The following is a 72,089-nucleotide window of genomic DNA, read 5'->3' on the forward strand; positions in this document are numbered from 1 at the left end:
ATCTCCCGAGTCGATACTAAGGGGTGTCCTTCCAGGTTATGTACTTTACGAATGTACCCATCCGAACCACGCCTTAAAGCAGCCTTACGCTCAACAGCGTCAACATTCACAGCCTCGTTAGAAACTTTCTTTAACCTAGCCCTAACTACTTGACCTTCATACCGCTCGCTAGCCAAGCGGTTGAGATCTTGTTTAGCTAGTGCTAACTCTAGGGGGTCCCCCCCCTCCACCTCCCGGGTCAGCTTATCCTCTAAACGCTTCTTTGCCTTAGCCTTATCTATCGCGAGGCGTTGGCTATACTGGACAGAGAAGCGCCTAATTTTGGCCTTGAGACTAACCCACCACTTACTCCCTGTAACCGCCCCCACTAAAGCCCGCTGAATTAGCTCAGTGACCTTCAACCGGTAGTCCTCCAGCTCCAACAAGGTGCTGTTGAACTTCCAGTATCCGGCCAGTTTAGGCCTAGCACTTAAGCTCAAACGGGCCATAAAAAGTTTATGGTCCGAGTGTCCTAGCAAGTGGAACGTGGGGCAAGATAGGAAGTCTACATCGCCTCTTCTAACTAACATCCGATCCAAGTAAGTGCTTGGATGGGAAGGCACTACAGGATGCCACGTCCACATCTCCCGCCCCGGATGATCCAGACGAAATCTGTCGACGAGATCGCACGAGGCCATCAGGTCAGACAGACTGCTGTCACACCACGCCGACCCGCTAGTCCCCCCGACCTTATCTATTTTGGGATCAAGGATTGCATTCCAATCCCCCATTAAAACTAACCGTTCCGGATCCACTAAGAAGCCCTCCAACCGTCGAAAAAAGGTTGCCCTCTCTACAGCAGCATTGGGAGCATAAACAGCAACAATCCGAAAAACACTACAATTAACAGCAACATCAACAACAAGCGCCCGCCCGTCCTCGCCTGCGTGAACAACATTCACCGACGCTGACAGGGTGCGACTCACTAGCAAGGAGATTCCACGACTATAGGTATTGCCATATGCTGAGTAGACATCGTAATCGTTTACCAGCACCTGACAATCCCCGTCACAAACAAAGTGGGTCTCCTGGATAGCGGCAATATCTACCTTGAGGGACACCAAGTCTCTCACAACGCGCGAGGCCTTGCTTCGACACCTGATGCCCCTCACATTCAATGTAGCCAAGTTCAAAGACATGATCACTTACCTCAAGCACTGTCACAGACGGGTCTGAAATCCTGGGCAGTGAGGACATGGCAGGCCTGGCCAAGGCTGCCGGTAAGTAAATCCGATGAAGGTGATCCATCCTTGGCCACGCCCCCCACGTCCAGGGGGAAGGTTAGTTTGAGTGCCCTGTATAGCGATGGGTGTACATACATGGGGATTCTACCCTCACATTTAAAGAAAATGTTGGTCAGTGAAGGATGGTCCCTATCCACCAGCTGCTGGCCTGGGATCGCATTCTTCGCTGCCTTAATCATTGCCCACATTCCTCCAGTCCTAGCGTCCTTGTCGACCCTAACGAAAGTGGTCAACAAGGGAGCGTCCTTGAATTTAGTGGGGTCTGTTACTAGGTCTCCACCGACTTTTTCAAAGTTTTTAAGTTTATTGTACCGGACCTTCTGTTGTCCTTTAAGGTCCGGAGCCGGTTGGAGAGGGTCTGTTTCACAAATCCTGCTTCCTGGCAGGAAGGGGAGCTTTTTGGTCCGTTCAGTGCGGACTTTGGGAGTGGGGGAGGGGACCTCTTTTGGTTGATTGGGAGGCTGAGCGCTTGGGGAGGGGGTAGCCTGCTCGTTTTCTTCTTTTTGGCTCCTGTCACGGGATGAGGGGCGGGAAGAGTTTCTTGGGGCCTTTATGGGAGAGGGGGAAGGTTGTTCGGGTTGCTGGGGTGTTGGGATCACAGGGGGCTCATCCTGTGTTGTTGTTGCGAGGGAGTCCTTCTCAGTCTCAGTGGGGGTAGGAGGGTTTGCGCGTGTCTTGCGGCTTTTCCTCCTCCTGGCCCTCCTGATCTCTGTTGCGCTCAGGGCCATAGAGACTGTTGTTGTCTCTTCCTCTGCCTCTGACGCGGCCTCCTCCTCAGATTCTGGTAGTTTCCTCTTGTTTGAGGAGGAGGGTGTCTGTGTGTCCATTTTCTCCGTCTCGCTCTTCGGTTGTTCTTGGTCTTGGGTGACTGTCTGCAAGGATGGCTGTTTGTTGATCTTGCCTTTCTTTACGACCGTCACCCAGCCTGTCGGTGCCTCTGGAGGATTTGCGGCCGGCGCGGGAGCAGCGGCTTGATTTGTTGTCACGCTTGTTCCCGCCGCTTTTGTGGGCTTCTTCCCTCCATTCCTCTTCGGACAGTCCTTCGCCATATGCCCTTGTTGTGTGCACAGCCAGCAATGAGGCCTCCTCCCTTCCACTATAAGGGAGAGTGTCCACTCTCCGAACTTGAGTGTGGCTGGGATGGCGTAGAATCCAGCCTTGTCCAGGACCATCTGTACTTTGTAGTCCCCGGTCATGATGTTTCTTAATCCGCGGACCGGGGTGACTTCCTCTACGTCCCCATACTGGCTTAGGATAGCCCCCAGTTGTTTGGCCTCCATATAGCAGGGGACGTTTAGAGCAGAAACATTTGCTCTCCTCTTGTTCATATAGATGGGTTGGAGCTTTATGTTCCTGCTCTGATGGCAGGTCCTGGACAGCCTGACTGCGTCTTCGGAGGTGGGGAGCAGAACATCCCACTGTGCGTAACTCCTTCTACAGATGTAGTTGGCGGGAATGTTCTGTTCCAGCAACACGTTCATCATGGTGTCCTTGTTGACGCCCGTCAGACCCCTTGTCTTGGTGTCTGAAGTTATCAGCGAGAGCACTCTTTTCTCTAGAACTTCCACTTGACCCGGGAGGGGTTGGATGTTGTTCCCCTGGGTATACTCCTTGTAAGTGGAGTCGAAGAGTGCTCTGTAGTCTTTGGGCGTCAACTTCCCTTGCTGCTCTTTGGGGCCCCATGCCGGTCCTCCATCCTGGTGGGTGTCAGCTGGACTCGGGTTGGGGGGCGTAGCTGGTGTTGTGGGGCTCTCCCCTTTTTATGGGCCTTTTTGGTTTCGGAACTGGCCCGTTACCAGGCAAAGTAGGCCATTGTGTTTTTGGCATTGTTTCGTCCTGGCTTGGTTTGCTTTCCGGGCTGCTCCCCTTTCTTATTTTCTTCCTTTGCTGGGTGGCTGTCCCCTTGGGGGATGGAGGTGTCTCCCCTTCTGGTGCCGTGTTCCCAGCTGGAGCCTTGGTGGGTACTGTCAAGGGTGTCTCTCCTTCCAGCTTGCTTTTGTTACCACTGGCCGGAGAGTCACCCTTTTTCCGTATTTGGTCCTCTTGGGGAGTGTTGGGGGGCCAATCACTGTCTTCTCCGCCGAATAGTGAGCAGATGGAGGCTATTACATCTTCATCCAGCGCCTCGGTTTGGTCCGCGGTGCTGTTTTCCTCCTTTTCTGTTGGGGAGTCGCCCTTTGGGGGAGCGGGGGATGGGTTCCCTGGTCTTCCTCCCTTGGTTCTGCCGTCCTTGGGTGCAGCTGGTTGGCTGGGTTCTGCACTTTCCCCAGCTAGTGACTTAACGGCAGCTTTTTCTGCTGGGTTGCCCTCGTGGGGAGCGGTTGCAGGTGCTTTTTGGGGGGTCGCCGCGGGCTGCGGCCCTACCCTCCCGCTTTCTTCCAAGGTCGCAGCGCGCCGGGGCCCTACCTTGTTTCCTGGCGCCGTCTCGCCGGGAGATGCATCAGCTCCCTCACATAGGGAGTCGTTCGCAGTTGAGATGCTGCGCATTTGGGGTGACGTACCCCTCCTGCCTGGCATCGTGGCGGTTGCACTGGCCGCTGGCGCGGACCAAAGTGTAGTGGGGGAAAAGAAAACCCAGGGGAATGGAGGGGGAGGAGGGGACTTTGAAGAAATTAGAGTTTTTGACTTCCCCTCACGGGGATGTCGGGTTAGCAGCTCAGATCCCCCCGCAAGGGGGGAGAGCAGAGAAGAAAGACGCAGTGGGTGCTAGCGGGTCAGAGTGCCGCGTCGCAATTAAGAGAGAGAGGGGATAGGCATCCCTGCCCACAGAGGGGAGCAGAAACGAAGCACCCGCCCTACCCCACGTCACCCTACCCACTAACTTACCCCAACGGAAGCGAGAAAGGGAACCCTGTCTGCTCGATCCACTGGGAGAGCAGCGAAGATAGACAAAGTTTGGGCCTTGCAGGTCAGAGTGCTGCTCAGGCAATTAAGTGTGGAGAAATTAGACCATCCCAGTCTCGAGAAGTGAGACCGAAACGAAGAAAAAAACAACATGCAAAAACAACAAATGAAAAAAGCAGGTCTCAACTACCAGCGATAGTGGTGTTGGTCCCGAGATTCCAGTCTCCCAAAAGAGGGGATCGGTTTCCGGGTCCAAGCTCCCACAAATGTGGAGTCGGTCCTCTAGGTCCTGACTCCCCAAAGGAGGGGGTCGGTCCTTGCTAACAAAGGTTAGTAAGAAAAAACACCTTAACCTAGCCCGAAAGCCCGGTGGTGGGTCAAGTTTAGTAACTGAGAGAACAGATGGTATTTATTTGCTCCCCCACTGAGCAAATTAGGCACAAGGCCGTTTTTAATGTGAGGTAAAAACCAGCTCCCCTAAAAGGGGTCACTCTGGTTACCAAAAATAATAATTGTCCCAGTATAGAGGGGTTCCCCTCCATTGACTGGTACACACCATCTTAAGTGCAGTATCTGCCGGAACAGATGGTATTTATTTGCTCCCCCACTGAGCAAATTAGGCACAAGGCCGTTTTTAATGTGAGGTAAAAACCAGCTCCCCAAAAAGGGGGCACTCTGGTTACCAAAAATAATAATTGTCCCAGTATAGAGGGTTTCCCCTCCATTGACTGGTACAAATTATCTTAAGTGCAGCATCTGCCGGAACAGATACTACACTTTGATCTTGTCCCGAAGGCCAACATTGCAATATTATTGTAGCCCTATAAAAGAATCTGGTTAATGTAGTGTCAGAATGTATCTGTTTATTGCGGTTTATGTCCAATATCCTTGTAGGAGTCTGTGACATATTTCCACTCTAACCGTTATACCATCTTTAGACAGAACAGATATTACCTTTGGATCCAAGTCAGAAGATCAAGAAAATATATCTTAGTTTTAAGTACCACGCAAAAGCGACATCATTTTTTAATTTTCATTTTTGACATTGCATCTTAGGTGATCGGGAGATCCTATCTATTAAAAAAGAAGATGGAAGTGATAACGTACTACGGACATTACATTTGCGTAGCTATATACTAATTTAATGTTCGTAATATATTATTATTTTCTATCTTCCTTTTTTTTATAAATAGAACTTCTGGATCGAATAATTTATAATCTGGAAAGCCGTGACACACGTACGTATGTACGTACGTACGTACGTACGTTAAAGGTACTATGGTATTAATATATAGATTGGATTGTTATCAACAGAGAATTGACTGTCATAATAAATAAGGACTCCACATGAATTAAAATATAATTTTTATGCGTAGTTTACGATCGGGCAATGTCGGTCAGTCTGCTAGTATTATATAGATATTAGCAAATGGAAGAAATCCATTAGCAGAGTTTTTTTTTCTACTGCGTCTTTTTATCGTCGATTTTAGACGCTGTGTGACCTCTTCGTTGGATCGAGATCTAACTAAAATGGCGTCTACGTAACGATATTCAATAAACCTTATTTGATTTTCTTAAGCAATTGCTCTCTTTCCCGCCTTTTTGTTTTGTTACGTTTCTTTCCCCATAAGTGCCCGGTTACTTCTGCTAAGTTATCTCACTTAGTTAACCCGCACTCTTCACATCTTCCATTACACGCCTCGCCGGCGTTTATGGTGGCTGCAATACAAGTTTGAGGTGCGGATATTTTCGATCTTACAAAAGCAAAAGAAACGAAAAACGACGAGGCTGTATGAGTTATAGTCGATTCAGAACTAACGATAATCATAAAAGTCTATTTCATAAAAAATTGCTTTTAGACTCGTCCACGCATCCATATCAATGACTCGGTCCGTCTGTTATTCGGTCTGTCTGTTAGTTGATTACGCATTCTGAAACCTCTTTCCCACAGAAGAGACGTTGCGAGCTTGTCTCTGCTTTAGCGTTATTTTCATGGCAAATTCTTAACTGAGCTTCAATCTATGCCCCCCCGCCTTCGCCAAACTTTCATGAGAAACACTCGTCTAGTCAAAACCACTATTAATAATTTCCCACACTCTTTATCTGTTCCCAAACATAAATGTAGATTCCATGAACAAAGCTTCTTTCTTAGAACTGCACTCCAGTGGAACTCTGTTCCGATTGCCTGCTTTCCAGCTGACTACAACCTGATCGTCTTCAAGTCCAACGTAAACAAGTTCTTGATGAATCGTCCCCCTAAGTAATCCAATTTACAAAATTCCCACTACTTATGTTTACTACGCTATAATAACATTGACTACTATGCACTCTTTAACCGTTATCCTCGAATGGCTCCCGGGCCTTGATAATTGGTGATTCCTGTGTAAAAAAAACTCAAAAAACAAAAACATCTGTTTTCCTTCTACCTATAGAATTGGTCTTTCTAAGACTGGGTTCAATAATCAGCTTTCGTGCTTGTTAGCTTCTTACATCAAGCGGCTTCATGTTTTGTCTCGCGCGATTTCCTCACAGAAATGAAATAAAAATAAAAAACGAACAAAAATAAATTTGTCAAGGGCAACTTTGAAATATCGTTTCGTCTGCTTGTGACAGCTAAGTTCGAAAAAGCAATTTTTTCCATCACTTAATAACATTTTCGTACAATCCGTAAAGTCTGAAGCAGCATTTTTTTTTTTTTTATCTGTGAAACTTAACTTTAAAATATATTTTTTGTTGGTTTGTGACAGTCGAGATCCAAATGGTATTTTCATCGCTCCGTTTCACTTTAGTTCGGCACAGTCTGTGACGTTTAGTTCCAAATCTCATTTTCGTGGTTTGTGGTAATTAATTCAAAACAACATTTTTGTCAGGTTTGGTCATGATCGGTCCAGTGGTCTGGGCTGTGGTGCTTAAGTTCAAAATCTCATTTTTGTTGGTCTATGAAGCATAAGATCCAAATAGCATTTTCATCGGGTCGGTGACATTTAAATTCAGAACAGTCTGTGAAGCTTAGTTCGAAACAACATTTTCATCACCCAGTGATGCTTACCGCCGTAGTAGCATTTTTGTCAGTCTATCAGGTTGAAGTTCGAAATAACATTTTCACAGTCTCAAGTTTGAAATAGAAATTCCGTCGGTCTGTCACGCTTAAGTTAGGAATATCATTTCAATTTTTCCGTCACAAAACCCCGTGTGTTGGTATATCAATCTGTGACACTTAAGTTTTTTCGAATAATATTCTTAAATACGTCCATGAAATCTACACTCGCAATTTTATCGATTTTTCGCGCTTAACTTTAAATAACATTGTTAATTTGCATTTTCAATGGTTTCGCATGCCTGGAATATACTTCTTATAAATATATAAAGCTTAACTTTAAATAACTCTGTGAGATATGTCCACACACTCTCTGCTCGGTTGTTCGCATGCTTGCATGTCGCGCTTGGTTTTAAATACTCTTTTAATATCTAAACACGTCCATTGTTACGATTTGTCTTATCTTACTGTGTGTAGGAACCATTATACATCCTTGCCATCATCGTCATCGTCGTCGTCAAAAACATAAGTTCTTGCTAATCTGTGGATCCATTCACTCGACCGCCGATGTTTAATATTTTAAACAAAGGTTTATTACAAAGTGAAGTACAACCATAGCATAAAAAGCAGAGGTATATATAAGTACGTCAAAATATAGAGTATTGTTGCTACATCTGGACAGGAGCTGCTAGAAAGACTTATCCTGCCTTGACAGAGTTCAAAATAGACTCCGTAGCCTAGTGGAGGATGTCGTTTTCTCTTCCCTGCAACCTCTTTCTAACAGAAGAGACGTTGCGATACTGTCTTTTCTTCATCATTATTTTCATGGTAAATGCTCGTTTGAGACCCAATCACCGCTTCGCCAAACATTCACGAGAAACACTCGTCTACTTGAAACCGCTATCAATAATTTTCCCCACTTTATCTGTGGGTAAACCTAAACGTAGATTCCATGAACAAAGCTTCTTTCTTAGAACTGCACACCTGTGGAACTCTTCCGTTTTCCTGTTTTCCAGGTGATTACAATATGGTCGTCTTCAAGTCCAACGTAAACAAGTTCTTGATGAGCTGTTCCCCTCAATTAATCCAATTTACCAAATTTACACTTCTGGCGATTACTGCATTATCCCTTTTACTACTGTGCACTCTTTAACCTTTATCCTCGAGTGGCCTCTTGGCCTTCATAAGAAGTGATTCCTGTATAAAAATAAGCCCTATAAAAATCCAGATTTCAACGTAAGTGTTTCTTAGTGTTTTGGTGTTGCATCAACTTCAAATTAGAGCCAACACATCTGACTTTATTGAACTAAATGAATAGCTGATACAATTCTCTACCTATATAAGAGCCAGGTATGTCCAAGGATGGAGTATTGCTGTCACATCTGGGCAGGAGCTGCTAGAAATAGCTTATCCTGGCTTGACAGAGTTAAAAATAGACTTCGTGGCGTAGTGGGGGATGCTTTTTTCTCTTCTCTGCAACCTCTTTCCAACAGAAGAGACGTTGCGAGCCTGTCTCTGCTTTATCGTTATTTTCATGGCAAGTTCTCCCATGAGCTCTAATCTATGCCCCCCTCCTCTCCTGACTTTCACAAAAAACACTCGTTTAGATGAAAGCACTATTAATGATTCCCGCCACATTTATCTGTACATAAACCTAAACGTAGATTCTATGAACCAAGCTTCTTTCTTAGAACTGTACGACTGTGGAACTCTATTCCGTTTTCCTGCTTTTCAACTGACTTCAATATAGTTGCATTCAAGTCCAACGTAAACAAGTTCTTGATGAGCAATCCCCTTAAGTTTCCACTACTAACGAATACTACGACATTTCCCCTTTGACCAATGTACACGCATTAACCTTTATCCTCGAGTGGCCTCCGAGCCTTGATAAGTTGTGACTCCTATGTAAAAATAAGGAAAATAGAGAGAGAGAGAGAGAGAGAGAGAGAGAGAAAGAGAGAGAGGTACACTGATGGATTATTCTCGCTCCAGTTACATAATGTGCTCTCCTAGGGATGCGCCGCCTTGGACACGTCTTTTCTTATAAGAAATATCGTCAGGAAAGAAAAAGGAAATTTTAGCTCAAAAGTTACCTGGTTTTGTCAAACTCTTAACGTTTAAAGAGTCACTCATACTCTTTCATTCAAACAACGTTCTTCGTTATGTGGCAGAATGAGTGTAACGTAAAAATACATTATATTGTTTTTTTTTTTAATAGAATTTAAAGCATACTAGCGCACATATGTGGCCTTCTCAAGAACAAATTGGAGAGATAATAGTGCCGACACCGTTGTATCTACTTCGAATCTAATCGGTTCAGAAGAAAGACCATCACATATCAAACACATATATTCTTTTCCACAAAACACTTATATCAAACATACATAATTCTTTCCACAAAACATTTATGTCAAACACACATAATTCTTTCCACAAAACACTTATATCAAACACACATAATTCTTTCCACAAAAAACTTATATAAAACACACATAAGTCTTTCCACAAAACATTATATCAAACGCACATAATTCTTTCCAGAAAACACTTATATCAAACGCAAATAATTATTTCCACAAAACACTTATATAAAACACACATAAGTCGTTCCACAAAACACTTATCTCAAACACACATAATTCTTTCCACAAAACACTTATATCAAACACACATAAGTCTTTCCAAAAAACATTTTTATCAAACACGCATTATTCTATCCACAAAACACTTATATCAAACCCACATATTTTTTTTTCAAAAGACCTATATCAAACACACATGTCTTTCAACTAAACACTTATCTCAAACACACATAATCTTTTCCACAAAACACGTATATCAAACACACACAATTACTTCTACAAAACATTTATATCAAACACACACAATTCTTTCAACAAAACACTTATATCAAACGCACATAAGTATTTCCAGAAAACACTTATATCAAACGCACATAATTCTTTCCACAAAACACTTATATCAAACACACATAATTATTTCCACAACACACTTATATAAAACACACATAAGTCTTTCCACAAAACACTTATATAAAACACACGCAATTATTTCCACAAAACACTTATATCAAAAACACATAATTCCTTCGACAAAATACTTATATCAAAAACACAAATAATTCTTTCCACAAAACACTTATATCAAACACAAATAATTCTTTCCACAAAACATTTATATCAAACACACATAAGTCTTTCCACAAAACACTTATATCAAACACAAATAATTCTTTCCACAAAACACTCATATCAAACACACATAAGTCTTTCCACAAAACACTTATATCAAACACAGATAATTCTTTCCACAAAACACTCATCTAAAACACACATAAGTCCTTCCACAAAACACTTATATCAAAAACACATAATTCTTTCCACAAAACACATATAAAGCCCACATGCCTTTTCACAAAACACTTATAACAAACACACATACTTCTTTCCACAAAACACGTATATCAAACACACATAAGTCTTTCCACAAAACGCTTATATCAAACACACAAAATTATTTCCACAAAACACTTATATCAAACATACAAAAGTCTTTCCACCAAACACTTATATCAAAGACAGATAATTCTTTCTACAAAATACTTATATATAAACACACATAATTCTTTACACAAAACACCTATATCAAACACACATAATTCTTTTCACACGACACTTACATAGACACACATAATTCTTTCCACAAAATACTTATATCAAACACACACAACTCTCTCTACAAAACATATATATCAAATACACATAATATTTTCCATAAAACACTTATATCAAACACATACTTATTTCCACAAAACACTTATATCAAACACACATAATTCTTCCACAAAACACTTATATAAAACATGCAAAATTTTTTCCACAAAATCTTATATTTTAATCTTATATCAAACACATACTTATTTCCACAAAACACTTATATAAAACCCACATAATTATTCCACAAAAAAACTTATATAAAACACACATAATTCTTTCTCCAAAACACTTATATAAAACACACATGAGTCTTTCCACAAAGCACTTATATCAAAAACACATAATTATTTCCACAAAACACTTATATAAAACCCACATGTCTTTCCACAAAATATTTACATAAAACCCACATAAGTCATTCCACAAAACACTTATAACAAACACACATACTTCTTTCCACAAAACACTTATATCAAACACACATAATTCTTTCCACAATACACTTATATCAAAAACACATAATTCTTTCCACAAAACACTTATATCAAAAACACATAATTCATTCCACAATACACTTATATCAAAAACACATAATTATTTCCACAAAACAGTTATATCAAAAACACATAATTCTTTCCACAAAACACTTATATAAAACCCACATTTCTTTCCACAAAATAGTTATATAAAACCCCCATAAGTCTTTCCACAAAACACTTATGTCAAAAACACATAATTCTTTCCACAAAACACTTATATCAAACAAGAATAAATCTTTCTACAATACACCTGTATCTAGCACACATAATTGTGCCCTCAAGAATTGAACCGTCTGGATTTGCATTTTGAGGGTGTGGCGATGATTCTATTGTTATAACTTGGATCAGTAGAGACATGAGTTGTGCAGCGGCGTATCTCCAATCTCACTCGTTGAACATTGTGTCATTTTCAGTTACGAAAGAAGTCTACTGTCGCTTTTTGGAATCTGTATACAACTGGTCAAGAAGTAGAGGGTCTGCAACAAAAAAACAAAACTACTTTTCATCAAACGGAAACGGAATCATGTCGTCTTTTTTAGAGCGACAATTGTATAGTTCCACTCTGTACATACACTACCAGAAAACGCTGGGTAAGGAGAGCTAGTATGTACATATATTTATATAATCGTTATGATATTACTTCCTCATTCAAGAAAACATATTTTCTTCATAGAATATCTGAAACCAAATACAGAATAATTTTGTTTCTGTCTTCATAAAAATAATTGGACATACGTTGCAATAAATAACGTTAACGAAGCGAATAATATATAATGCTTGCTAGTACCTTTATATTTTTCTAATTCCCTTTGCCGACAAACTGAAAAAAGCTGGAATAAAACAAAAAGGAAATAATGAAAGTAAACAGCAATACGATCGGACGCCATTGTTTCTTGGATATCTTGCTCGTTAGATTTCTCGCGCAGAAAAGTCGCCGCCATTTTCCCTCTATTCGGTAATAGAAAACATTTTCTTTTTTTTTCTTAAATTATTTTTTATGTTCCGTTTTTTTTTTCGCTATTTGTCGTTATCACAGTCAGACAATGACTGTCACTAGTCGCAGCATGTGATTCGAAAGAAAGCTACCATAAAACGGGAAAGGAAACCTAGTATATACATATATTAATACAATCGTGTCGATCTGTGATTTATCGTTTTTGAAATTTAGCCCAACATACATACCTAAATACAACTGTTCTTTATACTATAAATGGGCGCTCTCTTAAAAACGAACGTAATTCCGTGTTATGCTATCCGTAGTTACTTCCCTTTGATTAGACCCTTAAACAATACAAAGAAAGGATATTCTGTTTATACACACACACGCGTGCATATATATATATATATATATATATATATATATATATATATATATATATATATATACAAGCAGAACGCCCGGCATTGCCCAGGCATAAAATAGGCTTAAATAGGCTATTTTGATTAATACAGATTTCGTATTTATTATTATACAAGACTGGGTTCTCGGCACTGCTAGGGTGTTTGGAGGTCTGTGCTGAGGGGAAAAAATGTCGTAGGCAGGCAGCTCGTTGCGAAGGTGGAAAAGAAAGTGGAGGTGTGTGTAAGGATGTTGATTGAGCAAAAAAAAAAAAAAAGAGGAAAATAAAAAGTGGTAGTAGACAGGCAGGTTCGAACCCGTACCGCTAAGGAGGAAAAGAAAGTGAAAAAAAAAATAACATGACGCGGTAACTGTTGTGCCCATCGCCAAATCGGAAGTGACATAGGTTTAAATAAAGGCTAGACAAAGGCGATGAATTTCGAAAATATCGGCGAAAAAAAGTGACTCCTCCGTGTAGAAAAGTGGCAAGTTGAGGGTGAAGGTATTACTGTTTTTGGCTATTTTTCGATATTTATCGTCCGAAAGGTCGAGCTTCAAAATAATACATGCATACATACATACATACATACATACATACATACATACATTTAACAGACACGTGACATTTATATTATAGATTATATTGGACCCAATATATAGTACTGATTTAAAAAGTTAAAAAAAAAACCCAAAATGATTGGTTCGCTATCAACGAGAATCGAAACCAAAAGATTTAGCTTACAATTTATTTTTCCTTTGACGTTAATGTCTGAGATAGAAAGAGATTTTGCTGTAAGGCTAAAAATTAAAACATGATCGAATAGCTATCACATTACGCGTGCATATTCGTAATGCCGTCTTTGCATTTTAAAAAAATTTCAAACCTTTGCACGGATTTTTTTCAGCTAAAACCCAAATATAAAGTTCCACATGGGTTCAAACATCCTATGTATTACTTTGCATGTTTGTAGACAAAAAACTGAGAGAGGAGTCTGGTGAGCAAATTCTTTAAACAATACATACATATATATATATATATATATATATATATATATATATATATATATATATATATATATATATATATGAGCAAACAGTTAATAAATATGTTAAAAAACACTTTGAGATGAGTTAAAAACATATTTAATCTGAAAAGGAAACACTAGATAAATGGATAGTCCTTAATCCGCGGAATTTCGAAGAAATACTTTCCTTCTCATCAGAGGGTAGGAATTGGCAAAATGCGGATCGGATTTTGCATGCAGAAGTATTTGATGAAACAACAAGTAAGTCAAAAATCTTACTTGAAAACAAAAAAAGTGAAGCAGAGGGAATATGGTGAAGATATATATATATATATATATATATATATATATATATATATATATATATATATATATATATATAAAGGGGTTTGTGTTATTATTAGTATTATTAGTATTATATTAACTAGCGGGACCTGTGGAAATTCCAAAGAGGGCTGTTTCATATGTAATATATTGATGTTGGCATTCTGGAGATATTTAGCTCTGATATTGTTGTAACTATTTTATTAAAACTTCAAAAGTATTTATCCAAGCTAGCAGGGACCTCCGACATAACCAGGTTGTAAAGTACGCTTAAATAAGCCATTTTAATTCTTGCAGATTTCGTATATATTATTATAGAGCTAATGTTCTATCGATTTTTATATGTTATAAAGTTACGATTTATATATATATATATATATATATATATATATATATATATATATATATCCATATAACTTGGGTGAGTTAGCTTGAATCGAAACCGAAATAAAAACTTATGAAATCCACTCTGATCAGTCGTAGACGACGAAAAACGTGTCAGTGGATAATTATATTTTAAAAACAATATATATACCGCTCTCCATGTGGGGGTACGAGATTGGTTAAAGGGAACATTATCCCCAACTCGCATTTAGGTAAAAATGCACTTTCGTAAATAATTGAATTCATTCAAAACATATCGCAAAAACAAAAACAAATAACGCACACACACACACACACACACACACACACACGCACACACACATATATATATATATATATACTTCAGAATAGTTTTTATTTAACAATCAGTTTCTATGGAAACGTGAGATTGTAGGTTTACAAAATATTACTGGCAGCAATATTCTATAAGTTATCCCATCTAAATCAAAAATTGCTCGATATGCAAGATAGAGCAAAAAATTAAATTGTAATTCAATGAATTTTAAAATATTGAGTTTCATATCAAATATTTTTTATTATTCTAAGCAAGACAAAGAATGCTTTGTTTTCTAAAGCATTCTTTGTCTTACTTAGAATAATAAAAATTCTTTGATATGAAGCTCAACCACTTCATTTCATTTCAATGAGAGTTTTTTAAAATTCAAAATTCATTGAATTACAATTTAATTCAATATATATATATATATATATATATATATATATATATATATATATATATATATATATATATATATAACTTGAATTTCTTCAGCCAGAATAGAAACCGAAACCAAAACTTCTTAAGAATTCTTGATAAAATAATTTATATATGAAAAAAAAAAAAAAAAAAAAAAAATAGATGACTCAAGTGATCTTCGAAACCGAAGCAAAAACTTATGAAGAATTCTTGGTATAATTTTTTATGACAAGAAATTGAAGTACATAAAAATTAAACGACTCGGATGTAACCGTTACACAGAAAACGCTATCGTATTAATATATAGATGTAAAATTAATAGACTAAAAACGAAAAATTATGCATATATATATATATATATATATATATATATATATATATATATATATATATATATATAAGTGGCCTGGCATGGCCACAGGGGAGACGACCAAGCAAAAAAATCCGAAGCAAAATTCACCCGAAGTAGTAAAAGTAAACCTGCTTGCTAGGTCACTATATATATATATATATATATATATATATATATATATATATATATATATATATATATATACATACATATATATATATATATATATATATATATATATATATATATATATATATATATAGTAATGAAATCAAAGGAATGTAGTGTTTACCTGATATACACAATGGTAAACTTCAAACTAATATAAATAACAGTATTTATACATAGAAAATTGTTATACCGGCCTTCCTTGAACATAAGAATTTACACCGATTAGCACTATAAATAGCGCTAGTAATTCCAACACTATTATCCTTTTCTGAGCCCTGAAGAGATATTTGCGAAACTGAGTGGAGGGAAATATTTTAGTTTCTAAAATCGACCTCAGTGACGCGTACTTACAAGTTCCAGTCGATGAGGAGTGTCAAAGCTGCTATGTATTAATACCCATAAGGGATTTTACAAGTTTAACAGACTTTCTGTTTTGGTCAAGATTGCTCCTGGGATTTTTCAGCAAATTATGGACATTATGTTAAATGGTTTGGATTTCGCAGTAGGGTACCTGACGATGTGTTAATGAAAAGCGCTAGCAAAGAACAACACAAAGCTAATGTAAACCAAGTATTCAAAAGGGATCCAGGATTATGGATTTATAGTAAAAAAGGAAAAATGTACATTTTTCATGGAGAAAATAAAATATTTGGAGAAAATCATCGATAAACATAGAAGAAGGCCGGATCCAGATAGATCGAGTGCAATAAAAAATATGCCTGCTTCAGAAAATATTACGTCTTTGCAAAGTTTCTTAGGTCTGGAAAATTACTACAGTGTATTTTGGTCAAATATGCATAAACTAAGGTCGCCTTTAAATGAACTGTGAAGGAAAAACCAAAAATGAGCCTGGACGCAAGACTGCGAAGAAGCATTTCGGGAAATTAAAGAGACTTTAACGCCTGACTTGTTTCTGGCACATTATAATCCCTAGCGTGAAATCCAACAGTTTTTACAAGTCTATAGAGTCACTTCGAATGCAAACATCGAAATATCGAATACACCTACTGAGGTTATGTTCGCACGCAAGGTTAGATCGATTTTTCACAAATTGTTACCAAACCAGGATAGGCCAAACCTAAAAAAAAAAAAAAACGATAAAAAAAAACGGTATAAAGTTGGCGAAAGAGTCTTCTACAAGATTCACAAAAATAATAAGACTTTCTGGGAGTCCGGCATTGTTGAGAAACAAATAGGCAACATGGTCTACATGATTAAGGGACCAGGCTTCATGCACAAACGTCACACTAACCAAATTCGGAAAAGATACTCGAACAGTGAGGTGACCAGATCGCCCGAGGAGGACATCATGGACACAGTATTGGATACTTTTTAGGTGCCCATACCAAAGACAACTCCGAAGAACAGATCAAACAGAAAACGGAAATCAACAGAATTATTAGGGTAAACCCAAAACAAAAACGTTATTAATCCCAGACGGGATATTTTCAAAGGGGGGTGTTATACCGGCCTTTCTTGAACAGAGGAATTTACGATTGCATCGATAACTATTTAGTTACCTAGTATGAATTTTGACAAGGCTCACACTGAGTTCATGATGGCATGACGTGGAATTGATGCAGGGAGCAGAGTTCAAAAACCGTAAAAAAAAGAAGAAATACGACCAAGAATGAGGTCATATTTTCGAGCGGATAGAAAACAAAAGTTTTAAGATTAGTCCCTCCATGGAAGCCGTACGAAGAAGACACCTCCAATAATGAGGAAAACTTGTAATCTAAAGCAAATGTTACTTTCATGTCTGTCCATGCGCGTTACACATATCAGGGAGTGTAGAGGATACGCATTAGCTACACATATCATTAAATTAGAACATTAATTTTAGGAGTTAATAATTAGCTAAAATAACATTACCCTCTCTCTCCTGAGTGAATCATCTCCAAATAAAACATTGCATTACGTTTCCTAGTTTTACTTTCAACATGAAATAAGTTTTATTCGTGATAATTAAACAGATGAGACGGTCGACGGCTACTAAAAAAAACTCGGCAAAGAGAAACAGCGATGATGAAAAATATAAATATAAAGACATGCATGTATGAACATCCCAGATTTAATAATGAAGATGAGTAACATAACTCTCGGGCGATGCAAGATGACTCGAAAAATGCAAACGGAACAAAAAAAAAACGCCCCATATTATGACCTCTGACGCAAGACAAGAAACGTCAATGCTAAACAAAGGGCCAATCGTTTATAATATAAACGGACGGCAGTCGTGTACCAAAAGATGTCGAGTGACACAAGTGAGGCGCATGCAACGAATCATCCGGTAACCACCATATGCCTATCCAACCCTGTTCGAACCCACGCGTCCGATTGTCAAATAAACTGCGGTTTTGATTTGTCATTTTATTGATAAACGGCAATAAATCCGTACTCACTGAAAACTTGGTTAGAGCATAACTGAACCATGATACTTGACTTTTGCATTTTAAACTTTAATTCAAGCAATTATATAAAATAAATTTATAAAATCAAGAGTGGGTTATCTACAGTGCAAGGTAGATTAACAGGTATTAACTAAGTCACTGCGGGGAGGCATGTTAATTTTCCTGCAAGTGCATCGTGGCGGGTCGCTTACTAGAGCAGAAAATCAATCAGTTTGATTGAGAAATATGTGATGTTACTGATTTCTATGACAATATAATATGGTAGCATGATCCTCATTCAATTCTGGGCAACGTCGGGTCTCCCTGCTAGTTGTTTATATCTTAGAAATGCTATAGATACTTAAATGTTTATTATTATTTCCCATTAGTATAAAATGAAACAAAAAAAATTCAATCTAGTCCATATTTATCGCTTTTATGATTACAAGCTGTATTCACAGATTAATACTAATTTGCTAATTAGTTTAGGAGTGTTTGGTTTGGTTGATAATTTTTAATTAATTTATTCACCATGTTCCGTTGTTTTGTTTTACGGCATATCAACCCTTTTCGGATTAAATTAATTTGGCAAAAGTGTTTACGCTTCACGATATTTATAATTTCAAGTATGACATTTAATTTTGTTGTTTTGCAGAAAAAAAGTTTTGTTTTTGTTTTTGGCTTTTGGTTGCGTTTTGCAAAGGGAAACAAACGCCCATTAACATCAATGTTTGGTGTATTTAAGCCAGGAGGCCGATACCTTCAAACAACCTTATCTGGTAGCACCAATGGTTTAGAAGTGAATTTTGTACATAAAAATATAAAACTTATACAAATGCCGAACGTTGTATTAATAGAGGTACGTGCATTACTAAAGCAGATTTGGTGTATTTTTAACTGAAGCCGAAACTATACTATTTCCTATGTTAACAAAATATACTTGGTTAACTTTATAAAGAGAGATAATGAAATGAATATTCATGGCATTTCCAGTCGAGAAGGCAAGTGTAAAATTGGCAATCGACAAAACCTTCAAAGCCATACAAGCAATGGCGTCCACTTAAAGAATTATTCTCCCTTTTTTTGTCTTTTAAAAATTATGCAAAGAAAAATTGATCAATAAAGGAGAAAATGGAACACGATAAGAAGAATCAAATAAAAGAGTCGCAGACAAATTCGATATCCCATTCGGTTCCAATTTCGCCAAATGTAATATTAGCCAATTTCGTGCTCGTTCGAAATTGTCTGCGAGGATTGGTTGATCAAATTGAAAATTCAATTCTGGTGAACAGGGGTTGGATTGTGGAAATTGGACAAACTGCCGCTTAACAAGATGGGGGCGGCATTTTCGACACAGGACATTTTAGAAGAAGGACGCATGGAAATCCGTTACGATTCTTCCCCGGAGAATCATCGATTAGCTGCATGTAATAATCTTAAAAGTTAAATTATTTATTGTTTTCAATGAGATGGTGATATTATTTAAGAAGCTGTTTAAAGAAATTGGGATTAAGCATTTGATGACCGACCTGGTCAGTGCAGCAGTTCAACGTTTATAAATCTATTTATTATAAGACTGAATCTAAATTAATGAACGTTTGTTGCTCCAAGGCCTTTTTTTCGACATACAGGGTGGCCCACTTAAAAGTAGCCCAACCCGTAGTGTTATAAAGATGCTGGAAGTGCTCCCAGCTGTCATCTATGCATTTCTGGGCACGTTTAACAGAGTTTACAGATACTGCCTGTAGATCTTCTCTGGTGATTCTTCTGATATCGCTGGTAATGTTCTTCTTAAGTTGGCCTAGATTGTGAGGATTATTTGCATAAACTTTTTGTTTTAAAGCCTCCAAAGATAAAAATCACATGATGACAAGTCCGGGGAACGTGGTGGCCATAACCCTTTGCTTATTGTTCTCATGGGCTTCCCCAATCACTATTCTCTGCTGCAGCGAAAACACCACACTTAAAAATTTAAATGCTGATTTTAAGAAATTAGGAACCTTAATCTGAAAAGAAAATTGATTAGAAAAAGATTAGAGAGACCGCGCTACTTTTTAGTCGGCCACTCCGTGTTTTACTTATACCTTATTCTGCATAATCTGCAATTAATGATTCCTCTTTGGGATTTGTTGTCGATTTATTTCACGCAAAATCATTAGTTGTGCACTCCCAATGTGTACGTTCGAGATAGATCATTTATTTAGCCATTACATTATAATCCCGCGAAAAGAGGTGATTGACCAATATTTGAACTGGTCACAACGTTATGGAAATAACAAAGTGTTTGTATAATGGAGGAATGTTTTGAAATAGGACTGGAATTTAATGTAGCAATAATTAAGCCAGTAATATGTAAAGCATTAAAATGTTTAAAAAGATGTTTAATAAAATAGGAATGAAAGATACATGACAAAAGACCAGCCACAGATCTTTAGCTACGTAGAAACATTTTGCAACGAGTTTGAATACACATTAGAAAGTTAGTTAATAGAGTTTGTAATTGGCGGCTGAGAGAGACGGTCGACAGACAGAATGGCATTCAACAGGGGCAAGGTCGATAATTAAGACCTAGAAAGGTCTGTTCTTGGTGGTAAAATTTTCGTTAATGCTTTCTGTTTAGCAAGATCAAAAATGAACAAAGTGTGTTCTCTAATTGGCCAAATGTTGTAACCTCATACAATGATAATCGTCCCTTTTGTCGAAGATATGTTTTCCTTTGTCTGGCAAGAGACAAATATGCTTATTCTATCCCTTATTTGCCGTTATTTGTGAACATACACCTGATAATTTTGTTTTGTGACATTTTGAAAACATGGTAATCTCACTTAAATACATGTATGAAGAACAGGCGTACATTCACAAAGACAATCGTTACATACACGTATATATATGTACAGAAAATATACACTACCCTACGGAAATACAACATAATGTTTATAAATCTATCAAAATATTTATTTTAATCACACAAAATACATTTTAAGATATTTCTCTTTATTGGGATATTTTGCTTGTATACTATAATCGTTTGTCGGGAAGAATTACTTGGTTTGCTATGTAAAGACGTTTCTTCAAACTGTTCTTATCTCTTGACACGCTAAGCAACTCCCCGGGGAAATAAACGATGAAACGATGGGCACGTTCCTTACATCATGATTTTTGTGGAAATTCCAAATATGTTTTAAAATTATGGTCACTTTTCTATTTTCTTGTAATTTTAACGGGTCACGGCTTTATTGCAAGTCTCCAAAATGCTCAGAAAAAGACGATTGACTGTTACTAAAAAGGGGCGTATTATTGCAGGCTTTGCAGAAAGTTTATGTTTTGTAGATCTGGCCAAGGAGCTTGGGAGAGATCGAAGAAAATTGTATTCATTCGTAGACAATCGAAACACTAAACCAAGGGCGGACAGAAACACGAAAAGGATATTTTATCCTCGGGATATTAGAAAAGGTCGCACCAGCGCTGTCATATTTAACAAGGCTGCGATCCCTTCTTTGTCCAGACAAACACCATGTAATGTGTAGAATAATGTTGAAAAGAACATCAAGCACATCATTTTATATTTGTCTAAATATATTTATATACACACACATCATTTTATGTCTCTCTCTCTCTCTCTCTCTCTCTCTATATATATATATATATATATATATATATATGTGTGTGTGTGTGTGTGTGTGTGTGTGTGTGTGTGTGTTACCCAGTACTCACAAGCATGCTACATACAAAACTATGAAATTCAAATTGTTTACTGTAATCAAACACAATTTGATACTTCAGTTTATGCCTAACTTGTCCACAGACAAGAATTACAACGGAATTTATGAAGAAAAATGTATGAATTGGGCTAAAAATACATGAAAACAAACTTCCAAAATGGCCTTTTCACTAATAAGACCAGATGGGTGAGCCAAAGTTTGGAAACCTCTTTTAGTCACTACCCCTCACCGATTCCGTCGCCAAAAGGAAGGTGGATGTGTCATTTTTGGGGGTGGAATAATCTGCGATAAATAAATTGGATCTTCTCGAGTGCCAGTAAGTGTCAGACAGCCAAGCCAATTTTATACTGCATTTGTAAATGGACATTTCATGACCTTCCATTGTCTCGTCGCCTCCAAATGATTTTCATGCACGACAATGTCACATCCTATTGAGCCAAGGCTACAACAACCATCGTAGGATCTTTATGTATCAATAGAGATAATTTCATGACATGGCTACCATGATCTGAACCCATTGCACAGTTCTCGTCAATTTTGAAGATGAGAGTTTTCAAATCCGCCAGTTGATTTCGTCCATTGATAATTGATTATTCAATGTCAATGGAAGCTATGTTGACAAATAAATAGTTTCTTTAACACAAGCAGTAAGAATTTCGTCCTTTGTTTTTGTTAATACTGTTTCCGATCATGTTGCTTGTTTTATCAACGTAGAATTATTATTAATGAGAATATCGTTTCATTTCCTAAAATATACATTTCCAAATAAAGCGATGGACAGTTATAATAACCTGAAAATAGAAAAGTAACCACAACCTATAAATATATTTGGAAATTCCAAAAGAATTATGGAAATAATGCACATTCCAGTGTACACACTTAATTTCCAAATTAAAAAAAATGACCTGCAATAAAGGGATCCATGGTTCACACATACACACACATACACACACATACACACACATACACAATGTGTCATTCTACGTGGTCCTGTTGGATCAGTAGAGAGCATGAGCTGGTTGAACACTGTGTCACTTTTAGACTAATCGAAGGCTTATATCTTGGGATTTGTACACATCTCACCAACTAGTAGATGGCCTTCAACAAAACAAAAAAAAAGAAAGAAACGTCATTAAACGGAAATGAAATGATGCTGTCTTTTATAGGGCGACAATTTTATCGTTCCACTCTGTATGCTAGATATTTAGAAGTTGCGAGTACATGTAATTGTAATTGATACATCCTTTGAATTTTGAAATGCGATTTGCCGACAAAAATGTCATAAAGGTTTGATTATTACATTTATTTTGTTGCCTATTTTAATTGATATTGTATTTTAATTGATATTGTATTTTAATTGATATGTTATTTTAATTGATATGGTACTTTTATTGCAATTCTATTTTAATTGATATAGCATTTTAATTGATATTGTATTTTTATTGATATGCTATTTAAATTGATATTGTGTTTTAATATATTGTATTGTAATATATATGGTATTTTAATTGATATGATATTTTGATTGATATTGTATTTAAATTGATATTGTATTTGAATTGGCATTGGATTTTAATTGATATGTTACTTTAATTGATATTGTATTTTAATTGATATTGTATTTTAATTTATATTGTGTTTTAATATATTGTATTTTAGTTGATATTATATTTTAATTGATATGATATTTTAATTGATATTGTATTTTAATTTATATTGTATTTTAATTGATATTGTATTTTAATTGATATTATGTTTTAATTGATATTATACTTTAATTGATATTGTATTTTAATTGATATTATATTTTAATTGATATTGTATTTTAATTGATATTATATTTTAATTGATATTATATTTTAATTGATATTGTATTTTAATTGATATTATATTTTAATTGATATTGTTTCTACTCGTTTTTATGTATGGGGGTTGGTTATTTCTATTATTTTTATATGTCGGACTAATAATCTCATCTTGAGTTTTATTTTCACAACATTTCGGTCAATATAACTGTAACAGCGCGTATGCAAATGCCGAAGGAAAAAAACTATAAGAGAGAGAGAGAGAGAGAAAGAGAGAGAGAAAGAGAGAAAGAGAGAGAGAACATTAGAGAGGACAATCATATTAGAGACGTGAATTACATTCGAGAGGACTAAGGTCAGAGAAAAAGAGCACGGTCCCGGCTTTTGGGGAGGAAAGTACCCTAACAGAAAAGTTGTTACAACAAGAAAAAGATAAGTTCGAGTTATTCTTAGTGTGTTCGTCTCTCTTGCGATGTAGACTGCATACAACGTGTTGGATCCTGAAATGTCGACATGTTAACGCGTGTGTAAACGTGTATGACGTCACATGAAGTCACATAATCTTCAACTGTCAACCACGTATGTATAAATGCGAAGCAGATGAGATAGAAATAAATATCGATGTGAGATAGGAGTACTAGATGGAGAAACATGAGAAACTAGATATTTAGATTGATAGATAGATCAATAGGTACACGGGTAGATAGGGAGATAAATAATGAGAGGATAGATAGATTGATAGATAGATCAATAGGTACACGGGTAGATAGGGAGATAAATAATGAGAGGATAGATAGATTGATAGATAGATCAATAGGTACACGGGTAGATAGGGAGATAAATAATGAGAGGATAGATAGATTGATAGATAGATCAATAGGTACACGGGTAGATAGGGAGATAAATAATGAGAGGATAGATAGATTGATAGATAGATCAATAGGTACACGGGTAGATAGGGAGATAAATAATGAGAGGATAGATAGATTGATAGATAGATCAATAGGTACACGGGTAGATAGGGAGATAAATAATGAGAGGATAGATAGATTGATAGATAGATCAATAGGTACACGGGTAGATAGGGAGATAAATAATGAGAGGATAGATAGATTGATAGATAGATCAATAGGTACACGGGTAGATAGGGAGATAAATAATGAGAGGATAGATAGATTGATAGATAGATCAATAGGTACACGGGTAGATAGGGAGATAAATAATGAGAGGATAGATAGATTGATAGATAGATCAATAGGTACACGGGTAGATAGGGAGATAAATAATGAGAGGATAGATAGATTGATAGATAGATCAATAGGTACACGGGTAGATAGGGAGATAAATAATGAGAGGATAGATAGATTGATAGATAGATCAATAGGTACACGGATAGATAGGGAGATAAATAATGAGAGGATAGATAGATTGATAGATAGATCAATAGGTACACGGGTAGATAGGGAGATAAATAATGAGAGGATAGATAGATTGATAGATAGATCAATAGGTACACGGGTAGATAGGGAGATAAATAATGAGAGGATAGATAGATTGATAGATAGATCAATAGGTACACGGGTAGATAGGGAGATAAATAATGAGAGGATAGATAGATTGATAGATAGATCAATAGGTACACGGGTAGATAGGGAGATAAATAATGAGAGGATAGATAGATTGATAGATAGATCAATAGGTACACGGGTAGATAGGGAGATAAATAATGAGAGGATAGATAGATTGATAGATAGATCAATAGGTACACGGGTAGATAGGGAGATAAATAATGAGAGGATAGATAGATTGATAGATAGATCAATAGGTACACGGGTAGATAGGGAGATAAATAATGAGAGGATAGATAGATTGATAGATAGATCAATAGGTACACGGGTAGATAGGGAGATAAATAATGAGAGGATAGATAGATTGATAGATAGATCAATAGGTACACGGGTAGATAGGGAGATAAATAATGAGAGGATAGATAGATTGATAGATAGATCAATAGGTACACGGGTAGATAGGGAGATAAATAATGAGAGGATAGATAGATTGATAGATAGATCAATAGGTACACGGGTAGATAGGGAGATAAATAATGAGAGGATAGATAGATTGATAGATAGATCAATAGGTACACGGGTAGATAGGGAGATAAATAATGAGAGGATAGATAGATTGATAGATAGATCAATAGGTACACGGGTAGATAGGGAGATAAATAATGAGAGGATAGATAGATTGATAGATAGATCAATAGGTACACGGGTAGATAGGGAGATAAATAATGAGAGGATAGATAGATTGATAGATAGATCAATAGGTACACGGGTAGATAGGGAGATAAATAATGAGAGGATAGATAGATTGATAGATAGATCAATAGGTACACGGGTAGATAGGGAGATAAATAATGAGAGGATAGATAGATTGATAGATAGATCAATAGGTACACGGATAGATAGGGAGATAAATAATGAGAGGATAGATAGATTGATAGATAGATCAATAGGTACACGGGTAGATAGGGAGATAAATAATGAGAGGATAGATAGATTGATAGATAGATCAATAGGTACACGGGTAGATAGGGAGATAAATAATGAGAGGATAGATAGATTGATAGATAGATCAATAGGTACACGGGTAGATAGGGAGATAAATAATGAGAGGATAGATAGATTGATAGATAGATCAATAGGTACACGGGTAGATAGGGAGATAAATAATGAGAGGATAGATAGATTGATAGATAGATCAATAGGTACACGGGTAGATAGGGAGATAAATAATGAGAGGATAGATAGATTGATAGATAGATCAATAGGTACACGGGTAGATAGGGAGATAAATAATGAGAGGATAGATAGATTGATAGATAGATCAATAGGTACACGGGTAGATAGGGAGATAAATAATGAGAGGATAGATAGATTGATAGATAGATCAATAGGTACACGGGTAGATAGGGAGATAAATAATGAGAGGATAGATAGATTGATAGATAGATCAATAGGTACACGGGTAGATAGGGAGATAAATAATGAGAGGATAGATAGATTGATAGATAGATCAATAGGTACACGGGTAGATAGGGAGATAAATAATGAGAGGATAGATAGATTGATAGATAGATCAATAGGTACACGGGTAGATAGGGAGATAAATAATGAGAGGATAGATAGATTGATAGATAGATCAATAGGTACACGGGTAGATAGGGAGATAAATAATGAGAGGATAGATAGATTGATAGATAGATCAATAGGTACACGGGTAGATAGGGAGATAAATAATGAGAGGATAGATAGATTGATAGATAGATCAATAGGTACACGGGTAGATAGGGAGATAAATAATGAGAGGATAGATAGATTGATAGATAGATCAATAGGTACACGGGTAGATAGGGAGATAAATAATGAGAGGATAGATAGATTGATAGATAGATCAATAGGTACACGGGTAGATAGGGAGATAAATAATGAGAGGATAGATAGATTGATAGATAGAAAGAAATATAGTAAGATATGTAGATGGATAAATATATTAGATGTCTTGGTAAATTGATAGATATATAGATAGGTGCGTAGATAGATAGACTGATAGATAGATAGATATAAGGTTATGTTGACCAGAAATTTCTTGCGGTTTTTAATTTTTAAAGTCAGATGAATATAGCTCGACCCAAACAAAGAATTATTGATTGAAATAAATACTATCAGAACCAATACACTTTTGTTAACGCAAAACAACTGTATTTATGACAGTAACGTAAAAATCTTTCGTTCTGGTGGTGATGAAGTCGCTGAAGGCGTTTTTGATATCGCTTAGGTTTTTAAAGCATTTCTCGCTATGATCGGGTAGACGCCATACGTAATCCGTAATTGTATTTTGAGTATCACCCGCACTGAAGATTGAATCTTTAACCTTCAGAAGAGTGTAACTTTCACCTGAATGTTTTTACCAAATAGTTTATTCAATGTTTTACAATTGAGTTTTGATTCTTGTTTATGACAAAAAAAAAAAAAAAAGAAAAAGAAAAAAAAGAAGAATTCTAAAACACAGAAACATTTGACGGTTGAAATAAAATTCAAAATAATCGTTCAAATTATTTCCCACTTTTTTTTTTTTTTGAATTAATTTTGTCTATTAGATTTCAACAAAATTGACAATAAAATACAGCGGAACTATTTAACAGTGTCACTGCACGAAAGACTTTCCGGCATCAATATTCTTTGCAACACTCTTTTGCTGAAAATCTGGTGAAGTTGATTGAACTGCACCATCCATCATCTCTGCAATATATATATATATATATATATATATATATATATATATATATATATATATATATATTAGCCAGTACTTACAAGCATGCTACATACAAAACTATAAAATTCAAATTGTTTACTGTAATCAAACCCTATTTGATACTTCAGTTTATGCCTAACTTGTCCACAGACAAGAATTACAACGGAATGAATGTACTAAACACATGGAAAAGATTTATCAGATATTGTAAATTATGTATATACAAATGAGTTATCTCCCCTTCCGATTTTAAATCTTAGATGAGTTTAGGAAGTTCTAAAATGTTTATTTGTCGAGTCTTTATGTTGAAAATTTCGATGTGACACGATTTTACACACTTACTCTCACGAACATGGAAGGCACTACAATGTGGTTGCTTTAAATATGCATAAGTTTACATTATGAAATTAGTGTATTGAGGCAGCATTCCTTCATTCAGCTAAACATTATTAAAAACAACAGAGATACCTTGCTTAATGATTCTTTTTTTCATTTTTTCGATATTGGACATGCAAACACAATATTGTCCCGTCGATTAACGATGCGTTTGAACAGTACTAGCTCAATATACCAGCATTTAACAAATCAACATAGCTGTCCCCCCCCCTCTAATCTTAGAAAGGTCCTCGTGGACAACACAAGGATTTTGCAACGAGAAAGTAATTGTAAAAAATTAAAAATACTTGAAGCACTATATATAAAAACCCAGCACCCATCTATAAATAGCATTAATTTTGAAAGTAGCAATAATGTGCTGAAATGTTTAGCATAACCAGTACACGACTGGTTTTACTAACATTTCCTTTTATCATCCTAATTTTTAATCGAGTTTTTTATCACTTGTAAATGTATATTTTAATCGACTTTTAATTGACTCTTTTTATCATTCGTTACTATATATTTCACTTCTATTTTTAATATTTTATCTCCACCTGATGATGATTCAAGAAAGAATCGAAAGTGCTCGTGTGAACCATGGAACATTTGTAAATACCTTCCATCTTGAAGTTAAAAAAATCTTACGAAAGATCGAAAAAATGAAAAAAAGAATCATTAAGTAAGGTATCTCTGTTGTTTTTGATAATGTTTGCCTGAAGTTTACATTATATATATATATATATATATATATATATATATATATATATATGTGTGTGTGTGTGTGTGTATGAGGGTAAAAATCTGATGATTATATGACTAAATATGCAGCAAGAACATAATTTTGCAGACTTGTTATTCGCAATACGAAACAATATTGTAATGTATACTTTTTGAAGACTTTTTTACCCACTCAACCACATGTACTTTTGCTAGCATTTAATATTAATATTAAAATTAATTAAATAAATATATCACAGTAAAACCTTTTTATTATAAACATATGCAATTTATTCCAAACATTAACATTTGACATTTATAATTTAAATACAATTTCGGGCATGTGACCATTGCGGCTTACGCGTATATGGCGAAATCTATAGGTCATATTTTTATAATACCAGCCATTAAATTAGGCGATATTTTAACAATAAAGCGTCACATGTTGTTTTCCAATTGGTCTGTTGTGTCTAATTTTTCAGCGTAGACATGGAACTTTACACACTCTCTATGAAAATAATCAAATGGAGTTGAATCGTACAGAACGAGGTAGCAATTTTGGAAAATTATTCATTCACAAAATGTTTCTTTCAATAAAGAGAACTTATCGAACTCTGTGGCATGTAACTCTATTCTGTTGAAAATACCTGATGAATTGCCAAATCAAGCTAAACTAAAAACAAAAACTTTATGGAAGGAATGATTTTATCTAAAATTTTGCATACTTACTGAATCTAAATCAGAGATAAAAGGGCAATTTGATCTTATGGAAGGGTTGTCATGGAAGTTTGGTTTATGATCTTTAAGGGTAAATCTTGGGGTGTCTGAAGTTAATATTTCAGCAAAGTTCTGAATATTTATTACTTTCAGTAAGGTTTTAGCTTTCATATTCATACTATCTAATGCACTGGGTGAAACAACTGCATATGATTTGCTGAGTTCGTTATAAATGAGTGTCTTATAAATGGAGGTAATCGAGTTTATATCTTATACTTGTCAGCAAGGACAAGAATATGTGATTATTTATTTACTTTAGCTGCAATTTTATTTATTTTTCTGGTAATTAGGATGTTTTTTTATTATTTTTAATTTGATTCCCCTAACTAGATTTGTCAGCAAATTTTCGAAATCATCGAGGTATGGGTTATATAGTTTTTAGTTCGTAAAATTTAGCTGCAGTCGTTCCAATCTCCTGTTCTATAGAAATTGATCGGAAGCTTATCTTTTAGGGATTCTGATTGTAGAAGATCATAGACAGAAGTTAGTGTGTTACATTTGTTCGTAATCCCAAGCCTTCAATCTTAAAGTTTTTAGAAAAGTGTTTAAATCTTGAACAAATTTATTGACATATACTTGTTTAGAAGGTTAGTTTAAAAAGTATCGTATCCGTAAAGATGTTATATATTCATGTATCGTAACAAAGTTACCACCAAGTGCTTTTCATTCAAGTACTTTAATCCTCTCTCAACAAATGTTAACAATTCAGCTCTAGTAAATGAATCAGATATTTCAATCATTAATATTAGCAACTAACCTAATAATCCTCACAATAACAATCTATATGACTCTTCGATTACGCACCCACTACACAAATCAGTACAAATCTAAACTACCCTAACTGAACTAGTTATCCTGTTCCATACTTAATAGAAACCTCTACACTAGCAATAGAATACAGACACCTTTCAAATCCCACATCTACATCGATGCTACCTCTACATAAATTAAAAGTACGTTTTTCAAACCACATATATTCTTTTAACAATGAAAACATTGATAATAAACAGGGGACGTCTTTACCAAGCTTAATCAGAATACTTAACAAGTCAAAATCATACACTTCCGGCTCAGAATCCTTTGCATATCGGAGACTGTAAGAATAATTACTTTACAATAAAAAATAAAATAGGTTTAAGCCCCCCAAAATTAGCACTAGAACAGTACGCAAGTACCGTGGCGCAGATATTAGAGTACCTGGAAAAATCAATTGTAAAAGTGTAAAGTGAAAGTTTAAGGTTAAATTCTCAGTGTGAGCGACCGAAAAATACAATTGCGAATGACTTGACAGAACGAGAGCATACTACCCTTCGAACAATATAACGGGCTCCGTTCGAAATTATGTCCAAATTCCCGCGTTCGAAAAGATTCACAAATGCATTATATATATATATATATATATATATATATATATATATATATATATATATATATATATATATATATATATATATAGTTATGTCTCGGAAGTAGAGTGAAAAGCACATCTTATTTTTCTTTTATTAATATTATTTTTTCCTTGTACACATTTTTGTGAATTATTCCATCGATTTCTGCCTTTGGATTATTATGGACCATCTTCTTCCAATTACGAGATTTCCTTGGAGTTTACTTGTACAAATGGAAATTCTTTTAACTTTTTTGAAGTTTTACATTTGAATTTTACCGTCACTGGATTTTTTATCTTCCACCAGACTATCCATTAATGTGTAATCACCTTTTTCTTTACCATATTCCCTCTGCTTAACTTATTTTGTTTTCAAGTAAAATCTTTGACTTATTTGTTGTTTCATCAAATACTTCTGCATGCTAAATCCGATCCCGCATTTTGCTAATTCCTACCCTCTGATGAGAAGGAGAGTATTTTTTCGAAACTCCGCGGATTAATGACTATCCACTTATCTAGTGTTTCCTTTTCAGATTAAATATGTTTTTAACTCATTTCAAAGTGTTTTTTAACATGTTTCATTAACTGTTTTCTCATATTATAAGCTCTATTTCCTATTTGGTATTATCGAGCTTTTATATCTGGCTGAGATAATTTTATAAATATTAATTCTTTAATATTTATAATTTACTTTAATTTTACCATCTTGGATCATTTTTGTAAATTCAATTGTAATTTTCATTATATATATATATATATATATATATATATATATATATATATATATATATATATATATATATATAAGTCACTAATTAGAAATCAAATGAATTTTCCTGCCAGATATTACATGAAAATATTACTTTCAGGACGATCCTAGCCAAAAAGGTAAAGCTCAACATATAAAAATAGAGCAACAGTTTAATTAATAAAGTTTAATTCTGTAGATTAAAATATATAAAAATATATTTAAGTTAAGAATTTATTGTTTGAAACAAGGAATATATTGGGAAAAATTATATTTTTTTCCTTAATCCATGGATTTTCAATAATGGCACATACCATCATAGAAAATGAGATGCAATTAGCAAAATGTTAAACTATGAATGAACATATTTTGCTTTTCAGCACATATATTGAAAATGTTATTTAAAAGTTATTTATATGGTGATTAAGATTCATAGGAAAAAGGATATCATACAACCTGGCAGTCCAATATCAGAATGAGTTCAATAATTTCCTGGATATTACTACTAGGTTGGACGAATAGTGACCCAAGGGGAAAATCAGATGTGATCGAGTAATCCGATATCCAGAATGAGTTATCTCCCCTTCCGATTTTAAATCTTAGATGAGTTTAGGCACGCATTCATTCATATGAGTGCTATATGTATTATATCAGAGGGTAAATAAATGAAATATATAATTGTCACAATAATATAACTAATATATGTCTACGCACCAAGCATAATTGTATTCTATTATATGTATAATATGATCGCCTGTATTGAAAGCATATTACATGTACAATTATAAATTAATTACCATATATATATATATATATATATATATACATATATATATATGTGCGTGTGTGCGTGTGTGTGTGTGTATGTGCGTGTGTGTGTGTATACTAACAGACCACCAGTGTATACTGACAGGATACACTTATTAGTATTATTAGTATTTTATTGCTCCCCGACAAAATCGAAATACAATATATATATATATATATATATATATATATATATATATATATATATATATATATATATATATATATATATATATATATATTGTATTTCGATTCTCTTAATTGATTTTTGACTTCCTCTAATTTCCTTGACAAACATTTCCCACACCTTTGGGGAAACGAATTTTTGGCGGAAATTGGTATGTCAGGGCGTTTGTTCACAAGCGGATGCTGTTCTCTCAAGTGATACAGATAAGTGATCCGAAAAGAAAAAAATAGGATGAATCAATGTAAAAAAAGTAACGAAGGGGGGAAAAAAAGAATAAAAAAAAGGAGGGGGATGAGAATTCATGCAGAAACCGGGAAAAAGGGAACGGGGGTTGACACCGAGAGACATGTTTTCCGCTTTACAGTGTTTTTCTTTCCCAAATATAATCAACCAACCGACAATAGCCGACAATAGCCGACAATGGCCGACAATGAAGGAATTGAAACTTCTTTGAAAAAAAGAAAAAGGAAAACAAAAATGAAGTCGAAATTACTTCATTTGATAACGACGTTCGATCTATAGAGAAAGAGTTCTTTCAATTTCCGGCTTCGAATCATTCGAAATCAATCGATAGCACGTAAAAAACAAAACAAAACAAAACAACAACAACAACAATAACAACAACAAAAATAAAACAAAAGTAATATCGACCATTCTAAAGATATGGCCATTTAAAAAATGCTTGTAAAACTTTCAAACTTAAAGCGGACACTGTAAGAAATAAGGCGTTATTTTGGAAGTACCTGTAAATAAATGAAAAGAAAAGTAAGTCGAATTCTTGCCTTTTCTTTGTTTTCTTTGCGACTGTCTGTGTGGTTCCCGAGTGTTGAGGTGTACCGACGACGTTACAAATCCAAAGAGACTGTTATTTCGAATTTACAAGTAAAACTATTAAAATGCTATCTTAAACTAAAAAACTTAGGCTTGGCAAGCCAACTAAATGATATTTGAAACATAGCTGTATCAGCGCGATGAAAATACGATTTCAAACTTAAATTGACAAAAATGATAATTGAAATTCCTTTAAACTCCTCGGCCTAACGTTCACAGGGAACATGAATTGGAACAGATACATTGAGAGCATTGCTAAGGTTGCTGCAAAAAGGTGGGCTCTCTCTATCGTACTAGAAAGCTACTTACGCCTGAAAGTATCCTGTACCTCTATAAAGCCATCATTCGCCCATGTATATAGTACTGTTGTCACATTGTGGCTGATGCATCTGCTACTTGTCCCTGACCGCTGGACAGGGGTCGAAAGAGATTCGCCAACCTGATAGGTCCTGAACTGTCTTGTAAGCTTCAGCCTCTGTCCCATCAACGAAATGTTACATCCCTCTACCTGTTCTAAAAATATTTTCATGGGGAATGCTCTGACGAACTACAAGCACCTTGTACCCCCTTGACGTGACTACTTCCGACAAACCGAGAAACAGTTAAATCCCACCCCTACACAGTAGAGATCCGTAGGTGTAAGAAGCCTCCTACTCAAATAGTTTTCTTCCCCAGAACTGCTAGACTTTGGAACTCCCAACTGTACTGACAATGTGAACAGACATCTTGCTGATCATCTCCCTTCATAATGTCCCTGCAACTTATGTCCTCGATAGTAGCTCCCTACTTCAAAATGGCACTGTACCTTGTTTGGGGTGAAAATTGAATTAAAAAATTGAATAAAAAGATGTTATCACAAACTGACGCGTGACAAACTAACAAAAATGCTATTTCAAGCATAACCACGATAGACCGAAGAAAATCCTATTTTAAGCTTAATCGTGACAGACTGACGAAATTTCTATTACAAAAGTAACCGCGACGTATTGTCAAAAGTGCTATTAGATCGATGCCAAAAATTTTCCTGATGTAAATTTCCATGTTGAAAATGAAAAACTATGTTGTAAAATCTTTATTCGTAATAAGAACATTTTCTCGCCATAACTTGATTCACTGTGGCAACGAGCTTATAAATGCCTCGTTTGTTAATTTTTGTTTTTTTACAAAGAAGTCATCATTTTCAAGGCCCGTAGGCCACTCGAGGATAAGTGTTAATGACTGTATAGTAGTCAATGAGAAAATATCGTAGTAATTGTTAGTAGTGGAAATTTGGTAAATTGGATTACTTGAGGGGATCGCTCATCAAGAACTTGTTTACGTTGGACTTGAGGGCGACCATATGAGTTGGAAAGCAGGAAAACGGAACAGAATTCCACAGACGTACATTTCTAAGAAAGAAGCTTTGCTTTGTTTGTGTAATATCTACGTTTAGATTTAGGCACAGATAAAGAGTGGGGGAAATTATTGATAGTGGTTTCAGTCAGACGAGTGTTTTTCACGCAAGTCAGGTCAGGAGGGACCATAGATTGGAATTCAGACGAGCATTAGCCATTAAAATAACGATAAAACCTATAAATTGTTTAGGTTTTAATTTGAAATATAACTAACTAATGTGCAATCTTTTAGTCTGTTGTTAACTTAAAGTCATCTAGATGGGTTTGTAATACGCAAATATGTAGTAACCGGACGAGGCTAGATCAGGGGAATTTTCAGAATTTCCTAACCATATTCTCATAGGAGATTATTGGTCAGTATTGCTGGATAAGGACTAGTAATATAATGATGGAAACTTACTCCCTATCTGTTGACCAAAGAAAGTCGTTTTGGGATCAACACCGCTGAGAATATTGCAGAAAAATATAAATGATGCTCTAACAACCCGAAAAAAAAACAGTTATAATTTAATTATGGTGACATGTTTAAGTAATACTGGGAGTGGAAGCCTCCGTTTAGTCTCAAAATACAGTAGCTACCCTTGTAAGGGTAGCTATGCATGTAATTATGAGGCAAGGTTTGCCCAATCCCTTACCACACCCCTATAAATCGGCACTAGTTGAGTCCAGTTGGAAAAAGAGGTCCAGGACGACTGAAACCAATGCTGGGATAAGCGGAGAGCACATACAGCACTTGAAATTTCAAAATGGTTACCCATTTAATTCCTGACCAGGCTGAACGTTGCTTAACGTCGGTAATCTAACAGGAACCGGTGTGTCAACATTATTATGCCGTATATAAGTAATATTATTTAGCGTATATAAGTAATATTGGTTACGTTCACCTATCGCATCCCTGTGTTTACAAAGCCATTGTCGGACGTCACTTGCGCCAAATGGTTTTGTAAACACAGGTATGCGGAAGGTGAACTTAACCGTAATATTATTTGCCGTATATAATAAATGTAACAGACCAACGAGAATTCTATTTCAAGCTTAATTATGACTGACAAATATTTTGTTTTAAACTTAAGCGTTGTATACTAATGAAAATGCTTTTAAAACTTAAGCATGACAAATATAAGGAATTTTCTTTTTTTAGATTAACTGTTACATATGGACGGAAACACTATTTACAAATTTAAGGATGAAACTGCTATTCGAAACTGAACCGGTAGAGACCGTGTGGCATTAAATATCTCTCGTTTTTTTTTTTTGCAGATGAAAAGCTATATTCACTAAATTTAATTATCGGAGGATTAGGTATATTCACAAGAATTTGTTGATAATCAATGAAATTACAAGCAAGAATATACCTGCTTTTCATCAGTTAAGATGAAAACGCCAATTAAATTTTAACAAGAATTATATCTCTTAAACTTTGTTTGCTAAATTGGTAATGAAAACTAACGGAGTCTGTGGAAATTCCACAGGGAACTCATTCATATGGAATATATTGATGTTGTCATTCTATAGATGTTCAGCGTAAATTGAAGCTTTTTGGTTAAAACTGAAAAATTATTTATCCAAGCTAGCAGGGGCGCCCATCGTAGCCCGGTCGTAAAGTACGCTTAAATATGATATTTTAATTCTTGCAGATTTCATATTTATATTATAATAGAGTTAATGTTCAATCGATTTTTATATATTATAAATTTGCGATTTCAAAAATAAAAGAAATATATACGTATGACTTGAATTGAAAGCGAAATGTAAACTTATGATATATATATATATATATATATATATATATATATATATATATATATATATACAGTACCACTCAACTTTCTAAACTTTGATTTTGTAAATAACTCCAAATATAATTTAAAATAGTAATAGTAATGTACTGACCAAATTTTAGGTAAAATCTTGAACCTTAATTAAAGTTATGAAGAAAAATGTAATGTATCCAATACATTTGCGTAGCACTGTATATATATATATATATATATATATATATATATATATATATATATATATATATATATATATATATATGCACACACACACACACACAACTATATGTAATGTATCCAATACTTTTGCGTAGCACTATATATATACATATATATATATATATATATATATATATATATATATATATATATAGTGCTACGCAAAAGTATTGGATACATTACATATAGTTGTGTGTGTATATATATATATATATATATATATATATATATATATATATATATATATATATATATATATTCCTTCAACTATAATCCAAACCGAAATCAAACTTATGAAAGATTTCCTGTTAAAATTATTTATTACAAGCAATGGAAGTTAATAAGAATTAAACGACTCGGATTGAAGTGTGACAGACAGACAGACAGACACACACACACACAAATAATACAAAATACATAAATAAATAAATAGAAATAACTCACGCTGTCGTATTAATATATAGACTATTTTGTTAGATCCCAGATTTACTTCCCTTTGATTCTTTTCTGATAAAAGGGGGGATATTTTGGTTCAATACAGAACCAGTAGCCGGTGGTTTCTTTTGTGGTCATGTGAACTGAAAATATCAGCTATAAAAATAATATCGTTGCATGGACGGAAGTAAACGGCATGTGCAACTTTCCTATTGTGACATTTCAGACCATTTCGCATTCCAGAACATTAGTCCATCTTTATTTCTGAACTTTGCTGACATTTATCTTTATTGAAATGGTGACATTATTTTCTTCTTCCACGTGTCTCCTTAGGGTTTTTTTTCACTCTTTATTTTTCTTCCTTTTTATATTTTCTTTCTTCGTCAATAAAAATATACATAACGTGGCCTTATCTTGAGAATTTGTTAGTTTTGAAGTCAATTAGCTTGCGGTAACGAGATTTTACACGTCGGTCCAGTATAATACCTATATTGTTCCTAGAACTCCCACCGGGCTTTCTTGTTTCTACCTCATTTCTATTTTGCTTTGGTGCAGTTTTTTTTTTACACAGGAATCATCACTTATCAAGGCCCAGAGGACACTCGAGGATAAGCGTTAATAGGTATACATTAGTCAATGTGATTATAGCGTAGTAAACATAAGTCGTGGGGATTTTGTAAATTGGATTACTTAGGGGGACGGTTCATCAAGAACTTGTTTACATTGGACTTGAAGACAAGATTGTAATCAGCTGGAAAGAAAGAAGCTTTGTTCATGGAATCTACATTTAGGTTTAGGCACAGATAAAGAGTGTGGAAAATTATTGATAGTAGTTTTGCCTAGACGACTGTTTTTCGTGAAAGTTTGGCGAGGGGGGAGACCATAGATTGACGCTCAGACGAGCACTTGACATGAAAATAACGATAAAGCAGAGACAGGCTCGCAACGTCTCTTCTGTGGGAAAGAGGTTGCAGGGAAGAGAGATTTCCAAGATTAGACAATGTAGCATAATCGTTTCAGATGTAATTTATTAATGCTTTTTTCCCCCCGCATGAATTCAATGAAAATGCATTCACTTGCTTATATTTATTTAATTGAGAAGAAATGTTAATTTTAGATAAAAGCGTTTTGCAATATTTTTTCTTTTCTTTCACACATATATAAAAATATTTTACAATATATAAAGAGTTTAATCATAAACTCCCTGAAGAATACACGCGTAAAGTTTAGCAATTCAGAGTTCAACATTATGTATTTATCTTATTCAAAATAATGGGATCCGTGTAGACCCCGTTTGTCTTCAAGATAATTTTTAACACCCACTCAATGAAGATTTAATTGTGACAGACCAAAGGAAATGATAAAAGTTACAGACCGACGAAAAAGCTATTGTAAACGTGACAGTCCAAAGTAAAAAGTAAAATCGACAAACCAGCGTAAAGGCTATTGTGACAGACCAAAACAAGTAGCAAAATCGACAGAACGGCGGAAAGCCATTGTAAACATAAATGTACAGACCGACCGACGTATATATCTTCTCATAGATGCTTGGGCGCGTGTTTGATAAGATGCGTCCACCCAATCTACGATGAAAATGCTATTTTCTGAAATTCTGATACGCGGACCGACCGACAGTGTTTTTTATTGTGATACGAGGATGCTTGAAAAAAAAAAAATGGTAGTAAAAGCAGTAAAAAAAAAAAAAATAAAATAAAAAAAATGTCGGAGTTAAGCAAGTTATGTCGTCAACACAAGAAACGAATTAATGGTTGCGGCTTGACCAGTTCATCTGATTGCTCGTTTGTAAAACAGAATTTCATTTAATTATCGCCTGTTTCATTCAATTAGTATGGACACTACACTTCGTCATGTCAGCATCTCGTGTGCGGGGAGGAGGAAGAGGAGGATGAGGAGAGAGAGTAGAACGCTACACAAAAATGTGTGCTCACATTTACGCAAACATGCAACAGACGATTTCGCACAGAAAAAAAACATACAAAAATACATATACTTTTTATCAATAAAACGTTTTTAAGTTTCTCCCACGTACTTACACATGTAGCGACATTGGAAGCGGGTGCATAAGGATAAGTTTATAAGCGGTATTTTTCTATATAAAAGCATGACATTTAATAACAGAGCATCTATGTGTAAAGAATGGTATTTACAAATTTCCATGACCAAGTCTTTAATTATTTTGTTTTGCTGAAATTTAACATTATTTAACGGAGCTTGACAATTGTTTAGCGTGCAAACAACCAACCTGCAAAAAAAACATATCATTATCAGGATCTTTCGTTCGTGCAGCTCATTAGAAAACCATCAGACCACTTCCAGAAAATATGTTTCAACATAATAATAATAATAATAATAATAATAATAATAATAATAATAATAATAATAACCCTGTGCCCATTGCCACATCACCCCATCCCTCCCCCCAAAAAAGAGCGAGACCAAATAACCAAGTAGAGTCAAGGAGGAAGGAAAGGCCGATGAACTGACCAGACCTCAGCCGAATAAGTGTGAAGAGAACTGGGACCTTGGGGAGGCTTATTGTCACTCAAATCCCAGCAAAGACCAATAGCTGCTGCCAACGAGAAATCAATGGCGAGCAGTTGTTGCGATAATGCAAATTTATTTGCAAATGCTATTGAAAGAGGTGGAAAGTACTGGAAACCTAGGAAGACTTGTTGTCACTCAGCTTCCAGTGACCACCATAAGCTGTTTTTAGAAAATATCTCCGAAGACCTGTGTGAAAGCTCCTTGTAAGCCAATAATAATAATAATAATAATAAGAAGAAGAAGAAGAAGAAGAAGAAGAGGACCGGGTGTCGTAATAATTAACAGGAAAAAAGACTCCTGCCAAATCGTAGACTTTGCTGTCCCAGCTGACCACAGGATAAATATCAAAGGCAAGGAGAAACTGAACAAATACACAGAGCTATCCAGACAGCTGAAAGGGATACGGATGATGAAAAATCAAGATAGTACCTATAATGGTAGGAGTACGAGGAACAATTCTGAAAAATTTTGAAAAAAGAATGGGAGAAATTGGAATCAGAGGAATGGCTGGAAAGATACAACGAATAACGATAATAAAAAAAAAAGCTGAAATATTAAGAAAAACCCTTGAATGCCGAGACTAATACATGAGCACACTTGCGCGGGCCAGACGAACTCCTGCAGAGACAAAACACGAAACTTTATATGGAACCAAGAACATTGAAGCTGCGTATATATAAGTTCTCCACCCCAATTCCCATTACCCAATCACTGCCCCCCAAAAGAATGATGCCAAACAGTGGAGAAGGCTCAAGTAGGATGGAAAGACTGAGGAGAGAGCGCTGACCAGATTCCCTGCTGGACAAATACCAACTGGTGCCTTGGGGAGGCTTATTGCCAATCAAACTCCAGTGGAGGCCAATGGCAGCTGCTAGCGAGAAATCAATAATAAGCGGCTGTTGTGGTAATGCAAATTCATTTGCAAATGTTTTCGAAAGAGGTGGAGAGTACTGAAAATCTGGGGAGACTTGTTGTCACTCAGCTTCCAGGGAACACCACAGATTGTTCTCAAGGAGAAATTCTTTAAGACCTATGGGAAGACTCCTTATGAGCCAATGATAATCATAAGGGCACGGGAGAACCAGTTATGGAGACTATTAGCCAGGCGTCCGCCGGAAGAGTGCAGATAGAACTGGAGCTTTGGGTAGGCTTTTTGCCATCTAAAAGTCAACGAATACCAATGGCCGTAGGCAAAATAGAAATCAATGGTAAGCGATTGTTGAGATAACGGGAAGTCAAGAGATGGAGAGCACTGACGATCTGAGGAAGCTTGTTGTGACTCAGACTCAACGGAACACTACAGGGTATTGTCGGTGAGCAATCGCTGGTGATGGCATGTGTGAGGATAAAGAAAGCGACCTTCTCCTTTTCCGCCTCCTCTTCCTCGTCTTCCTCCTCCTCCTCCTCCTCCTCCTACTACTACTACTACTACTACTACTACTACTACTACATAATAATAATAATAATAATAATAATAATAATAATAATAATAACAACAATAACAACCCATGTAGGTTAGTTTCGAAATTTTCTAGGTTTCCTTAAAATTTCAGTTGTTTTCAGGTTTTTTTTCAATTATTTTTTTCTTTTGAAGATTGTAACGCTGGGTATGGGGCAGCCAAACCACCTGCCAACATTGCCCTGCTTTTTATTGAGACCCGTCGAGAGCTCTTTTTAGTATCCTTGTTGTTCCCTTAAGTGCAATTGCCTTGATCTCTTTTTGCACTTGGTTCACCAAGAATATTAGTTGGGTAGGATTTCAGGTTCTTCTTCATAAGCCCTGTAGCACCTATAATAATTGGTATGATTGATATCTCTGATTCCAGTTTCTTTTCATATCATACATGAGACCTTGATATTCTGTTTCGCCCTTCCAGCTCTGTTCAGATCTCCATCATTAGGAACGCTCACGTCAACCAAGGTTGCAACTCTCTCTGATTTATTCCATAACTATGTCAGGTGTCACAGCAGCATTTTCAAAGTAGGTGACTGTAGGGATTACGTGGTCGTAATGTATGGTATATAAGTCATTTCAAACGGTGCTTTCAGGTTGATGTTCCCAGGATTTGCTGCTACATTGGGTGTTTAATTTTTTACAGATGGTCCAGCACTACATAAAACACAAGAAAACTATATATATATATATATATATATATATATATATATATATATATATATATATATATATATATATATATACGTTTTATTTTTTATTACCGTATCTTTGACGGCCAAAAAAACGGCCGGGTAGCTGAAACAATAATGTAACTTAACAGAAAGATACGGTAATAATAAAAAAATAAAACGCATATTTGCTCTACAACAGTATTGAGCACTTTCTTCAGTTTTTATTAATTACCTTTTCCACTATATATATATATATATATATATATATATATATATATAAGTAGAGTATATAGAGTCCGTCTATGAATTCTGACGATGCTAGTTGAATATTTCCTCTCTTTGGGGATCTTCCTCTAGTTGAAACAATATGTAAACTCATTCTGGACTCACAGTAATACATTTCTTATATATATATATATATATATATATATATATATATATATATATATATATATATATAAACTTTCAGCATTATAAATAACACATATCAGCATATAAATAAAACCTTCAGCATTATATAAAACATGGTAATGCCGAAAACAACTGATATTTCCAGGAAAATCTTCGAATGTGGAAATTCACCGGCATGAGTTACAAATGCGAACCATCAATTTGGAAACTGCAACGGAATTAAAACAAATAGATAAAAGAACATTGAATCAAAAAAATTGGAATCGCAAAATTGTTAACTAGCCCCCTTCCCAGAAAATATAATGTCGGGATCGACTGGCGCTACGCTTATAATAGTCGTGAAGCGTCAAGAAGAATGGAAAGACCTCGGAAAGAAAACAATAACCCGAACTCCACTGGATGACTCCGAACATGACATGGACGTTTGCAAAACTTGTTGACACCCAAATTCCAGTAAAAACCAATTTTCTTTGCCAGCGAGAAGTCAATGGTAAGCGGCTATTGCGATAACGTAAATTTATTTGTACAGGTTATGGAAAAAAGTGGAGAGTATTGGAAATCTGGTAAGATTTGTTGTCACTCAAACTTCACGGAACACCACTGGTAGCTGTCAGAAAGCAATCGCAAATAATAGCCTGTGGAAAAGCTCATATTAGGTAGAAAATGAATTGAAACACATACATTGCGGACGTTGCAAAGGCTGCTGCAAAGAAGATGGGCTTCATCTACCGTGAAAGAAAATTATTTACGCCAAGGAGCATCGTATATCTTTAGTAAACCACAATTCGTTATGCATGGAGCATTGTTGCCACACCTGGGCAGGGGCATCTACCACTAGTTTCTCGCTGTTAGGCAGGCTCCAGAAAAGCGTCTCAAATCTAATAAGTCCGCACTAACGATCAAACCCCTGTCCCATCACCACTATGTTGCATGGCTGTTCCTGTTTTGCAAGTATTTTAATGGAATGTGCTTTGATGAATTCATAGCACGTGTGCCTCCTTGGCGTACATACCTGCGACTAACCCGACAAGCAGCAAAGAAATGTTGAAAATTTTATGTTACTGCTATACATCTGGTGAGATGACTGACCGATTTTTATGATTTTAGATTCAAATAAACAGCCACAGAAGAAATTGGAATACATATTTCTAAAGCCTGATTGTCACAGCTGGTGAATTTCAAAAGTGCAATCAACATGAGTACACTTCGGAAGCACGAAATGCAATAAAATTCTGTTGGAAACTTGGAAAAAATCCACTGAAAAGTATTAAATACTTCAGACCGTTTTTGGACCATCTTGCATGAATCGGGCATCAGTTTTTGAGTGACATAAGAAATTTGAGGAATGCAGGGAGTCCGTGAGAGATGATGAGGGGCGTGAAAGGTGTAAGAAAGCCTGAACACGAGAGTTGATTGGCCAAATAAAGAATTTCATGGATGAGAACCGCTGTGCGTTTATAGAGACATAAAGTGCACAGTTTGATGACAGTTACTCACTCTCTATATAGTCCAGACCTTGCTAATCGTGACTTTTGGTTATTCCCTAAGCTCAGGGAAAACCTTAGATGCTGTCGTTATGAGACACAAGAGGACTTCCATAGGACTTCCCAGAAGTTGTTGGAACGGTACAACAAGTGTATTGCAGCCGGAGGAGATTACTTCGAAGGGGACTAGACTTTCATGTGTGTACTATCAATAAAATGCGTATATGAAAAATGTCTGGAAACATTTTGAATGATACCTCATAAATCCCCCCTCTCCCCATCCCTCCATCTTCCATATCCCTCCCCGTCTCATTTCTTGTACCTTCTCCCTGTCCATTTTCCCATCCTCCTTGTCATACCAATCTCCAAAAATTTGTAAGGGTCAAGGAGAATGAAAAGACCGAGGACCGAAAGCTCTTATCAGACCTCCACTGGATTAATACGTACGGGACTGGAACGTTGGGGGAGGCTTATTGCCACTCAAATTCAGTGAAGACCAATGGTCATTGTCAGCAAGAAATTAACGGCAAACGACTGTTGCGATGGCGCAAATTTATTTGCAAAGTTTGTCGAAAGAGGTGAGGATTACTGAAAATATGGGGGAAATTGTTCTCACTAAGATTCCATAGAACACCACCGTTCTTTGCTAGTGAGCAATCTCTAATGACTTGTTTGAGAACTCCTAGCGAGTGAATGATGATGATGATGATGATGAGGATGATGATGATGATGATGATGATGGAATTTTCTATCTAAAGGTGGCTTGAAAAGAAAAACAGAAAATCTTATATTAACTGCTCAGGAACAGACACTAAATACAAACGCAATAAATCAAAACATCTATACTAAGGACTGTTATGATAAGTGCAGGTTACGTGATATATCTCTTGAAACAGTGTCACGCATCGTATGTGCTAAAAAAAAAAAAAAAACGTCGCCATGACAAAGTGTGTACAAATCTGCACTGGAGTTTGTGCCAAAAGTTTGGAATCCAAGTGACGGACAAATTATACCAACATCAGCCAGAAGGGGTAGTGAAAAATGAGGACGTTAAGATTCTTTGGGATTTCATTATTCAGTGAGACCGAGAAATAACTCACAGGAAACCGGATATCGTAGTTGTGAACAATACGACTAATGAATGACAAATTATTGATGTGACTTGCCCAAACATCAACTTAACAGACAAGAAAAATGAGAAAATACGAAATTATCAGGAACTGAGGGAGGAGATTGCTAGATTGTGGAATAAGAAAACTTCCACCGTGCCAATAATTATAGATGTGCTTGGTTCCATTCCTGATGATCTTATAAAACAGCTGAACCTCTTTGGGAATCAGATACAAAATCACCGTACTCCAGAAGTCAGTTCTGCTTGGCTCAGTAAACATACTACGCCAGGTGCTTTTCATCTGATTGACTTTTTGATAATCCTTACTAGCTTTGGTGTAAAAGCTAGCACCTGAGGAGGAAAACCGGCGTAAAAAATTACAACACTGTGAAGTTAATAGAATGAATAATAATAATAATAATAATAATAATAATAATAATAATAATAATAATAATAATAATAATAATCTACTATAACAAAAAGCCACCACAAATGGCTTAATCAGATTGACAAGACAATTTCTTTTAAAATCTTTCAAACGGCTTGCTTGTTGGGAATAGCGAAAGTGTAAAAGTATAGCTTGGATGTTTAAAAATAAATAAATAATATCAAAATAAAAAAAAAAGTCATAAAGTTAAGAATGTTATGAAACAATAAAAAATATCAAAATCTCGAACTGTATGACAGTCAAGGTGAATCATATTGTAATTGAAAAGCTTGGAAACATGAAAAAAACCATCATAAAGGGTTTAATCAGATTGACAAGACAATTTCTTTTACAATTTTGCAAAAGGCTTGCCCGTTGGGAACGGCGATAGTGTTAATACAGCTTCAATGCCTAAAGTCAAAGGAATTGACCTGATGTTTAAGAAAGAAAATCCAACTAAAATCATCCAAAGCTTGGGACCCTACTACTACTACTACTACTACTACTACTACTATAATAATAATAATAATAATAACAACAACAGCAATAATAGTAACATCAATAATAATATTAATAATAATAATATTAATAATATATATATATATATATATATATATATATATATATATATAGAGAGAGAGAGAGAGAGAGAGAGAGAGAGAAAGAGTATTTTTTATCCAACTCATGGTTTTTGCCTTTGAGCTTCGTTAGTAAAAAAGGGTTCATATTTTCTGCCGGAGGGTCTGGTTTGTTTGTTTCTCTAAAACCAAGTTTTAGAATATCTTTATTCATTCACTTATTTTACTCTCATCGAAATATATTGATTTTTCCCGCCCAACTTTCTCAAGAAATGCGCGTGGAAAACACTCTCAAGAAAGCAAAAAAAAAAAAAAAATAAAAATAAAAAATAAATAAATAAATAAATAAAATCTTCCTTCTTTGCATCAAAACGCTGTCAAATTTCCATTAATATCCATTGAGGCTTTGAAAGAGAAAACACCGGGGAGGAAGGATGGGGGAGATTGTGCGTGCGTGACCTTTAACAAAACGAAAAAGAAACGAGAAATAAAACAGCGTCGAGAAGAAACTGTTACCTCATTCAAAAGATCAAGGCGGACTCACGCCTTTTCTCTTGACAATGTCAGGAATATTGTTTTTTTGGTAAAATAAAAATCTATTAAAAACAGGAGTTTTATTTCTGCAACCAAATTCAGATTATTCAAAGCGTGTTATTTAAATTTACAAAAAGCTGAAATTCAAATGATATAAAAATAGGGGGATCGTAAATTGGTGAACATATGAATTTTAAAATGAAAGAGTATTATAGCGCATATAATTTAATTTAGAGTTCAATCTTTCTAAACTTCTTAAGCAACCATATTAATTTAAAGTTTCTCCTTTTAATTTAAAGATTATTATGTTTAATTTGTAGTTGATATTTCAAACTAAATATTATCTGTTTAATTTGAAATGATATCTGTATACCGTTACGCACGTTTTACGTGTAATGTTCATCGCAATGGAACAAAGACAAAGAAATAAATCGACACATTTTATTTCCAGTTGAAACAACAGACATTTATTCACAGGTACTTTTCAAGAATAACGCTTACTCTCTTGTTCAAAAGTCATGTTGCACTCGAATATGCGTAACAAGACGCTACCGTGTCGAACAGTAGTACTCCGTTCCTGCCCGACAATGTTAATAACACGTCTTTTCCTGTCGCTCTCGGGTTACTTGTGTAACACGCCTACCTTTGTCCGCTGTAAGATAAAGGGTGAACGTTTTTTTTTTTTGTAATATTTTCCTTACTTCTTTCTTGCCGGGAAATAATCTCGCACACGACTTGATATTTACATATGTTGACTGCTGCTACTGACATACGCGCTCCCGCGTTCTCTTACATTTGAAAGTAAGACACGTAATCTAATATATAAACAGATATATGTCTGTCTGTCTGTCTCCATATTTTCAAAAACTATCTCTCCAAAACTAAAACGCGCAAATCGGCGCTAGGGGCATCAGATTATTGAATTATTAACGGGCCGTTCTTTTATGAGTTTTTAGCTGGTTAAAATTGTTTTTAAGAAGTTAAAATTGTTTTTAAGAAGTTAAAATTGTTTTTAAGGAGTTAAAATTGTTTTTAATAAGTTAAAATTGTTTTTAATAAGTTAAAATTGTTTTTAAGAAGTTAAAATTTTTTTAATGAGTAAATTTGTTTTAAGGGGGTCAAAAATGGGTCAAAAATTTAAAAAGCGTTAAAAATTTTGTACATTCACATTAGTTTATTTTTAGTTGTTAATTTTAATCCGTTTTTATGCATGTCACGTTGGTACAGTGGTAACGTCACCAGCTTTGAATGCTACTGTTTCGATTCTAGCTGATGGCACGCAAATACTTTCTTTTTTTTACTTTTGAAATCACGATTCTATAACAATATATACAAAATCTGGACAAATTAAAATATCATATTTAAGCGTATTTTACGCCCGAGTAAAGCCTGGCGCCCCTCTCCCACCATTAGATCAATTATTAAAATAAAGTAAAATAAAACATCGAACAACATTGCTTTTCTTCTTTTCAATGTAACGTGTCCGTTACACTTTAACCGTGCCGTTACATTTCCACTAATTGGACCCACACGTTGTCTGGTACTTCGTCGCAAAAGACAAGTAAAAAATGGAAAAAATAAAAATCCGGTATATTTTAAGTGCAAAAAAAAGCATTTATTCCTGGTCTTTCCAACAATAACGCATTTTATCTTTAAAATGTCTTTTCGCACACACATGTCTTTTACAACGCTCTATCGCATTCATTAATTCATTAATTTATTCATTCATTAATTCATTCATTCATTAATTCATTAATTCATTAATTCATTCATTCATTAATCCATTCATGCATTCAAGTGGTGTTCTGCCTGGTACAGGCATTGACGGCTATGGCTCTCTATCTATCTCTCTCCACTGCGGCATTCATGAATTCATTGTTGTTCAACAATTTTTATGTTGCCTAGGTGTTAAGATTGTCGGCCTATTTGTCTCACTGTGCGTCATCTGCTTCCACAATCTTTCCCGTCAAACATGTCTGTTCTATTCCGCTTTTTTTCTGTAGACATGACCCATGAATCCAATTTGTCTTTTTTGTACTGTTTTTATTAGAGACCTTTCTGTGTTTGTCTTTTCTAATTCCCCCTTGATTTTTTCTGTCGAGGATATCTTCAAAATTCTCCACAGGAACCAAGTTTCAGTTCCTTCTAGTTTATTCCTCGTACTGTTGGTGAGTGTCCAGCACTCACATCCGTAAAAAAGAACAGACCATACGTTCGGAGTATTCTGAATTTAGTATCTCTACCCTACCGTATGTGCTTTTTAAGTCTCTCCGCACATTCACGCCGGCTATTAGCCAGCGCTTTTGCGCCCCCGTATTCACACGTCCATCTTGCCCGTATTCTTTTTCTGCTCGACCACTTGTTGGCTTTTTTCTTTTTCTTTTTCTCTCCGCCTGCTGCCGTGACGTCAGCGCGTGCACACTTGCTAATTTGCATACTCGCTTTAACGGCTGCTATTGCTAATATTCCCGCTAGCCATGCATCCTACAGCTGTTTCTGATTTTCTATCACGCGCACATATGAACAATGTTACTAAAAGAGTGCATCATTTCGTTAAACCAATAAACTATTAACTTTGCTATAGTTTTTTTTTTACAAAAGAGTCACCACTCATCAAGGCCTGGAAGCCACTGGAGGATAAGGGTTAATGAGTGTACGGTTGTAGAAAGGGAACATGCCATAGTAATCATGAGTAGTGGAAATTTGATAAATTGGATTACTTAAGGGGGATGGCTCATCAAGAATTTGTTTACGTTGGACTTGAAGACGACCATATTGTGGTCAGTTGGAAAACGGAACAGAGTTCCACAGGCGTGCAGTTCTAAGAAAGAAGCTTTGTTCATGGAATCTACGTGTAGGTTTAAGCACAGATAAACAAGAACGAAAGATGATTATCGTAAAAAAAGAAAAAGAAAAGGAAATTGAATGAATTAATACTTATTCTTTGTCAAGGTAAGATCACTAGCAAAACATGCCATATTCCTCGTGTAGTCAGCGTAAAATTGTACACAGGAAATCTTCTTTGGATTTTGAATACTATGTAACCTCTATTTATACTCTCCTATTATATAAAAGGAACTTTGTATCTGTATCTGTGAAAGTGTTCGTTCCCTATGGATTCGAAAACGGCTCGGCCAATTTTTATGAAATTTCCCACGAAGATACTTTACGTGCCTGACAGTGTTCTTAGATGTGTTTTGTATCGCAATGCTTTCGATAAGTATCGAAAATCAATAATCGAAATAATCAGATGCAAGTAGGAACAGGCAATTTTGACCAAAGTTAACACCTTACACAGCCTAACATCCTAAGTGTATTTAAGAAGTTTTATTGCCGCACAAGCTGAAAAGCCCGACATATAAAATCAGCAGTAGGTCTTTGATATGGCAGGATCGCTCCGAGATGAATGTTTCTGTTTAAAGCACAATTGCACCACGATACTTGACTTTTTCTTTTTAAACTAAAATTCAATCATTTATCACCGCACAAGCAGTAGGTCCAGGCATATAAAATCAACAGTGGGTTCTTTGATAGGATAGGGGCGCATTCGAAATTAATGCTTTTGTTTAGAGTACAATTGGAGTATGACACTTAACTTTAGCATTTTAAACTTTAATTTAAGCCATTATTATATAATATAAAAATAATTTTATAAAATTAACAGCAGGTTCTCTACGGTGCAATGTAGACTACGATGTATTGTTGACTAAATCACTGTGAGAGGCATGTGAAGGCCCTTTTCGGTGCACCGGTAGGGATCCCCAATTAAAGCCGGCAATCAATTGATTTGACTGAAAAATGGGAGATTTCACAGATTTTGAGGACAATAAAAATCTGGGGGTGTTCAATCCTCAGACAACGTCGGGTCTCCCTCCTAGTCTTTAATATTTGGTCAGGGTTTATTTTTTAGTATAAAGCGGCATCAAGTTAAGTTGGCCTTACAAATGTTTGTACAGAGAAACCGAATACAATTGTGCATGGTGTCTAGTATATTTATGTACACAGGTTTTGTGATTTTCTTTATTTTCCTTACATCCGCGGAAAATAGTGTTTGTAACACAGAGATCAATTCGAATGCCTTCTAGACACCGTCTTCGAGTGTGTTCGACCTCCTTGTACGACGATTTGTCAATACAATCTTACATGGTGATACTTCAACCTACAATTTGTGAGAAAAATATGTAAATCACTTGCATGTGTGTCCATTACTTGTCTGTTATTTAAGAGCCTTTCTTCTGGCTTTGGTTTATGCTTCCTACCGGAAAGGAAGTAATTTGCATATGTGTCGGTTACTGATTATCTCAGATTTTTCTTCACCCCCTGTGGCGGGTCAGAAAGTTCTGGAAACTGTTACATTCAATGAAGTGTTTACTGATTCTTGGATATGAGAGTTCTTGCGGACGCGTTTATATTTTTTTGGTACTTGACTTCTGACAACATTTTACACCTGACCCAACTCTGGTCTACTAACCATCTTTTGCCATCGCTGAAAAGTAAATATTGACCTAATATTAAAAATAACATAATAAGTATTCGAAGCCTAAATAAGATCCCCTAAATACAACTATACACTGGCTCATACAGGCAATGATGCAATGTTTTTTTATAGTAATGTTACTTCAAGAAGTATCACCTATCTTGCTACTCCACTAGACCAGATGAATTCTTGTCCCAGAATCTAGCAATAGCAATCTATATATATATATATATATATATATATATATATATATATATATATATATATATATATATATATAAAAGTGAACGTGTCTGTGTATGTGTCTCTGTGTGTGTCTGTGTACATTTTCTTGTCAATTTTCAGTCTACAGACTCGAAATTTGATATACAGGGTACTGAGATTTGGGAAAGTCTTTGTAATCTTTTGTCGGCCAGAAATCTGACTGTTAAGGGGTCAAAGTTCAACGATTTGACCTTTGAGAACTCTACCAAACTCTTCCGACAATTTTGGGTCTAAACACTTGAAATTTTAGATATAGGTTCTTTGGACATGGATGTAACTTAATAACTTGATTTGAGCCCCAAAACAATAAATGTTAAGGGGTTATAATAGGGGTCAAAGTTAAAAAAATGACCGCTTTTTTTTGCCCAACATACACCTCCAAACAGCCGGGCAACGCTAGGTTGAAATGCTAGTAATAACGATAAATTAAAACATGATTAAGTGGTTAATTGGGAGGAGGAAAATTAATGTATATATTCTTTTGCAGACTGTTATCATCATCTTCATATTTGTTGTTGTTTACCGGTCAACTCATCCCCTGGCCTTCTCCAGTCTGACCCCTTTGTTTGGCAATTCGTCATACCGACCCAGTGGATATCCTCTGCTGATGTAATTCTCTACTTGTATGGGAGCCAGGTACGTTCAAGGATGGAGTACTGTGGTCGCATCTTGGTAGAAGCTGCTAGGAGCAGTTTATCCTGCCTTGAAAGAGTTCAAGGCGGACTTCGTGACCTCGTCGAGGATGCCCTTTTCTCTTCCCTGCGGTCTCTTTCCCACAGAGGGACGTTGCAAGCCGGTCTCTACTTTGTCGTTATTTTCATGGAAAGTGCTTGTCTGGGCTCTAATCTATGCCCCCTGCCCTGGCTTGAGTTTCACGAAAAACAGTCGTCTGGCTGAAACCGCTATCAATAATTTACACCACTCTTTATCTGTGTCTGGGCCTAAACGTAGATTCAATGAGTGAGGCTTCTTTATTATAACTGCTCGCATGTGGAGCTCTGTTCTGTTTTCCTGCTTTAAAACTGGCTACAATATGGTTGTCTTCAAGTCCAACGTGAAGAAATTCTTGATGAGCCGTTCCCTTAAGTAATCCAATTTACCCAATTCCCACTACTAACGATTACTACGACATTTTCCCATTGACTACTGCACACTCATTAGCCCTTATCCTCGAGTGGCCTCCGGTCCTTGATAAGTGATGACTCCTTTGTAAAACAAAAAGTAAATACTCACAATCAAGCCGAAACATAGGAGACAACAACAACTATGAAGATGAGGATAACAGTCCACACAAAAAAAATACACAAATTATGAAAGCCTCATCTCAAAGTTTTCCCCAAAATAAAAATAATAAAATGGGAAAATTTTTGTTCTTCACTGCTTTAATACCTGGTGATAGCCATGCCAGTCGATGATACGCCCTGCTTTAATACCTGGTGATAGCCATGCCAGTCGATGATACGCCCTGCTTTAATACCTGGTGATAGCCATGCCAGTCGATGATAAGCCCTGCTTTAATACCTGGTGATAGCCATGCCAGTCGATGATACGCCCTGCTTTAATACCTGGTGATAGCCATGCCAGTCGATGATAAGCCCTGCTTTAATACCTGGTGATAGCCATGCCAGTCGATGATACGCCCTGCTTTAATACCTGGTGATAGCCATGCCAGTCGATGATACGCCCTGCTTTAATACCTGGTGATAGCCATGCCAGTCGATGATACGCCCTGCTTTAATACCTGGTGATAGCCATGCCAGTCGATGATAAGCCCTGCTTTAATACCTGGTGATAGCCATGCCAGTCGATGATACGCCCTGCTTTAATACCTGGTGATAGCCATGCCAGTCGATGATACGCCCTGCTTTAATACCTGGTGATAGCCATGCCAGTCGATGATACGCCCTGCTTTAATACCTGGTGATAGCCATGCCAGTCGATGATACGCCCTGCTTTAATACCTGGTGATAGCCATGCCAGTCGATGATACGCCCTGCTTTAATACCTGGTGATAGCCATGCCAGTCGATGATACGCCCTGCTTTAATACCTGGTGATAGCCATGCCAGTCGATGATACGCCCTGCTTTAATACCTGGTGATAGCCATGCCAGTCGATGATACGCCCTGCTTTAATACCTGGTGATAGCCATGCCAGTCGATGATACGCCCTGCTTTAATACCTGGTGATAGCCATGCCAGTCGATGATAAGCCCTGCTTTAATACCTGGTGATAGCCATGCCAGTCGATGATAAGCCCTGCTTTAATACCTGGTGATAGCCATGCCAGTCGATGATAAGCCCTGCTTTAATACCTGGTGATAGCCATGCCAGTCGATGATACGCCCTGCTTTAATACCTGGTGATAGCCATGCCAGTCGATGATACGCCCTGCTTTAATACCTGGTGATAGCCATGCCAGTCGATGATACGCCCTGCTTTAATACCTGGTGATAGCCATGCCAGTCGATGATACGCCCTGCTTTAATACCTGGTGATAGCCATGCCAGTCGATGATACGCCCTGCTTTAATACCTGGTGATAGCCATGCCAGTCGATGATACGCCCTGCTTTAATACCTGGTGATAGCCATGCCAGTCGATGATACGCCCTGCTTTAATACCTGGTGATAGCCATGCCAGTCGATGATAAGCCCTGCTTTAATACCTGGTGATAGCCATGCCAGTCGATGATACGCCCTGCTTTAATACCTGGTGATAGCCATGCCAGTCGATGATAAGCCCTGCTTTAATACCTGGTGATAGCCATGCCAGTCGATGATAAGCCCTGCTTTAATACCTGGTGATAGCCATGCCAGTCGATGATAAGCCCTGCTTTAATACCTGGTGATAGCCATGCCAGTCGATGATACGCCCTGCTTTAATACCTGGTGATAGCCATGCCAGTCGATGATACGCCCTGCTTTAATACCTGGTGATAGCCATGCCAGTCGATGATAAGCCCTGCTTTAATACCTGGTGATAGCCATGCCAGTCGATGATAAGCCCTGCTTTAATACCTGGTGATAGCCATGCCAGTCGATGATACGCCCTGCTTTAATACCTGGTGATAGCCATGCCAGTCGATGATACGCCCTGCTTTAATACCTGGTGATAGCCATGCCAGTCGATGATACGTCCTGCTTTAATACCTGGTGATAGCCATGCCAGTCGATGATACGCCCTGCTTTAATACCTGGTGATAGCCATGCCAGTCGATGATACGTCCTGCTTTAATACCTGGTGATAGCCATGCCAGTCGATGATACGCCCTGCTTTAATACCTGGTGATAGCCATGCCAGTCGATGATACGCCCTGCTTTAATACCTGGTGATAGCCATGCCAGTCGATGATAAGCCCTGCTTTAATACCTGGTGATAGCCATGCCAGTCGATGATACGCCCTGCTTTAATACCTGGTGATAGCCATGCCAGTCGATGATACGCCCTGCTTTAATACCTGGTGATAGCCATGCCAGTCGATGATACGCCCTGCTTTAATACCTGGTGATAGCCATGCCAGTCGATGATACGCCCTGCTTTAATACCTGGTGATAGCCATGCCAGTCGATGATAAGCCCTGCTTTAATACCTGGTGATAGCCATGCCAGTCGATGATACGCCCTGCTTTAATACCTGGTGATAGCCATGCCAGTCGATGATAAGCCCTGCTTTAATACCTGGTGATAGCCATGCCAGTCGATGATAAGCCCTGCTTTAATACCTGGTGATAGCCATGCCAGTCGATAATAAGCCCTGCTTTAATACCTGGTGATAGCCATGCCAGTCGATGATACGCCCTGCTTTAATACCTGGTGATAGCCATGCCAGTCGATGATACGCCCTGCTTTAATACCTGGTGATAGCCATGCCAGTCGATGATAAGCCCTGCTTTAATACCTGGTGATAGCCATGCCAGTCGATGATACGCCCTGCTTTAATACCTGGTGATAGCCATGCCAGTCGATGATACGCCCTGCTTTAATACCTGGTGATAGCCATGCCAGTCGATGATACGCCCTGCTTTAATACCTGGTGATAGCCATGCCAGTCGATGATACGTCCTGCTTTAATACCTGGTGATAGCCATGCCAGTCGATGATACGCCCTGCTTTAATACCTGGTGATAGCCATGCCAGTCGATGATACGTCCTGCTTTAATACCTGGTGATAGCCATGCCAGTCGATGATACGCCCTGCTTTAATACCTGGTGATAGCCATGCCAGTCGATGATATGCCCTGCTTTAATACCTGGTGATAGCCATGCCAGTCGATGATAAGCCCTGCTTTAATACCTGGTGATAGCCATGCCAGTCGATGATACGCCCTGCTTTAATACCTGGTGATAGCCATGCCAGTCGATGATACGCCCTGCTTTAATACCTGGTGATAGCCATGCCAGTCGATGATACGCCCTGCTTTAATACCTGGTGATAGCCATGCCAGTCGATGATACGCCCTGCTTTAATACCTGGTGATAGCCATGCCAGTCGATGATAAGCCCTGCTTTAATACCTGGTGATAGCCATGCCAGTCGATGATACGCCCTGCTTTAATACCTGGTGATAGCCATGCCAGTCGATGATAAGCCCTGCTTTAATACCTGGTGATAGCCATGCCAGTCGATGATACGCCCTGCTTTAATACCTGGTGATAGCCATGCCAGTCGATGATACGCCCTGCTTTAATACCTGGTGATAGCCATGCCAGTCGATGATAAGCCCTGCTTTAATACCTGGTGATAGCCATGCCAGTCGATGATACGCCCTGCTTTAATACCTGGTGATAGCCATGCCAGTCGATGATACGCCCTGCTTTAATACCTGGTGATAGCCATGCCAGTCGATGATACGTCCTGCTTTAATACCTGGTGATAGCCATGCCAGTCGATGATACGCCCTGCTTTAATACCTGGTGATAGCCATGCCAGTCGATGATACGCCCTGCTTTAATACCTGGTGATAGCCATGCCAGTCAATGATAAGCCCTGCTTTAATACCTGGTGATAGCCATGCCAGTCGATGATACGCCCTGCTTTAATACCTGGTGATAGCCATGCCAGTCGATGATACGTCCTGCTTTAATACCTGGTGATAGCCATGCCAGTCGATGATACGCCCTGCTTTAATACCTGGTGATAGCCATGCCAGTCGATGATACGCCCTGCTTTAATACCTGGTGATAGCCATGCCAGTCGATGATAAGCCCTGCTTTAATACCTGGTGATAGCCATGCCAGTCGATGATACGCCCTGCTTTAATACCTGGTGATAGCCATGCCAGTCGATGATACGCCCTGCTTTAATACCTGGTGATAGCCATGCCAGTCGATGATAAGCCCTGCTTTAATACCTGGTGATAGCCATGCCAGTCGATGATACGCCCTGCTTTAATACCTGGTGATAGCCATGCCAGTCGATGATACGCCCTGCTTTAATACCTGGTGATAGCCATGCCAGTCGATGATACGTCCTGCTTTAATACCTGGTGATAGCCATGCCAGTCGATGATACGCCCTGCTTTAATACCTGGTGATAGCCATGCCAGTCGATGATACGCCCTGCTTTAATACCTGGTGATAGCCATGCCAGTCAATGATAAGCCCTGCTTTAATACCTGGTGATAGCCATGCCAGTCGATGATACGCCCTGCTTTAATACCTGGTGATAGCCATGCCAGTCGATGATACGTCCTGCTTTAATACCTGGTGATAGCCATGCCAGTCGATGATACGCCCTGCTTTAATACCTGGTGATAGCCATGCCAGTCGATGATACGCCCTGCTTTAATACCTGGTGATAGCCATGCCAGTCGATGATACGCCCTGCTTTAATACCTGGTGATAGCCATGCCAGTCGATGATACGCCCTGCTTTAATACCTGGTGATAGCCATGCCAGTCGATGATACGCCCTGCTTTAATACCTGGTGATAGCCATGCCAGTCGATGATAAGCCCTGCTTTAATACCTGGTGATAGCCATGCCAGTCGATGATACGCCCTGCTTTAATACCTGGTGATAGCCATGCCAGTCGATGATAAGCCCTGCTTTAATACCTGGTGATAGCCATGCCAGTCGATGATACGCCCTGCTTTAATACCTGGTGATAGCCATGCCAGTCGATGATACGCCCTGCTTTAATACCTGGTGATAGCCATGCCAGTCGATGATAAGCCCTGCTTTAATACCTGGTGATAGCCATGCCAGTCGATGATACGCCCTGCTTTAATACCTGGTGATAGCCATGCCAGTCGATGATACGCCCTGCTTTAATACCTGGTGATAGCCATGCCAGTCGATGATAAGCCCTGCTTTAATACCTGGTGATAGCCATGCCAGTCGATGATACGCCCTGCTTTAATACCTGGTGATAGCCATGCCAGTCGATGATACGCCCTGCTTTAATACCTGGTGATAGCCATGCCAGTCGATGATACGCCCTGCTTTAATACCTGGTGATAGCCATGCCAGTCGATGATACGTCCTGCTTTAATACCTGGTGATAGCCATGCCAGTCGATGATACGCCCTGCTTTAATACCTGGTGATAGCCATGCCAGTCGATGATACGCCCTGCTTTAATACCTGGTGATAGCCATGCCAGTCGATGATAAGCCCTGCTTTAATACCTGGTGATAGCCATGCCAGTCGATGATACGCCCTGCTTTAATACCTGGTGATAGCCATGCCAGTCGATGATAAGCCCTGCTTTAATACCTGGTGATAGCCATGCCAGTCGATGATACGCCCTGCTTTAATACCTGGTGATAGCCATGCCAGTCGATGATACGCCCTGCTTTAATACCTGGTGATAGCCATGCCAGTCGATGATACGCCCTGCTTTAATACCTGGTGATAGCCATGCCAGTCGATGATAAGCCCTGCTTTAATACCTGGTGATAGCCATGCCAGTCGATGATACGCCCTGCTTTAATACCTGGTGATAGCCATGCCAGTCGATGATAAGCCCTGCTTTAATACCTGGTGATAGCCATGCCAGTCGATGATACGCCCTGCTTTAATACCTGGTGATAGCCATGCCAGTCGATGATACGCCCTGCTTTAATACCTGGTGATAGCCATGCCAGTCGATGATAAGCCCTGCTTTAATACCTGGTGATAGCCATGCCAGTCGATGATACGCCCTGCTTTAATACCTGGTGATAGCCATGCCAGTCGATGATACGCCCTGCTTTAATACCTGGTGATAGCCATGCCAGTCGATGATACGTCCTGCTTTAATACCTGGTGATAGCCATGCCAGTCGATGATACGCCCTGCTTTAATACCTGGTGATAGCCATGCCAGTCGATGATACGCCCTGCTTTAATACCTGGTGATAGCCATGCCAGTCGATGATACGTCCTGCTTTAATACCTGGTGATAGCCATGCCAGTCGATGATACGTCCTGCTTTAATACCTGGTGATAGCCATGCCAGTCGATGATACGTCCTGCTTTAATACCTGGTGATAGCCATGCCAGTCGATGATACGCCCTGCTTTAATACCTGGTGATAGCCATGCCAGTCGATGATAAGCCCTGCTTTAATACCTGGTGATAGCCATGCCAGTCGATGATACGCCCTGCTTTAATACCTGGTGATAGCCATGCCAGTCGATGATACGCCCTGCTTTAATACCTGGTGATAGCCATGCCAGTCGATGATAAGCCCTGCTTTAATACCTGGTGATAGCCATGCCAGTCGATGATACGCCCTGCTTTAATACCTGGTGATAGCCATGCCAGTCGATGATACGCCCTGCTTTAATACCTGGTGATAGCCATGCCAGTCGATGATACGCCCTGCTTTAATACCTGGTGATAGCCATGCCAGTCGATGATACGCCCTGCTTTAATACCTGGTGATAGCCATGCCAGTCGATGATAAGCCCTGCTTTAATACCTGGTGATAGCCATGCCAGTCGATGATACGCCCTGCTTTAATACCTGGTGATAGCCATGCCAGTCGATGATAAGCCCTGCTTTAATACCTGGTGATAGCCATGCCAGTCGATGATACGCCCTGCTTTAATACCTGGTGATAGCCATGCCAGTCGATGATACGCCCTGCTTTAATACCTGGTGATAGCCATGCCAGTCGATGATAAGCCCTGCTTTAATACCTGGTGATAGCCATGCCAGTCGATGATACGCCCTGCTTTAATACCTGGTGATAGCCATGCCAGTCGATGATACGCCCTGCTTTAATACCTGGTGATAGCCATGCCAGTCGATGATACGTCCTGCTTTAATACCTGGTGATAGCCATGCCAGTCGATGATACGCCCTGCTTTAATACCTGGTGATAGCCATGCCAGTCGATGATACGCCCTGCTTTAATACCTGGTGATAGCCATGCCAGTAGATGATACGCCCTGCTTTAATACCTGGTGATAGCCATGCCAGTCGATGATAAGCCCTGCTTTAATACCTGGTGATAGCCATGCCAGTCGATGATACGCCCTGCTTTAATACCTGGTGATAGCCATGCCAGTAGATGATACGCCCTGCTTTAATACCTGGTGATAGCCATGCCAGTCGATGATAAGCCCTGCTTTAATACCTGGTGATAGCCATGCCAGTCGATGATACGCCCTGCTTTAATACCTGGTGATAGCCATGCCAGTCGATGATACGCCCTGCTTTAATACCTGGTGATAGCCATGCCAGTCGATGATAAGCCCTGCTTTAATACCTGGTGATAGCCATGCCAGTCGATGATACGCCCTGCTTTAATACCTGGTGATAGCCATGCCAGTAGATGATACGCCCTGCTTTAATACCTGGTGATAGCCATGCCAGTCGATGATAAGCCCTGCTTTAATACCTGGTGATAGCCATGCCAGTCGATGATAAGCCCTGCTTTAATACCTGGTGATAGCCATGCCAGTCGATGATACGCCCTGCTTTAATACCTGGTGATAGCCATGCCAGTAGATGATAAGCCCTGCTTTAATACCTGGTGATAGCCATGCCAGTCGATGATACGCCCTGCTTTAATACCTGGTGATAGCCATGCCAGTCGATGATACGCCCTGCTTTAATACCTGGTGATAGCCATGCCAGTAGATGATAAGCCCTGCTTTAATACCTGGTGATAGCCATGCCAGTCGATGATAAGCCCTGCTTTAATACCTGGTGATAGCCATGCCAGTCGATGATAAGCCCTGCTTTAATACCTGGTGATAGCCATGCCAGTCGATGATAAGCCCTGCTTTAATACCTGGTGATAGCCATGCCAGTCGATGATACGCCCTGCTTTAATACCTGGTGATAGCCATGCCAGTAGATGATAAGCCCTGCTTTAATACCTGGTGATAGCCATGCCAGTAGATGATAAGCCCTGCTTTAATACCTGGTGATAGCCATGCCAGTCGATGATACGCCCTGCTTTAATACCTGGTGATAGCCATGCCAGTCGATGATACGCCCTGCTTTAATACCTGGTGATAGCCATGCCAGTCGATGATAAGCCCTGCTTTAATACCTGGTGATAGCCATGCCAGTCGATGATAAGCCCTGCTTTAATACCTGGTGATAGCCATGCCAGTCGATGATAAGCCCTGCTTTAATACCTGGTGATAGCCATGCCAGTCGATGATAAGCCCTGCTTTAATACCTGGTGATAGCCATGCCAGTCGATGATAAGCCCTGCTTTAATACCTGGTGATAGCCATGCCAGTCGATGATACGCCCTGCTTTAATACCTGGTGATAGCCATGCCAGTCGATGATACGCCCTGCTTTAATACCTGGTGATAGCCATGCCAGTAGATGATAAGCCCTGCTTTAATACCTGGTGATAGCCATGCCAGTCGATGATACGCCCTGCTTTAATACCTGGTGATAGCCATGCCAGTCGATGATACGCCCTGCTTTAATACCTGGTGATAGCCATGCCAGTAGATGATAAGCCCTGCTTTAATACCTGGTGATAGCCATGCCAGTCGATGATAAGCCCTGCTTTAATACCTGGTGATAGCCATGCCAGTCGATGATAAGCCCTGCTTTAATACCTGGTGATAGCCATGCCAGTCGATGATAAGCCCTGCTTTAATACCTGGTGATAGCCATGCCAGTCGATGATACGCCCTGCTTTAATACCTGGTGATAGCCATGCCAGTAGATGATAAGCCCTGCTTTAATACCTGGTGATAGCCATGCCAGTCGATGATACGCCCTGCTTTAATACCTGGTGATAGCCATGCCAGTCGATGATACGCCCTGCTTTAATACCTGGTGATAGCCATGCCAGTAGATGATAAGCCCTGCTTTAATACCTGGTGATAGCCATGCCAGTCGATGATAAGCCCTGCTTTAATACCTGGTGATAGCCATGCCAGTCGATGATACGCCCTGCTTTAATACCTGGTGATAGCCATGCCAGTAGATGATAAGCCCTGCTTTAATACCTGGTGATAGCCATGCCAGTCGATGATACGCCCTGCTTTAATACCTGGTGATAGCCATGCCAGTCGATGATACGCCCTGCTTTAATACCTGGTGATAGCCATGCCAGTAGATGATAAGCCCTGCTTTAATACCTGGTGATAGCCATGCCAGTCGATGATAAGCCCTGCTTTAATACCTGGTGATAGCCATGCCAGTCGATGATACGCCCTGCTTTAATACCTGGTGATAGCCATGCCAGTAGATGATACGCCCTGCTTTAATACCTGGTGATAGCCATGCCAGTCGATGATAAGCCCTGCTTTAATACCTGGTGATAGCCATGCCAGTCGATGATACGCCCTGCTTTAATACCTGGTGATAGCCATGCCAGTCGATGATACGCCCTGCTTTAATACCTGGTGATAGCCATGCCAGTCGATGATACGTCCTGCTTTAATACCTGGTGATAGCCATGCCAGTCGATGATACGCCCTGCTTTAATACCTGGTGATAGCCATGCCAGTCGATGATACGCCCTGCTTTAATACCTGGTGATAGCCATGCCAGTCGATGATACGCCCTGCTTTAATACCTGGTGATAGCCATGCCAGTCGATGATAAGCCCTGCTTTAATACCTGGTGATAGCCATGCCAGTCGATGATAAGCCCTGCTTTAATACCTGGTGATAGCCATGCCAGTCGATGATACGCCCTGCTTTAATACCTGGTGATAGCCATGCCAGTCGATGATAAGCCCTGCTTTAATACCTGGTGATAGCCATGCCAGTCGATGATACGCCCTGCTTTAATACCTGGTGATAGCCATGCCAGTCGATGATAAGCCCTGCTTTAATACCTGGTGATAGCCATGCCAGTCGATGATACGCCCTGCTTTAATACCTGGTGATAGCCATGCCAGTCGATGATACGTCCTGCTTTAATACCTGGTGATAGCCATGCCAGTCGATGATACGCCCTGCTTTAATACCTGGTGATAGCCATGCCAGTCGATGATACGTCCTGCTTTAATACCTGGTGATAGCCATGCCAGTAGATGATACGCCCTGCTTTAATACCTGGTGATAGCCATGCCAGTCGATGATACGCCCTGCTTTAATACCTGGTGATAGCCATGCCAGTCGATGATACGCCCTGCTTTAATACCTGGTGATAGCCATGCCAGTCGATGATACGCCCTGCTTTAATACCTGGTGATAGCCATGCCAGTCGATGATAAGCCCTGCTTTAATACCTGGTGATAGCCATGCCAGTCGATGATACGCCCTGCTTTAATACCTGGTGATAGCCATGCCAGTCGATGATAAGCCCTGCTTTAATACCTGGTGATAGCCATGCCAGTCGATGATACGCCCTGCTTTAATACCTGGTGATAGCCATGCCAGTCGATGATACGCCCTGCTTTAATACCTGGTGATAGCCATGCCAGTCGATGATAAGCCCTGCTTTAATACCTGGTGATAGCCATGCCAGTCGATGATACGCCCTGCTTTAATACCTGGTGATAGCCATGCCAGTCGATGATAAGCCCTGCTTTAATACCTGGTGATAGCCATGCCAGTCGATGATACGCCCTGCTTTAATACCTGGTGATAGCCATGCCAGTCGATGATACGCCCTGCTTTAATACCTGGTGATAGCCATGCCAGTCGATGATACGTCCTGCTTTAATACCTGGTGATAGCCATGCCAGTCGATGATACGCCCTGCTTTAATACCTGGTGATAGCCATGCCAGTCGATGATACGCCCTGCTTTAATACCTGGTGATAGCCATGCCAGTAGATGATACGCCCTGCTTTAATACCTGGTGATAGCCATGCCAGTCGATGATAAGCCCTGCTTTAATACCTGGTGATAGCCATGCCAGTCGATGATACGCCCTGCTTTAATACCTGGTGATAGCCATGCCAGTAGATGATACGCCCTGCTTTAATACCTGGTGATAGCCATGCCAGTCGATGATAAGCCCTGCTTTAATACCTGGTGATAGCCATGCCAGTCGATGATACGCCCTGCTTTAATACCTGGTGATAGCCATGCCAGTCGATGATACGCCCTGCTTTAATACCTGGTGATAGCCATGCCAGTCGATGATAAGCCCTGCTTTAATACCTGGTGATAGCCATGCCAGTCGATGATACGCCCTGCTTTAATACCTGGTGATAGCCATGCCAGTAGATGATACGCCCTGCTTTAATACCTGGTGATAGCCATGCCAGTCGATGATAAGCCCTGCTTTAATACCTGGTGATAGCCATGCCAGTCGATGATAAGCCCTGCTTTAATACCTGGTGATAGCCATGCCAGTCGATGATACGCCCTGCTTTAATACCTGGTGATAGCCATGCCAGTAGATGATACGCCCTGCTTTAATACCTGGTGATAGCCATGCCAGTCGATGATAAGCCCTGCTTTAATACCTGGTGATAGCCATGCCAGTCGATGATACGCCCTGCTTTAATACCTGGTGATAGCCATGCCAGTCGATGATACGCCCTGCTTTAATACCTGGTGATAGCCATGCCAGTCGATGATACGTCCTTCTTTAATACCTGGTGATAGCCATGCCAGTCGATGATACGCCCTGCTTTAATACCTGGTGATAGCCATGCCAGTCGATGATACGCCCTGCTTTAATACCTGGTGATAGCCATGCCAGTCGATGATAAGCCCTGCTTTAATACCTGGTGATAGCCATGCCAGTCGATGATACGCCCTGCTTTAATACCTGGTGATAGCCATGCCAGTCGATGATACGCCCTGCTTTAATACCTGGTGATAGCCATGCCAGTCGATGATACGCCCTGCTTTAATACCTGGTGATAGCCATGCCAGTTGATGATACGCCCTGCTTTAATACCTGGTGATAGCCATGCCAGTAGATGATACGCCCTGCTTTAATACCTGGTGATAGCCATGCCAGTCGATGATACGCCCTGCTTTAATACCTGGTGATAGCCATGCCAGTCGATGATACGCCCTGCTTTAATACCTGGTGATAGCCATGCCAGTCGATGATACGCCCTGCTTTAATACCTGGTGATAGCCATGCCAGTCGATGATACGCCCTGCTTTAATACCTGGTGATAGCCATGCCAGTCGATGATACGCCCTGCTTTAATACCTGGTGATAGCCATGCCAGTCGATGATACGCCCTGCTTTAATACCTGGTGATAGCCATGCCAGTCGATGATACGCCCTGCTTTAATACCTGGTGATAGCCATGCCAGTCGATGATAAGCCCTGCTTTAATACCTGGTGATAGCCATGCCAGTCGATGATACGCCCTGCTTTAATACCTGGTGATAGCCATGCCAGTCGATGATACGCCCTGCTTTAATACCTGGTGATAGCCATGCCAGTCGATGATAAGCCCTGCTTTAATACCTGGTGATAGCCATGCCAGTCGATGATAAGCCCTGCTTTAATACCTGGTGATAGCCATGCCAGTCGATGATAAGCCCTGCTTTAATACCTGGTGATAGCCATGCCAGTCGATGATAAGCCCTGCTTTAATACCTGGTGATAGCCATGCCAGTCGATGATACGCCCTGCTTTAATACCTGGTGATAGCCATGCCAGTCGATGATAAGCCCTGCTTTAATACCTGGTGATAGCCATGCCAGTCGATGATACGCCCTGCTTTAATACCTGGTGATAGCCATGCCAGTCGATGATACGCCCTGCTTTAATACCTGGTGATAGCCATGCCAGTCGATGATAAGCCCTGCTTTAATACCTGGTGATAGCCATGCCAGTCGATGATACGTCCTGCTTTAATACCTGGTGATAGCCATGCCAGTCAATGATACGTCCTGCTTTAATACCTGGTGATAGCCATGCTAGTCAATGATACGTCCTGCTTTAATACCTGGTGATAGCCATGCCAGTCGATGATACGCCCTGCTTTAATACCTGGTGATAGCCATGCCAGTCGATGATACGTCCTGCTTTAATACCTGGTGATAGCCATGCCAGTCAATGATACGTCCTGCTTTAATACCTGGTGATAGCCATGCCAGTCGATGATACGCCCTGCTTTAATACCTGGTGATAGCCATGCCAGTCGATGATACGTCCTGCTTTAATACCTGGTGATAGCCATGCCAGTCGATGATACGCCCTGCTTTAATACCTGGTGATAGCCATGCCAGTCGATGATACGCCCTGCTTTAATACCTGGTGATAGCCATGCCAGTCGATGATACGCCCTGCTTTAATACCTGGTGATAGCCATGCCAGTCGATGATAAGCCCTGCTTTAATACCTGGTGATAGCCATGCCAGTCGATGATACGTCCTGCTTTAATACCTGGTGATAGCCATGCCAGTCAATGATACGTCCTGCTTTAATACCTGGTGATAGCCATGCTAGTCAATGATACGTCCTGCTTTAATACCTGGTGATAGCCATGCCAGTCGATGATACGCCCTGCTTTAATACCTGGTGATAGCCATGCCAGTCGATGATACGTCCTGCTTTAATACCTGGTGATAGCCATGCCAGTCGATGATACGTCCTGCTTTAATACCTGGTGATAGCCATGCCAGTCAATGATACGTCCTGCTTTAATACCTGGTGATAGCCATGCTAGTCAATGATACGTCCTGCTTTAATACCTGGTGATAGCCATGCCAGTCGATGATACGCCCTGCTTTAATACCTGGTGATAGCCATGCCAGTCGATGATACGTCCTGCTTTAATACCTGGTGATAGCCATGCCAGTCGATGATACGTCCTGCTTTAATACCTGGTGATAGCCATGCCAGTCGATGATACGAACATTTTGGCATTTTTAGTAAGAAATGACCTTGAATCTGTCGGGCTAAGGTATATTTCAGGGTAATTTTAGGAGGCCTACCTTCCTATGTCGTTGCCTCTCGTTTTGCAGTGGAGTAAGTTTATTGTGTACTGCCTAATGTCCATCTACCGGGGAATACCGACGGGACACTTCAAGCAATTTTGAAATGATCAGAGTGCCTCTCCTTTACTGACGCGGGTTTGACTCTCCCCCTCCTCATGATCTTGCGTCACATCTGCCTGCGGTCGGACTGAAGTAAAAACCTACGAACTCTACTTTTGAAATGTAGAGAAAAGCCTTGATTGAACACTCGAGTATATATGCATCTAATATATAAGGTGTTTTTTAAAGGCGGCGAATTTGAAATTGGCAATTATATTTTCTTTAATGGCAAACTTGGCAACTATCGGCTATTTTGAGTTCAGCTTGGTTTGGCTATTCGTTATGAGGAGACTGACACCAGGGTATTACGATCGATTTACTGAAAAAAAAAATAGATTGACAAATGAATAGTTGCACAAAATCAACCAATTAACTGGCCACCTCATTCGTTGCGATTTAATCTAATCAGATTATTATCTTTGGGGAAATCTTAAGTTTTATGTCTACGCTAGTAAACCAGACAAAATACACAACTTGGAAGACAACATTCGACGCGTTATTGCCGAAATATAGCATGATTAAATGCGTAGAGTTTGTGAAAATTAGACACCATATACGCGCGTGTTGTGGGCATATACAGGGTGTCCGTAAAGTTACTATACAGTCTTATTGTTTTATTGTATTATATTTGTATTAATAGTTAATAAACTTCGAGACAAATTTGATGATACTGACTCAGTTGCCGATGCTCCGCGTTCTGGTCGGCCAAGTGTGAGCACTGAACAAAATTTGGCTACAGTTGCTGGGGCATATGGCAGAAGCCAAAAGAAATCACTGTATAGTAACTTTACGGACACCCTGTATATCCGAAATTGTATTTAGATTATAAATAGCAAAAAAATAATCTTTGGAATGTACCACATATTTTTATAATAAAAATACTTTTCCGTGATATACAGGGTGTTCCACAAGTCGTAAAGGCATTTAGACATTAAATATCTAAAAAAACTCTAAAGGATGTAAAAAACATGCCGATTGGGAAATGATATACAAATCATACCATTATGAAGAGATGCTCTTTGTGTAAACAAATTGAGCTTAGGTATTTGGACAGTGTCAAAACATTGTTAATTTACTGCCCGCCTAGCAGCAGCAGCCGTATAGTGCGACGGTTAGAAGCTCCGACTGTCGTTTGGGTGGTCGGGTTTCTATCCTGGCTTGAGGTAGTTGCTTGTCTAGCCACACTGATGAGCTGTGAAACAACGAAACAGTACTGTATGTGGATTACTATATATATATAGTCATTGAAGTTTTTAACCTTCAAAACTATACAAAAAAATAAAAAATATTTTTTATCAGTCGTTAGAAAACCATCTAGTCAGTAAGTAATTTAATCACCTGCAATCACTGCATCAACTCGCTCTCGAATTTACTACAGTAGTAATAATTTATTTTTAAGGGATCATAAGTTGTTTACCAATGAAACACTGTTTCAGGGATTTAAAAACAAAACAGTATATTACATCATGGCTCCCCAGCAGTGTTGATCAAACACCATCTCCCTTAATCATAGGAAAGAAGACATGTTACAAACATTTGATCCAATTTCCTATTCTTAATTGCAATTACTAACCTTTTCATACTATAAAAATGAATTTCTTACCTGTGTGATTCATCAATTTCCACATTTAAAATATATTTTTTTTAATTTATCAGTTTTGTATTTATAAGATCAGGATTAATCCATTTAACTACTTATCATCCCACTATGATTAGTATTTTGTATATTTACATGCATATTTATTTAAAATTAAATATATAAAGGTTAAAAATATTTATACATATATACATTTTTTTTTTTTTAAATTGATTATATGTAATTATAAATACAGTTTATACATTGCTAATATAGTTTTGGATTTCCTTTATAAATATATTCTGGTTAATCTTAAACGATTCAAAAGAATCAGGATAACGAACAAATGCTTTATTTAACTGTTTAAACATTTTATTTTTATCCCCACCTTGTTTTATCATCCTTATTACTGGTGGTATAAAAATCTGTTAATTTTAAAGTAACGCGAACTATTCTCAAAAACTCTGACATAATGGTTTCATAAAACATAAAAACAGGACAGGTACTATGTTTATGCGGCATACGTACTATATATATATATATATATATATACATATATATACATGCATATATACATACATGCACACATATATATATACATGTATATATATACATGCATATATACATGCACACATATATATACAGTCATATATATACATGCATATATATATAATGCACACACATATATATATACATGCATATATATACATGCATATATATACATGCACATATATATGCATGCACATATATATATACATGCATATATATACATGCATATATATATGCATATATATACACATGCATATATATATACATGCATATATATACATGCATATATACATGCAGACACATATATATACATGCATATATATGATGATGATGATGATGATGATTGAAACGTCTTGTCAGACGAGTGCCACTCCCTCAGACATTTAAAATCCATGAGCCCAAATGCCTGAGAGAGTATCTATACAAAGATGATATTACAGAGTCTTAGCTTTGTACGACAGCTAAGTCTCTCTCACGGTTCAAAATGTTGAGATCCAGCAACAAGCAAGAGCAAGATAGCCAGCAACAAATTAAACTGCATACCAGCTTAATGCGGGTACTGGTCTCCCGCTTTGTTTTTAAATCAGAGATTTGCTTCTCCTAGAAAGATGGCCTTCACCACGGTTTACGGGAGCCCTCTCCACCCCAATACACATACACACACACACACACACACACACACACACACACACACACAAATATACACTGTGCTAGTTGGCCGTTGACCCAGAAAAAGAGTTCATTTCCCCTTTGGAAGGTCTTGTTTTTAATCCTTCAGGGAGACTAGCCACCCGCCTCACCAAACAAGTCTGGTGGGGGAACCAGTTTTGTCGCCGGTGACCCGACCATAAGGCAGGTAGTACTGGGTTACATGGTACCAGTAGCATATGACATGACCTGACAAATATATATGCATATATGTATACATGTATGTATACATGCACACATATATATACATGCATATGTATATACATGCACACACATATATATATATACATGCATATATATACATGCACATATATATACATGCACACACACATATATATACATGCATATATATACATGCACACACATATATATATATACATGCATATATATACATGTATATATATACATGCACACATATATATACACGCATAGATATATACATACACACTTACATATATATATATACATGCATATATATACATGCATATGTATACATGCACACATATACAGTGATGATCATATTTATTGGCACGGTAAAATAAAAGTTAAATTTTGTCTAATGAATTCTAAAAAAGGGATTAAATTAAAGAAAATAACAAAGTATATTATGTATTTTTAACTGGCCTTTCCGATGCAGCAATCGGATTTTAGAAAAAATAAATAACAAAGGAACAACAAACATAATTGCAAAAAACCCTTGTTCAAAATTATTGGCACGATTTATTTAATAATCAATTGTATAGCCTTTGGCCTTGATTACCTTCCTCAGTCGCTTTTCATAGTTTACAACCAAGTTGTTGCACTCTTCAGTAGTAATTTTAGCCCACTCTTCCTGACAATAATCCTCCAATTGAATAAGATTTTTAGGCTTCCTTTGCATTACCCTCAATTTTAATGTTCTCCATAAATTTTCAATTGGATTAAGGTCTGGGCTTTGTGATGGCCACTCCAAAACATTAATATGATTGTCCTCAAGCCATTTCTTAGTCAGTTTAGCCGAATACTTTGGGTAATTATCTTGCATGAACCACCAACGACGACCAAGTGAGAGCTCTTTAGCAGAGTCTTTCAGGTTTTCATCCAATATTTTAACATAATCTTCCTTTTTTATGCTACCTGTGACCTTAACAAGTCGCCCTGGTCCAGAGGCAGCAGTGGATCCCCAAAACATCAAACTGCCTCCACCGTGCTTCACTGTGGGTATGGTGTTCTTAGGCAGGAAAGCTTCGCCAGATTTTCTGTAAATATAAGACACTTTATTATGGCCAAATAACTCTATTTTCGTTTCGTCAGTCCATAGAACACGTTTCCAGAATGCAACATCTTTATCAATATGACGTTTTGCAAAGGCTAGCCTTGCTTTCAGGTGCATAGGCTTCAATAAGGGAGTCTTTCTCGGACGACATGCTTTTAAACCAGCTCTCTTCAAAACTCTACCAACTGTATGTCGAGATACATTCACTCCAGAGGTGCTCTGTTCATCAACAATCTCCCCAACAGAGATCCTTGGGTTTTGTTTTACTTGTCGAACAATTTTCCGTTCATCTCTTGGGGAAAGAATCCTTTTTCTCCCTCTACCCTCTAAACTCATAACGTGGCCTTGCGATTTGAACTTGTTTATTATGGCTCTAACAGTGGATTTGGGAAGGTTTAGCTTCTTTAAAATCTTATCATAGCCTTCCCCATTGGTATGGCATGCTACAACAAGCTTCCTGACGTCTTCGCTGTGTTCCTTAGTTTTAACCATGGCGATTGAAAATTATAATTTAGTCACTTATAATAGTTTAAATAAATCGCTATCTAAAAATTATCTGAAAAAAATTATTCACTGAATTAGCGTTAAACAAGCATAATATGGCTATAAAAAAGTTCAGAAAGCACGTAAACCGGAAATTGATTGATATTATACTGATACTAAAAGAAAAACAAAGCCGTGCCAATAATTTTGAATAAGGGTTTTTTGCAATTATGTTTGTTGTTCCTTTGTTATTTATTTTTTCTAAAATCCGATTGCTGCATCGGAAAGGCCAGTTAAAAATACATAATATACTTTGTTATTTTCTTTAATTTAATCCCTTTTTTAGAATTTATTAGACAAAATTTAACTTTTATTTTACCGTGCCAATAAATATGATCATCACTGTATATACATGCATATATATAAATGCATATATATATATATACATGCACACATATATATACATACATGCATATATATACATGCATATATATATATATATATATATATATAATCGTTAACATTTAAGTCAAACTTGA

Source organism: Euprymna scolopes, chromosome 25 (genome assembly GCF_053919585.1).
Source record: "Euprymna scolopes isolate OS-2025 chromosome 25, ASM5391958v1, whole genome shotgun sequence".
NCBI lineage: Eukaryota > Metazoa > Mollusca > Cephalopoda > Sepiida > Sepiolidae > Euprymna > Euprymna scolopes.